This window comes from Melozone crissalis, unplaced genomic scaffold, assembly GCF_028551555.1.
Source record: "Melozone crissalis strain CALT ecotype California unplaced genomic scaffold, PUWL_Pcris_2 ptg000018l_1, whole genome shotgun sequence".
NCBI classification, from domain to species: domain Eukaryota; kingdom Metazoa; phylum Chordata; class Aves; order Passeriformes; family Passerellidae; genus Melozone; species Melozone crissalis.
This window is the reverse complement of record NW_026535796.1, coordinates 45,707,704-45,773,606: the sequence shown is the minus strand read 5'-3', so window position 1 is coordinate 45,773,606 and position 65,903 is coordinate 45,707,704. Positions and strand designations below refer to the sequence as shown.

Sequence of the window (65,903 nt, the reverse complement as noted above, 5' to 3'; positions counted from 1 at the left end):
AGAAAATGGTTTCTGTATTTCACAGGCCATGACATTGTCCAGGTTATGGAATTTCCAGGTTCAGATCCATGGACATGGGCTGGGCTTGTACCAGAATATCCTCCTTTAAGTGCCCTCACTATCTGGCAGCTGAGGTAGGATTGAGTTCTCCCTATTGTTTATATTGGAAGCCTAAATGCTAAAATGTAGGCTTTTTTATTTATTATTTTTAAGAGCATTCTTGTAATCTAGGTCTCTCTTATAAACTCTAGTTTATGCATATTATTAAATAAAAGGTGTTGGTTCAGACTTCTGAAAATGTGTCAATGGCTTAAACATAGATAATGCTGCTGTCTAGATAGAAAATTTGTATATCTCATAAACATTTAATGATTATTTGTCTGATAATTCACATCTAAAAAATGCCATTGCTTGATATTTGATATTTACTTTAATATTTGGTATTTCCTCTCTGAAAAAAAAAAGCCTTATAATCATCAGGGGAGCAAATATGACACCATTCATATAAGTGATGGTTCTATATCACAGTCAAATAAATATCCTAAGTGAACAATTAGTTGATACATTCTTGGCTGAGATTTTTTCATATAATTTGATTGAGGAAGTGTTTGCATAAATTAACTGATCAGTTAATTTATAACCAGTTCCTGAACAATTCATGAACAGGAAGACACACTACAGACTAGGGAATTTGAATAATGTATATTTTATTTCACTTGAATAATGGGAAAATGTACATTTTTGAGTTGGCTAAAATGGAAAATGAATTTATTTTTTCTGGAAAATTTAATCTAGCTACATTTAGAAATGAAACATCTTAAATGAAAAAGGTGGTCTATTATGAAAATGAGCAAAAGGTGTTTTGTTTTAATTTTAATGTTTTTATGTTATAATGGATTCTTGGTGGACTAATTTTGCAGTTTTCAGATGAATGACACATGGATTTTAACTAGGTTGAACTAACCATTGGGTGGATAAAAAATTTGATTAAACATTTTTCCAGATTTCCTGGGCTTGTGGTCTACCAATTCCATCATTTCCCAAAGCAGTGAACTGAGAAATGTTTATTCATTATGGGGTTAGTGCAACTATTCCCTGTCATCCAGTAAATTTCATAATATGTGAACATAGCCAGACTGCTACAATCTGAGAGTCAGCAGTAAAATCTACAATGCATGATGATAGTAGGTTCTCAAATATACAGGACTTTGGATAAAATGAAAAAATGCACCAAAAATTTGAGTAAACAGCAGCAAGTCAATCTGCATCTTCTCAGTTTGTGTAGGAGAGATAAGTCAGAGCTTGGAAACATTTTCTGTTATGCACATTAATGGATGTACAACTCATCCAATCACTCAGGAGCTAATACTGCACTTTTCTGTTCTATGCATAAAAAATGTCATGCCAAATGACTCTGAGTGGTATCCATAATGATGAATTTACAGCCATCAGTAAGGAGACTTCTTCGATTGTCTGCATTAAAGTAGCAGATGATTATGATCCCATCCAGTGATGCTTTTCCTTGGCCTTATTAAGAAGAACAGCACACAAGGCAATCATACCCTTGGGTGTCTTTTGACTTGCTCAAAAGTATGACTTAAGTGTTGATTTCTCCTCCAAAAAACCCCAAATTCCATTTTGCAATGATGACACATCCATCGTCTAAAAAGGAATGACATGGGAATTGCAAAGAATGCCCCGATTTCTCACCTGGCAGCAAAAATAGCCCCAGGTCTCAGAGACAGTATTTATCTGTGCTTGTCTGTCAGCTGTCAGTGCTGTGCATGGGAATGGATAATCTTCTCCCTCTTCTCTTTGTCCCACAGTTTGGCCCTGATCTCAGGAATTTGTAGTGCAGTGCTGTGGTCCCTCTCAGAGCCCTCAGTGGCGTCTTCCCCATTGTCCAGCCCCTGAACCACTGCCCTACTGCATTGAGCAAGAGGGGCTTGACAGATCTAGGAATGAACTGTGAGTCAGTGGGCACACTCAATAACTGGAACTTCCTTTTTGTCAAGTCTCTTTTCTTGGGATTAGATTTATTACCAAATCCGAAGATTTCAAAGTGATTTCATAGTGACACAGAATATGTGGCAAAAGAAAAAAGATCTTCCCAGCTTCCAGCAGTGGCTGCAGGAAGTGCTAATGTACATCTTTCTGGGTAGCTTCATACCCAGCTTTAGAAAACAGATGTACTTCTAAGGAATGTACCAATTTGTTTCGGTTCTACTGGTAAATCACTATAGAGCTCCTCCAAACCTGTCTTTGTGTTCATGAAAAGGCAGCAGAAGACTTTTACTCAGTTAGTAAAAAAAACTGAAATGCAAGATCCATGGCATTTCTTCCTCAGTCTTCTCTTTTTTCTTCCATTTTGTTCCTCCCAATAGATAACTTCTGGAATTTATTATGGCTGAATGAATCAACTGAAAACATCTCATGGGAATAGGAGAGGTCTGGACGGTCAGTTCTGGGGAACAGTTCCAAATTCTTCTGTTGCATTTGCTTACCATACTTTTGCTCTAATCAGGTAGATAGAACAATTGCCTCAGTTTGATGTCATGGTAGATTATTTAGTATCAAAAATACTTCAGCCAACTAAACACTGACAGAAACACACACAGATCTGCATGAGCATCAAATAAACTAGAACCCAGCATAACAATTCCAGTGGTATGCCTTCTAGAAAAGGCAATATAAAGTTAAAAGGAAAAAAAAACATGATTAAATGAAATAGAGGGAACTAGACAACTGAGTTTCATCTGTTCTCTTCCATTTCCCCAAAGCTGTTCATTATTCACCATGCAATAAATGTGTTCCACTTCTGAGTGAGAATACACAGAAATTAACTTAGTAATTTAAAAAATATTGTGTATATTTATCACTTCTTGAAATAACTATTTTATTCTATAAAATGCCCAACTCCCTGCCTCTCCCTTTCCAATGTTCCAAATACACTTTGGGCTAATTTTGATCTCTGCAATTGTATGTGTCTGTGTGTTGGTGGCACAGTATGTTCTTTATGTCCATGTGCTGCAAATCTGGTTGACAATAGCCTTGCACCCTATTCTTTCCTGATTGTCCTTCATCACAAATGGAAAATGATCAAATAAACGATATTTTTTTCTTGCATGGAATTGTGCAACTTCCAGAATTTCTTCAGCTCAGTCCCATAGATTTTTAAGGGTCACTTCCATTAGAACAATTCTTAAAAGTAATAATATATACAGTAAAACATTATCTATAACTTAATAAAATGTATTTTTAATACACATATATTTTTAAAAAATTATCCAGATGCCTTGAATTTTTTTTATTCTTAGGAATTATTCTCACTATCAGGTCTTTGGCACTAATAATATCTTTGGTATGATTATGCTTGCAAAGTTATATGAACTTAGATAAAGCTCTGGAAGATGTTTCAACACAAAGTTTTTTAAAATTTATGGTACTTGAAGTGAGGTTGTATGCAATGACACCTCATTTAATTTCTGTAAGGTGGTATATAATTTGAGAATTTGTGCCTGACAACCTGTAGTGATTAAATAACTATACTGAATTTTTGTCATTGCAAGGGATTAGCTCAGCTGGTTAGAGCATGGCACTGATAGTGCCAGAGTTGTGGGTTTCATTCCCATGTGGGCCATTCATGTAAGAACTGAACTTGGTAATCCTTGTGGGTCCCTTCCGGCTCAGAATATGTTGTGATTCTGAGTATATATCCTGACTGACTCTTCAGGCAAGAAAATCAAGACGCAAGAAAAATAGAAATATGACCCTAAAATTCCAGCCTGGGATGATGTGGAACAGAATGTGAAAATCTCATCAAATGCAGACCACTGAAGCACTAGATGCTTCATAAACCTAAGATGGTGAGAGGATGGGCATAAAAGAATGAAAGCTTTGTCATGGTTCTGTTCTTACCCTCATTGCTAGGGGTTTCAGTAAAATCCAAATCTGTTTATAATTTTCCATGGTGCCCGTTGCTTTATAATGGATAATGGAGTGCTCTTCTGCTGGGAACTATGTGCCAGTTTATTCTTGGAGATTCCAGTAAGAAATGCAGCTCTTGGATATTTTTATGAGACTTTCAGGGATCACCTTTGTGTTGGGGTAATTCTGGCCACAGGGGGTTTGTGCAGGGGGTCGATCTACCTTACCCTATATGGCCATGTCCTAAAGGTCCTTTCCAGATGGAGGACATTTATTACTTGAAAGGAAATGGAAGCAAATGCTTTCATGAGCAAAATCAGGATAGAGTTCTTAATTTGCCAAAGAGGGATGAAACAACATACAGACCTGATCTTCTAAGATTGATCAGCACAGGAACTCCATGGACCAGAGTGAGGGAGCCTTACTTTTGAGGGCACAAGCCCTGAGAAGGATTCTCATGCAAAACACACTGGCTGAAGGATTTTAACCTTGTCCTGTATTGCATTTTCACTTAGGAAGTACTGAATGCTGTTCACAATTCTAGTTAAGATATTTTTGGCCAGTAAGCGTTTGTGCATTTACCAACGTAAACCACTTCCAAAATCTCTGAAGAAGCAGGTGGAAGGCCACGAAGATGAGAAATACATGAGTTAGTCAATTAAGTGGAGGTCATAAGTGAACCCCTTTTCAAGAGGCATCATCAAACTTTTGTCTGAAAAGAGAAATTTGCAAAGAGGGAAGCAGGTGTCAAATTCCCTTTTGGCAGCTGGGTCTTAAAAGCAATTAGAATGAAAAGCTACCTGCTCTAAAGCTCAAGACACCAGGAGGATCTGCCTTAACAAGTGGAAGAAAACACATATTGATGGGGTTTACAGCTCTCATGCTGTAGGGAGGATGCAGAATGGTGAGGAAATGTGCTGACATGCCTAAATTGTGGCAGGATATAGGACCCTGGCACTGGCAGTGAGGAGGAACTTGAGAATGATTTTTGAGCTCTATATGCAAACAGATGTCTGTCTTCTACAGCGTGCTGTAGAAAAAATAGAGGTTTTGAACCATTAGAAAAGCAAAGGAAGTGCAATAGCCCAGATTTTGATCATAATTACACCCAGGTGGTTCTGAAGTGACTACACCCGTGTCATTGAAGTTACACCAGTGCAAAACTTGTGTGAGAACTGAATCAAGCTCTTTGTTTTCCTGCATTTGTGTAGCAAAAGAGTACTCTAACAGCTCTTAGTAAATAATAAATTAATAATGATATGATGATCTCCCTTATGACTGGATGAAATACAGAGAAATAAGTATCAGAGTAAGAATTTTCTTGCAAGACTCTTTGAATGTGTCATTTGTATTGAGTATAGGATGCTTTGCTGGACTAATTTTAGTTTCTGAACCAATTAAAATTTTTATTTCAAACATCAGAAACATCCAGTGTAGTCAGGTAGTATGTAATGAACAACAGAAAGACTACAACATATAGGTTACAGTTCAAATGAGCAAGACCTTTGGTCTTTGCATGGCAAAGTGCCTTTAAATCCCCAGCAGAAAGTAGTAATGAAAACAACTAATGAAGGCAAGTGCCTTTTCTGTCTCCCTGCTGTAAATCAAATAAGATTTTAGTAGTTGGTTTCGTTTGTGTTTCCCCATTTGTCTCAGAATACACCAGATTGCAATGTTACATCACATTTTTAATGACTGGAACCATGTCCTGAGATCCCCCTCTGACCACACCACAACTTCCTTCTTTCCTTTCTCCTCCTGGCTAGAGGACTGTATGCAATTATGATGAGGACATAATTCAATTAATTATTGACAGAACATGTAATTGCCACTCAGATCTCTCTCTGATAAATCTCTCTGCACTCTCTGACTTCTGTTTGTAGTGCACTAGGGAGGTGGAAAGGCACTAAAAATGCGTTTTAAAGATAGGACGTTTCTCAATCCTTTGTATCAGTCGGGGAGGCTTCTGCCGCCCGGGGCTCTTTAGATGTACAGCGTATTGTTCTCGTCTGTGCTAAACAAGTATCCCCGAGAAAGCTCAGTGGGATGGAGGCTTATGATTCATTTTAAGTGGAGGATATAATAGAAGCAGATAACTTTGATTTGTGCAAAGGAAAAGTGTGATCTCTTTCAGGGATTCCAGGAATTCATAGCAAATTTTTCTTCTGTTGCTGATTAAAGAGAAAGTGATAAATAAGATTTCTGTGTTCGCTTTAAAGGAGGAATGTAGCTTTAGAAAGCTGACTTATTTAGGGAAAAAAAAAATCCTGACCTCATATAGCCTTTGACCAAGATCTGCTAGTAGTAGAGAGTAAAGATGAGGCTGTTTCTGTTATTATTAAAGCCCACAGTGACCATTTCTGTCTGTATGACCGGAAAATGTCCTGGGGGCCAGGCCGGGGTGGGGATGTGCCCGGGTCTTGCCGTAACTTAGGAATTACAACTAAAGCTTGCCAAAAGCGGATAAAGGAAAGAGATAACGAGGTGAGAAAGCAAAGAATGGCTTTATTGTAAAGTCAGGAAAACTAAGCTGTTAAAAAAAAAAAAAGAAAAAAAGAAAAAAAAAAAGAAAAAAGCAATCGCGTACACAGTCTGCCCTTGTAGCCGAGAGAGGAGACCCGCTGCTCCTCTGCCTTTGTTTTATACGGCACGGCGTGCGTGGGGCTGGGAAAGGCGCAGCAGGGCAGGGCCGGGGCCGGGGCCGCGCTGAGAGCCGCGGGCAGCAGGCGGAGCGGGGGCTCTGCTGTCCCGCAGCGGGGCAGGGCGAGCTTCGCGGGGCTCGGGAGCCTCGTGCCAGGGAGGAGCGCTCACTCTCCCTCCTGGGGTGCCGGGAGGGAGCCGAGGCTGATGCGCCCGTGCAGGCGGGAGGCACTGACGGGCGCTGGCCGCGGCTCAGGCACACGCACACACCTTTGCCGTGCCTGGGCGGGCGCGGGGCGATACCGGGGGGAGCGGGGTGATACAGGGGGGAGCGGGGCGATGCCGGGGGGAGCGGTGTGATTCCAGAGGGAGCGGGGCGATACCGGGGGGAGCGGGGCGATGCCGGGGGGAGCGGGGCGATGCCCTGCCGCAGCCTGTCCTACCGGCTCTGCCGCCGAGGCATCCCTCCGCTCCGGGACTTCGCAGTGCTTGCACCCAGCGCCAGGCCAGGGAAGCAAGACCACCTCAGGGTGGGCTCTCGCCCCGCAGCCCCAGCATCAACCGGAGGCACCTGAGCCGGGCGGAACCGGTGCCTTGAGCCTGGTGCCGGGGGATCGGCTCTTGGGGGAAAGGTGAAGAAGGGCTGAAAGGGTTTAGACCCCGTCAGAGCAGGCGCAGTGGCCGGGCGGGTCGGGGAGCCCGGAGCGGGCACCTGAGCCGGATCCTTCGACACCTCAACAGAGCGGGCCCATTTTCAGGGGTGCTGCGGGGGTGAAGGGGAAGGATGAGCAGGGTCGGAGCATCTGGTTTCTCTGTGAGGGACCACTCGGTGCTGCTTTTGTTGCCGGGAGAGGCGGGAGCAGTTACGCGTGATAGTCTAAACCGTGAATGTTGAAAGACTGGAACACTGCAGGTCCAGAGGAGCAAGACAGGGGCTGTAACGCCCTTACAAACAGCTTCCCGCGGGTTCAGTTCAGCACTGCGGGTGCGACTCGGCGCCCAGCTGCGGAGAGTGGCGTCCGCAGCTTGCCCTGCTTTCGGGCCGTGCACCCCTCTCCAAAACTTAGGGGCTCTACAGCTCGGGCGCCTCGTCCCGCTGTTCTCAAGGACGTGGAGGCGTTCAGAGGCGCCACGGGTGGTCCTTAAAGACCCACTGTCTCTGGGCAGCTTTGTACGGCTCCTGCGGAGGTTGCGGGATGCTCTCCACGCCCTGTCTCACCTGTCGGGGTCCAAGGGAGCAAGGTTCGGCACCCCGCGCCCTTTCCAGCGTATCTGCCGGCCCCCCGGGGGTGGGGCTGAGCCTCGCACGGCCGGGCTGGGCGCTGCCCTCCTGCCCGAGCCCCTCAGCCGCGCCTCGCCGCAGGTGCGGTTCGCGCGGCCCCCGGCCGGGCTCCGCTCCGGCACAGCCTGCCCGAGACGAGGTGTCCTTGGCGGGGCGGCTCTCCCGCCCAGGGCAGCTTTCCCCAGCCTGTGTTTTCGGCCGGGACTCACTTGCCTGCGCGGCACCGGTCAGCCCTGCGCCTTCGCCCTCCAGGGCTCAGGGCTCAATCCGGGGTCGCTGAGGGAGCACGCTTCCCCCTGACCGGTCTCCTCCCCCAGGAGCCCCGCAGGTTTGGATTTCGCCATAGGGCCACCCAGTCCTCTCCCTTTCCTGCGGGTCGCGGGCGGTGCGCGCTCCTGCCGCTGCCGAGGCTGAGCCCGCCGCCCCCGAGCCCCCGGCAGCGCATCCACTCCCGCCTGCCCCTCCTCGGCTGCGGGGGGTGCCGCGAGGTAGGCAAAAGGGAAAGTGAACGCAGCGGTCTGAAGATGGAGAAAGGCAGTCAACCTTAGACGTGTAGTTACTCAACCTTTATTATTTAAAAAAATTCATAAAAAAAAGGAAGGTGAACGAACGTCTTACAAAACCCCCCCACATAAATAGGACATTCCGTCCAGCTCTGGCTATTGGCAGTTCTAGTATTTGACAACATCAGACGCGATTTCCTGGCATTAGAGAAACCCATTTCAAAATCGGTCATCACAAAGAAATACTAGAAATCCCAGTTAGCACTTGCTAGGCAGCACGGAGCACTTGTACACAACTTTTCAGACACACACCCGCGCACACACGCAGCCGGGAACAGATCCCGTAGGAAGAGAGCCTCCTTAAAAAATAGTAAACGCTAGGAAAAAAAAAAAAAAAAAAAAAAAAAGGAAAGAAAGAGAGTTATTTACAAAACGCACATGGAAATACAGTATTGACAGAGCGTGGCTGGCAAATCAACATGATTTGAATAGAGAAAGGACTATGGCACGTCTTGCTCGAAAGCTCGCACAGCAGCCTCCTTCGAGTGTCCCCGCGGGAAGACAGCTCCTGCCATCCGCGACGCAGCGCCTTCTCCCTCCCCACCTCTCCTCCCGCCCTCCCTCGCCTCTCCACCCCTGCTCTTCTTGCCAGGTCCTTTTTACACTTGGATGACCACCGTGCTGGGGCTCTGGAGCCGAGTTTTGTACTGGTCTAGCCAGCTCCTCAGCTCCGAGATCTTGTAGCCCTCTGGTCCTCTGCCTCCCTGGTACATCACCTTCTCCTCCTGGATGATGTAGAGCCTCTCGAAGTAGGCACCGTAGGCGGCGCTGGAAGCATTGTCCATGGTGTCCACGGCCAGGGGGCAATCGGGCGCCCCTTCTCTCATCAGCTGAGCTGCCCGCAGCCTGTCCTGGAGGCACTGGTGCTTGGGGATGTTGTAGGCTGCATCCGAGCTGACCCAGCCGTCGGACGGGTGTGCTTCTTCAATGTACACCAGCAGGAAGTCGGCAATGTCCACGAAGTGCGCGGCCAGGCGCTGGAAGGACCTCAGGCGGGCCATGAACGGGGGTCAGGTGCAGCTGCCGAAGTTGAGGATGAGGGGTCTCTTGCCGCGGGCGAAGTCCAGGATGCGGAGCCTCTTCTGCCCGTCCAGCTGGATCACCTCGGGGTTAGGGGCCAAGGAACCCACGTGCGCCGACTTGAAGAAGTCCAGCTTCTGCCCGTGCCACACGGCTTTCAGCGACTCCAGCGTGAACATGCGGTTGGAGTCGGACACGCAGACCGGGGGGTCGTCGGGGGGCGGCTCCTCGCTGGCGCTGGCCGCCTCCTCCGCCGTGGGCATCGTCAGCATCTTCTTCCTAATGCACAGAAAATCCAGGAGCCAGAGCATCACGGCGGTGAGCAGGAAGCGGGGAAATAGGAGGATGCAGGCGGCCGCCTGGGTGAGCAGCTGCAAGGTGTGAACGCCGACGGAGTGGAGCATCGCAGCGGCTTGTGATGCAGGGCGCTGGCTGCCGGGGGGCCCCCACGCACCCTGCGTGCCGGGGTCTGTGCAGCACAGCTGAGATCCCGCTTCTCTTTAAGCCCATTTTATAGTCAGGGATTTAAATGAAAAGTGACTCCACCTCCGTCCAGAACCCGCCCCTCTGGAACTTGAGCCTGGGGATTACCTACCCCTCCACTCTAATGACCTAAAAATACACAGACAAAAGGGGAGAGAGCCCCGGCGGGAGCCGCAAGGGACGTGCAACGGAGCAGGGTGCAGCCGCTATCAGGCGGGGCAGAGAGTCCGACACAGGGCACCGCCGGGGTCCCCGGCCTCAGATAGCGGCGGGCGCTCACGGGCAGCCCCGCCAAGGACAATGCAACAGGCACAGCCCGCCCCACGCCCGGCTGCTCCCGGGCTGTGCGGGCACGGGCCGGGGCCGGAGCGGGGGCCGGGGCCGTCCCGGCAGCTCCTGCAGGTGACAGGCACAGGCCGCCATCGCCGCGTCCCTTCCCGCGCCTTCCTCCCCTCCCCGCCCCGGCAGCCCGGTCGCTCCCTGAGCGCAGCCTCCGCCCCACCGCACGCCCCGGCGCCGCGGGAGCACCCGGGTCTCGAACCCGCTGCCACATCCTCCGGCGGCGGCGGGGCGGGTGGCGGGCGCTGCCCCGGCCCCCCTTTTCCCCCGGGCGCGCGCTGGACGGGCCGGGCCCCGGCGGCGGCGGCGGCCCCGGCGCGGCGGGCACCAGGTGGGCGCGGGCCGGTGGGCGCTGCCCCGGGCGGAGGAGGGGCGCGGGCGGCCGCCAGAGGGAGCTGTTGGCCGAGAAGCCGCGGCGGCGGCGGGAGCGCGGGGCCCCTCAGCCCCAGCGGGGGCGTCCGCGTCCGGCCCCGGCCCCGCCACCTGCCCGGGCCCGCCACCTGCCCCACACGGCACTCGGAGTACGGGGCTGCACCGCGGCCGCTGCGGGGCCGGTGCTGCGGGAAGCGCGACAATGGGTGGGCAGAGGGGGCGGCGGAGGCGACAGGAGGAGAGCGCCGCGCCTGCGATGTCCCGCTGCTCTCTGGCGTCCTGCTGCATCCCCGAGAGCAGCGAGTCAGGGCAGGCAGACGCTCCTTTACGGCGTCCCAGGAGGAGCCGACAGGACTTCTCTGCACCTGTCAAGTGACATACAAACACAAGCTTCCCACCGGACTGGGTCTGGCAAAATCCTTAAACTGAGGGCTCAAGTGTCACTTCACGGGCATGGCCAGGCAGACCAGTGTGCTGTCCCCAGAGTGGACGCGCGAGCTGTTGTGGGCTGGGTGGGTTGTATATTAGTAGCAAAGTGCTCACTGGGCAGGGCTGAACACTGACTGGCCACCTTCAGTCTTCACCCATCAGAAGGAATTTATGGTCTGCAAATTCCTTCCTGCTGAACTAGATGGAGACCTGTCCCAGGAGTACAGAGCTTAAATGTAATTTAGTGTTTCTGCTCAGAACTTTGCCACTCCATTGTTGCAGGGTTCCCAGCTTGCAGCATGCACTTCATTTTCCCACCAGCTTCCTCAGAAAGGAACATTACTTGTCCAAAACGCTGAACACTGCCCTCTGCTATGCAAATGTGGCTCATGCAACCCTGAGCTACTGCTGCAGCTGCCACTCACCCAGGTGCCTGTCACACTGACTTTGGGACATGCAACTCCATGTGCCTGTGGGTTCTGAGTGCTCTGTTTCTGCCTGTTGGCCAGTGACAGGTCTCTGGCTGCAGATTCCCAAAGACCTCGAGGACCTGCAGTTCCCCTAGGCACAGTTTGTGTTCCAAAAGTGACTTTGCATGTCTGTACCTCCCATCTATCCTCTGTGAAATGGAAAAATGAATGCTGAGCCTCCTTATGGGAGGGTAGGCAGCTTGCTTAATTTTTATGTGACTTATTACAAGAACCCTAAATAAAAGGCAAAATTAAAATCCCATTTTATTTTTTTCTTTCTCTGGGTCTGAATAGTCTGATCAGATGGCTCGTTTGTAGTGCCCTGGTAGGTCATATTTAGTTGGAGTCAGCAGCAAGGTAATTCAGCATTTTAACATCTGAGGGGAAACGCATGCTCTAGCCCTCATAAAGCCACGTTCATCCCCTAGCCTGATTAATAACTTCTTTGGCATTCCACGGTGCTCAGTCCAGGGAAAATTACTGAGTAGATATTTACTATATTGTCAAACTTATTTTGAACTATTCATGTGGGCCTCTCACCACCTCTCTGTGCAGTTATGCAATCTTGAAAACCACAAATTAAAGCCTCTAAAGAGACGCAATAACAAATTGTGGTAGCTCTGAAGAAACCCCCAGGAAAAAAAATTGATCTCTCAAAGTGACCTCTTCAAACTATGCTGACAGACAAAAGCCTGAGTAAACAGATGGGTTTGCAACCCTGAATATCAACAAACTTTGCTCTACTAGATCAGTGAGAGATATTCTGAGGTAAAAATGCTATCTGGTCTTATATACTCTATTTGCAGCTGGATAGGGACTTTGGAAATGACTATTTCTCCATTCCCTGCAAACAGCTTTGCTTTGTTTTTATAGCTTGAAGGAAACCTTTGAATTGGGGCTTCCTATTCAGCTGTGGATAGAGCAGAGAACTGAAGCATTTTGCTTCACTAGCCCAGTGCTGCACTTTGCTGCCACAGGAAAATTCAAGCATGTCCCGAGGCCACTGTTTCCAGGTGGAACAAAGGGTGGCTCTGCATGGCCCTACAAGCCATGCTCTGATGGGCTCAGCTGAGGTGCAGTGCTCATGTATTAACTCCGTGGGAAAGGGTAGAATTCCTTCTGCAGCTCCTTGGTTCTCAGAAGGTTTGAAGTGACGTCTTGCTGCTGTTCTCATGTCTGTGTTGAGCTGGATGGTTTTCAAAATCCTGTGTTTTAACTCAGTTGAACCCCCTCTCTACTTCCCCAAGGCTGCACCTCCCAGTTGGAACTTGGATTATTTTTAGGTGTGTGAAGGTAGTCAGTCTTTCTAGGAATCCATATCACTAATATTAATAGTGTGGGAACTTATGTTTTCCTGTATACTGAGGATTTCATAGAATATATCCTAAAATATGGGTTTTACAGTGGCACATCTGGTTATGGGTGGTTTCTACTCTTCTGCATGTGGTCTGTGGTTCAGCAGTCACTAACTTAAAAATACATAAGTTTGTGTGTGTGTGTCCTCGCACAAGTGCACATACATGGTTTACATTATTTCCTTTTTTCTGAGAACTTTATAGCTGTAGTTTTTCTTCATTTGATAAATGTAATTTATAACTCTTTTAAAGCTCTTTTCATAAACAGGAGCTACAAAATAAATTCAGCAACTTATAAAAGCAAAACCTCAAAAAGCTGAAATTAAAACCATCAGGTCTGCTTTGATGTAGAGGATGTGTTGAAACGGTATATTTACATGTTTATTTTCTATTTTATAATTTCCTGCACAAAGGCACGCAATACTTTCTGACAGGAACTGAAATGTATTTTGGAAGAGTTCCACTTCTCATGTCATCTAAGTTCCATGTCATTAATGTGGTAGAACTCTATGTGAAGGAAATGAAAAAGACTTTCCTGAAATAAGAGCTGGACAATTTCTACTCCTCTAAGTGGCTACCTGGTGACTGAAGAGAGGTGCAGTGGTGCAGTGGTAAATTACTCACCTGTTTGGTATCTGTAAGAAGTGGGTAAATATTGCTGAAATTGGTGGTGGATAATCTCCATTTGCAGTTGTTTGCTTGGAGCAACACCTCTGGAAAAGTTACCATATGCTGGAGATTGTGCACGGGTCTGGTGTCTCTGGAGCTGCTTCTTGCTTAATCTTTCACCACTTTTAGATGACACCTGTTCTTATTTTCCTCTCTTCTGTCTTTTTTTTTTTAAATAAAATATATTTGACTCAGAAAAAAACTTACAAATCCAAGCACCTAGGCAATGCCTGAAGTAGGTTTGAGTATGGAAAGAAAAAAAGTGCTGTGCTGCAGATTTTTCTATAAAATCTCTAGTAGAGCCATGGCCTTTGAATCTCCTACCTACCCTGTCACTCTTACCTTCAAATACATGACAAGCATGTCATATATGACAAAAAGGTTCCCTGCACTGAACCTTTCAAAATTTTTCCCCTCACTTTTTGCTGACTCTGGGTTGAATTGGGAAAGAGTTGTTTATTTGGGAGAACTGATTCTACAACCAAATGTCTGTAAATGCAATGTTCACCCTGAGTAAGTGGAAACCAACATTTTCTTGAGCCTGTGAGCCATCTACCAAGGCTTTGCCATGCGACCAAGTGTACAGTTCCCCTGATGTGTTAGTGGGTTTCTGCACCTGCCTCTCCATGGCTGCTCCCTAATGCCCCTGTTGTGCCAGCAACCTGTCAGGCTGGGGTAGAAGCTAGATAACTAAAAGATTCTGGATTAAAAAATTCTGGTTTTAAACCCAGATGGTTTTGGTGAGTGGGTTTACTTTAGAACCCCTAAAATAGTGTAACTTAATAGCATAAATTTCAGTGCAACTTGAATGACAAAAGGTGCAACTGTCCATCCCATTAATTCTTCCTCATTTCTGCTTGCACTGTGTCTTGTGTGATCCTGAAATTATCTGCAGTGATCTGCTTTGGGGACTAAGGAGGCAGAAGAGCTTGGCTTTAGAAAAAAAGAGTTATTTCCTGACAGGTTAGTTCCCTAAACTTGCTAATGATGAAAGGAAATGATCATCTGTGGTGCAGGGGAAGAGAAATGGCTGCAGCTTGTGGCCAAGGCAGGGCTAACAGGACCATCCCATCAGACTTAGCAATATCATCCATCCACCCCTGGGTGGAATTGCATAGTGAGAATGTGTAAGAGTAGAAACAAGTTTCACTGCAGATGTGGATAGTCTCCCTTTGTGTAGTGGAGGAGCATAGGAGATGTACTGGAGGTAACAGTGGCTGTCACAGGGTCCTGCTGGGCAATGTAGCTGGATAGGGTGCACAGATGGCTTCTGGGGGGAGCCAGCAATTTCAACTTCAACAGCAGCTGCTAACACACCTCCATCAGTAGGAAATCAGATTATGCAGAACCCCCTGTGCCAAGCACATCCCTGCTACCCATCAAGCTAACTGCTCAAAAGCTTCTGTGGCTCAAGGGCTCAGGCTGGACCCCCTGGTAGTACAGTACATCTGAATGGTTTGCTCTGCAGCAAAGACAACAGTCTAGTCCAGAAGTGGAGCCCTGTGGAGTTATGCTTAAGCAGTGACTTTATACACAGTGAATACAGATGAAGTCCTTGTCAGAAAACAGAAAATACTTCTACCATTGTCTTTGTTTCAGGTGTGCTGTAGATGAGGATAAGGAGATGCAATTTACTTGAATCTAAATCTCTAAGAAAATTGTAACAAAATTCACCATGTGCAGTGTTTTACAACAGAATATGTTTCAGTGCATGACATAAAAATTCAATATACTAACACTGTTCAGAGAGATGGGGACAGCAGGCTGATAACTCAGATTGGTTTTTCATCTTTCAAAAGGCAGCCTAGCAAGAGTGTTTTCTCAAAATGTTACTGGGATGGTTTGGAGTTGAAAGACTGGGTCTGTCAGGGTAAAGGGAACACTACTCTGGGTAAGGGGAGCACCCTTCCTTTGAGATCCTTTGCCAAGGGGGCTCTCACTGCTGTCTGGCAGTCTTTGTCACAGGCTGGTCCTCAGAGCCCCAAGGTTTGTGTGATGAAAGCAGTGAGTGATCAGCAGCAAAACTCCTGGTGCTTCCCTCGTGATTGTGATTTTGCCCAACGTAGTATGATAACAGATTAAAGGGGCTCTGGAAACTCAGGGTCCAATATTCATCATCTCACTTTCCTTAGCAAGATCAGTAGAATATAAAGAATTTCAGTATAATACAGTTTAATAATTCTCAGGTTTTAAGGTGATTGCATGTGCCCTGCCTGAAATGATACACATGTTTGAATTTTCAATCTCTAACAGACTCAGAGGGGAAGGCAGGAAAAAAATAGCATTTAAAAAAACATTTATTCAAGGAAAATCTTTAGGGATCATGTATAGGATAATCTTCTTCAGGGTGACCCTCATTTTCTACAATATAATGGTTTTACCCAGCAGTGGTTTAATGGTTTTGAATAAGCTGTAGAGCAGAGGAACAAACATTTCAGCAAGAATGGAGGAGTTTACCCAGAAAGACAGGAGTATCAGCCTACTTTGAATATAGAATGGAGATGATTATTCTGCTGACCTTTTATCCCCACCATCACTAAAATGTATATTAGGAAGATAATGGGGTCTGGTTTTGTGTAAATTATTGCTGTAAGCATGACTGACTCGTTTGAAGCAAGGAGGCAGGAAGGCACCAGTGCTGTGCACTGAGGCTCTCATCAAACATCTTTCTTGCTTCAAGCCCTTTATTTGAACATAAATGTTTGTGAAGTTTTCCAGTGATTTTTTTCCTGGCATTCACCCCACGACTCTTATTATTTTTAGCCATGTAAAATGGCATTATGCAATTGCTGAATTTGTTTCTTTCAGACCATGATGATTTATAGGACATAATTTCCAGGATACTCCCTTGAAGTTACCTTCTCTTTGTGACCTCAGGATTTCTCTTCCCAGACCTTTGGTATTTATTTTTACTATTTCTGTGGTTGAGGTTTGGCAATGTTATTTTGGATTAATGGCAAACATACATAAGGACTGGAAGGAATACATGTCTTAATCTCTAATTTAATGTGTGGATTGTTTATCAATAGTAGAAAGAAGTTTCTGGACAGGTTCAACACATCCTAATAATAGGCATCTGCAGCCAGATAGAAAGATTTTGATGTATCTGAACTACATGTAATTCTTCACTTGTTCCAAAATAGATGAAATTTGCTTATTTTGTATTGTGATGCAGTATTTCTTTCTCAGACTTTGCCCAGAAAGAACTGGAAGTCAGTTAGTTTGGACAAGTATGCATTGTTTATATGGAATATTTTAATTGACATAAAATTGTGTAAACCTTCTAGCTCCTCTGCTCTTGGATGAAGAAAAGATCTTTGGCATGGCAATTCTGAATTTCTGTTCTATTTTTTACTTTTATGCAGGAAATTGCAAATAATTTAATGCACAAATGAAATTACTCAGCGTTTTACTCAGTTGTTGAATTTTCCTCGTAAGCAGTATATTTTGCTTTCATCATATACCCACTAATTTTTTAACTTGCATCTTCTTATTTTTTGATTTCTCTTTATATTCTCATCTACCTTCATGGTTTATTTACTCATGCTTAATTCCTTCCCTACACAGCCTACTGTGAATAAAGCATTCCTTTGAAAATGATTAACTTTGCACTTTGTTTACAGTGTAGTCTTGCAATGTTGTATCTGATACTCATTAGCAGCAAAACAGAAATAAAAGGAGAAACATTAGTTGTCACTGCCAATCATTTTGAATTCACTGGGACCAGGATCTGACCTGAAATGTTTAGGTTAGCTCAACAGCTCAAGTTGATTTGAAGGGTCTTAATGTTTATGCCTAACAGTGTGTCCTCCTATGACTTTTTATTTTTAACTGCTCAACAGTTCTCACTTTCTGTGAATTTTAAAGTTATTCTTAGACTAAGCAGTATAGTCTCTTCACAGGGAGAAACTGTGACAAGCTGATCTATGTGATACAGCTCATCATTTCTGAGGGCACATCACATCTACCTGAAGCTCTAGCAGGAAAAAAAAAAACCCAACCAAATACTAAATGGTTACTTTTAAACTTAGATATGAAACTTTGGGTTCCAATTCACTGTCTTTAATGTGTGAATTATTCTGCATACCTGGAATGGTCTACCCTTCCATGTGGACCATTAATTTAACGGCCACACTACCAATCCCTTGCTACTCTGTCTTACTTGAAACCAAGACTGTATTTTTTAAAACAAGAAAATGCTGCCTTTTAAGAAAAGTATTAATAACTCCTTTTAAAAATTGGGAATCATATACTTACATATGCAAATAAAATGGATCAAAGGGATCTAAGTCCACTGGTATAAAAGGGAAAGATCTCTGAAGTGCACATTTATTGCAAACAAACCCTGGATTTGTTAGGTAGTGAGGGAATAGTTTTTAAAGAACAATTATGTTGTATTTGGAAAACCTGACATTTTCTCTCTTAACTAATTTTAATTGGCATTGTGATCCCACTGAGCCAAAAAACCCCACACAAACAAGGAAGACAGCAGCAAAATATAAATATAAACTAGGAGTAAAGTGTCTTAGCTGATGAAATTATAGACAAAAGCCTCTGAAGCCTTTTTACAAGTACCTTCTTCAAAGTGGGGTGATCTTAGAGCAATTGTGGCCCATGCCTACTCCTTGGCCTCTTCTACAGTTGTTGACATTGTACTGCCAATGAAGCAGCTGTCAGTTTTTACCAGCACAGTGCCTGCCAGCAGCTGGCTCAGAAGTGTTGCTTTTAATTAAATTTCTGATTTCAATTGGATTTTGGTTTGCAGTTCACAGCTAACAGAGATTTTCAGGATGGGGTCTTATGGGGCATCTGCGGGTGTTTCAGACACCTCTGTGGATGAGATGTGTTCAGAAAAATCAAGCATCACCTTAAATTTGTTACAGTTTTTCTCCATTACTTGTGAGAGCTCTTCCAGGATCTTGCTGCTATAATGGATAGAATTATTCATATTTTCAGCTTAACTCTATCTATGGCATATTTACACTGCTTGTTGGTGTGCCAACATTGTCTCTTTGCTGAGGCAGCTATCCTGCTTCCCATTTCTCTGTGAATTAAAGAATTGTAGAATCATTAGATTGGAAAAGATCTTTAAAATCCTTGAGAGCAGTCCTATCCCCCGGGGCCCCACTCCACTGGGACTATCAAGCCAAACTCTTGTGGGGTGTGCTGGCACTGATGGGGACAGGCAGACCCAGCTCTCTGCTAACGATCTCAGTGGGCTGGGATATGAATTGAGCCTCTCCTGCTGCCTGTAGGGCTATGGCAGTGGAATGCTAAGCCTGAGCTTGTGAGTTCTGCTGGAGACTTCATTAGCAATGATTTAATTCAGGCCATGTGGATTTTGGGACAGTATGAGGCCAACTGAGGCTCACGTTGTTCTGCACCTGTTTGTTCAGATGTGAGCACAGTCTATTCTCATGAGATGGATTTTCCATTTCCCTGATCCTTCTAAAAGCAATTTTCTGCACCTGTTTCATGACAAGTCTATTTAGCTGCATCATATAGGAAGGAATTAATCGCAGAACAAAAGATGGCTCTACCCTCTCCTCCTTTTCCTTGCATGTGCAGGCAGACCATATGGTCACTGGTTCAGCACAATCATTCTCATCAGTCAGGTTGGCATCTGGAAGTCACAGACAAACACAGATGCAGCTTGACAGCTGAACACCTGGGCAAGGAGCATGGCATGTCAGGGACATGCTGGGTGTACCCTACATGTGCTGTGTTATTTGAGCACTGCTTTGCAATGTGGCTTGGATCTACTGGAAACTCAAAGGACAAATGAAAAGTTTGGGTACATTTTGTTCTGAAGCCTCTCTTGTTGTATCAGCCAGCACACCACAGAGTCAACCCATCTTGGTGAGCCTGGTGTGACCGAAGGGGCCTGGGCGGATTGTGTGCTCGCTGGCCATCTGTGTTCACGTTTCCACAGGCTGGGTTTCCTGCTCATGGCATGGGATTTCCCAGGCACAAACATGGGAGCCCAGGCACATGCTCGGGGGCCGTGTGACAGGGCTGTGGCTGTGGAACTTCCCCATATGGAGCACAGCTGTGTCTGTCCTTGAAAGGAGTGACCTAAATTTTACACAGTATTCCAGTGACGTATGACGAGCACATCCCTCACTGCTGGATGCCCCATGTGTTTTTGAATTGTACTTGTTTACCATTGCTGCCTCTCTTTAGGGACTTATACTAACCCTGACTTTGATTGAACCATCTAGAGTTTTCTCCTCCACGTGCAGCTGGCAAGTGCCCAGTTTATTGTGATATTTTTTGCTGCCAGCTTCATGAATTTGAGCTAGGCAGTTCTGGATTTCATCCTGTTCATACTGCTTCAGTTCTTGAAGTTGTTTAGTTCTTCCAGTGACATACTCCAGTTCTGTTCTGTACACTTACAGATTTCCTAAGGTTGTTCCCAATCTTGGCACCCCGGTGTTCTATGTCATATATATACAGTCTGCTGACCATATTCTTGTATTTTAATTTGATCATTATAATAAGCAGACAGCAGATAACCTTAGCTGATGTAACTGTCACAGCTTTTGCTATCAAAATAGTGCTGGTAGTGTTCCCAGCTAAGGTTCTGCCAGAATGTAATTAGAAATGTACCTTTAAAATGTGATCTTTCTTTAACTACTGTAAACATCTTTTAAAAGAATTCCAAAGGCTTTGCTTAAAAATAAAACTGTGCTTATGAAACACTTACTCTTATACCAAATTAACACTAAGGATGTAACATAGTATTAAAGGAACTACAATATTAAGGGTTTAGATTTCCATTATGAGGAATATTTGCCCTCGTTTAACTCAGCCTCAACTTTTTCCTATATACAGAATCATTTAGGTTGGAAAAGAACTGCAAGATCAAGGAGTCCAACCTTTGACTGACTACCACCTTGTCAAATAAACCATAGTAGTAAGTGCCACCTCCAGTTTTTTCTTGAACATTTCTATGGATGATGACTCCACCACTTCTCTGGGAAGTCCATTTAATGTTTGACAACGCCTTCAGAGAAGAAATTCCTCCTGATGTCCAACCTGAACGCCCCCTGGTGCAGCTTGGGGCTGTTTCCTCTTCTTGTCGCTGGTGCTATGAGAAGAGGCTGATATCCAGCTGGCTACAACCTCCTTTCAGGTAGTTGTAGAGAGCAATAAGGTTTCCCCTGAGCCTCTCTTTCTCCTGGCTGCACAACCCAGCTCCCTCAGCTGCTCCTCATATGACTTACAATGACTCCAGCTATTGTGACAAAGCACACACCTTGTTTTGAATAAGATGCCAGAGAGGTATTGCAAAAATCAGTCCTGCCATCAGTCCCTTCCAACAGTGGTGTTGAAGTTGGCCTTTAAAGCAGTTTTGTTCTGTTAACCTAAGAACTGGGCATTATATTGCTATTTTCTTTATGCCACAAGAGCTATCTTGGTCCTATCGCTTTTCTCCAGCTTTCTGACTATGAAGAAAACTGCAGCAATATAAACTGAATGCAGTGGTACATCTGAAAGCACTCTAGGTAACGACTCCAAGAGACAAGCTGGGCCACATCTCACATATGCTCAGCGCTGATGATTGAAGTGTTGACATTGTCATGGTGACAATTAAGAAGGGGAGGATCCTAGATCTGGCTGATTTAATGGAAATATTTTGGTTCTAATATCTGTCTATTGCTAAGAACCACTCAAATTTAGTCCTAGCAGGCTCCATGAATATGAAACCTTTTTAGGGGGAACAAAGCTGGAAAATTGTGTGTACTGGGGAAACAGGAGGGGGTCCTGTGCTGAGCAGTCCTGTTTTTTGAGAGCAGCAGCTCATCTGGGTAATCAGGACAGGAGTTGCTTAGTTAGTGGGTGCCACCATCACTTTGGCCAGTTGGTCTGACAGCAGACGATGAAATTTGAGTGTGTGGCTATAGGAGGCAGTGATGCTGCCTCCAGCATTTAATGGATCACTTTTAAAGGTGTTTGGAACTTGTGCTCATTTCTAGGTTCTAATCAAACAGAGAAGGATTTTATAAAACATTTTTTCTCCATTCTGTGTGTAAAAATGATTTACTTTATTTAGTGTTTGATGCATTTTTTTTTCCATTAGGACATCAAGCCATAATCTGTGAAACACCTGCATGGAAGTTTCCCAAATGACCTGATATGCTGAATATGGTTATAGGCTATAGTTGAAGAGGTGCTTATTTTCACAGCTATGGGAATTGTAGAAACAGAAAATATTTTTTCTAGAAAGTTCTGGCATTGACTTTTTTCTCTTATAGGGAGCTTTTTAGTACAGAATTAAAGTTGCATAAGTATATTTCCTAGCACTAAACATTCTAAAAATAATACAGGATGATAAATAAGGTGACATTTAAATTCAGTACAGTGCTCACTGCCATCAAACTGTAACCACAGCCCTCTTGTATAGATATTCAATTTAACAATACATCACCTTAGATTCACAGCTCTGAATAGCTGAAAAGTCCTCATGCAATGCTTGCCCCTGACCCCCAATAACTTGCCATTTGTTTGAATGGCATTCAATGAGTAAGCACTTGAAGCAGGGTACTTCTGCACACGTAAGTAATGTTTGTATGAGATTTAATTTAGCACAGTAATGTCTCAGGCTTCACTTTCTGGGAAAGGTGATGTGAGGATATTGTTTTACTAAGTAAGGACCACAAAATTCATTATTTACTGCATGTTAATTTGATGTATAATTTTTAAATTCTAGATGGATTTTTGTCATTCAGCTGCTGAACAATGTAATTTTGGAGTTCAGCCCAGGTCTTTGTATCCTGAGGTACATGAGGATGGCAGTACTAAAGAGGTTGTTAGCAGCTTTCTGACAGCTCAGATATCTTGTGTGTTGGGGATGAAGTCACTCCTTTCCACATTGAGACAGCTGCTCAAATGCAGAATTCCTCTCCCCATACACATTTGAAATGTGGGGTGTAAATTTTCCCTTCCTTTTCTGCTGTAATTGAGCTGTATAAAATCACCCCAGAATTTGGTGTATTTTTAACTGGATAGTTATAAATGCCCAAAATACAACTCTTCTGTCCAAATTATATCTGGTAGGTTTTTCTTTTGTTCACTGAAGTTTTGGTTTGCCTTTATTTTTTAAATTTTTAAAAAATTTCTTCAGAAGGAAAAATGAAGTGCATTAAGTTTTTTCAGCTGGCCAGTTTGATCTTTCCCAGCTTGAACATAAAAATGTCAAAGGAACCTGTGAGTAATCTGAAACACAAGGTGTGACTAAGGCAAATTTTCAAGGCCATACTGAGGCATGACATACTTTGAAAAAAAACTGTTGGAAGTCCTGGTCCAAGCTGGCATGCCTTAGTTATGGTGTTTTGAATGGTACATCAGAAACTTCAGGGATGAATATAAAGCATTGTGCCTCTCCTAATCTCTGTTGTTATGCTTCATTAAAAGGTTATCAGCATCAGTTTTAACTTAGCAGAATCTCAGTCTCCATCTCTGAGTACTGCATTTCTTCCTGTTACACCGTCCCGTCCTCCCAGGATGTAATGTCATTTCTCCAAAGTGGCTCCTCTCCAAGCTGTCCCACAATAAGCATGGGTAGATGTACATCTACTTGTGGACCACTGGAGACCAGTCTTCCCCCAAATGTAGCTGCTGACCTACTCAAAGACAATGCTAATAACAGCCACAGATCCATAGTTGCTGAGTGTCTTATGTGCTTGTCCAAGAGGAATTCATGGACCTATCAATGCACTTCACTCAATAACCACAAGTTCATAACAATTTTTGACTATTACTAATATAGTACAATACAAATTAATGTGTTAACAGTGCTGTTGTTGTTTGGAAGCAGCAGTATTGCTTATGAGAGAACAGTTTCTATTTTCCTACCACAATTATTGCACATTACTATTCATTTCAATTGAAATAGAAATGAAAAGTCACTCGGGCTTTGGAATATGGACGTTTAATGTGTCTCTTATACATCTATTTTTTTGTTTTAGCTTATTTGCTGTGTATATTTTCTTCTCTCACTCTGTATCCACTGATATAATTCAAAAATGATTGGGTTTTTTTGAAATATAACTTCAAAAGAGAAATGTGATTTTCCCAGCATGCTGAAATCATGGGTGGCATACAGCATTGTCACTAGCCATATAATTTAAAATTAACACCATTGACAAATGCTGCTTTAAAGCTTCTATTAAAAAATCATAACATGTGAGTGTGGTAGGGCTTTTTTGCCGATCTAGATTTACATTTGTGTAATTTACAGTTAATAACTGGAGAGATCCTGTTATAGCTTGGTTATTCTCCTTCAGTATATCCCTTGTTTTGTATCCAATTATTCACTCAAAGAGCTTAATTAAATGAATCAGAGTATAAGCTCATATTTGCTGCAACAATCACAATTCCCCATAGATAATTTTCTTTGGCTGGTCTTGCTGGGATTTCCAGGAAGGTTCCCAGAAACTGTTTCACAGAATAGAGGGATTTCTCTTTTTAAAACCCTTTTTTGGTGTTACACAAATCTGAGCCCAGAAGAGTTTAATTTTTGAGAAATAACCATGAATCCTACATGCATGTGTGACTCTATAGCAACAAAATCTGCAGAATAAATTGCATTTAAGTTGAATCTTATTTGATTTTTTGTGGTTGGCTTTGGAAACATTTGGTAGTTATTTTCCATTGAAATTCATATCCTCTTGGGGCAGAAATGTGTTTAAGTTCTTCTCCTGTTATTTCTGCTCTCTAATCTTAATTTTAAAACTTGTTTTCAATTTTTTTTCCTGTTTGCTGTGTTGTGTGTACTTATCTTTCACATGGCAATAAATTATTCTGCATTTAGTACTGGTGGTCTTGGTCTTAGTGTGCATGTATTTGTGTTGAAGGGCTACAATATATAGCCCAGTAAATAGCATTGTTCTTTATTTTGAGAAATAGAAGGAAGGGTTCTAATTTATATCCATATTGCTGAAATAAAAATGTGGCCTCTCCATTCAAGAATATGGCTGTAGTTTTTCAAATTTACTTGTAAGGCTTAGATGACCCATTTATAGCTGGCTAAACTGGGATATTTTCAAGAAATAAATTTTTAGAGGAGGATGTTCAACACTATGGAAATTTTGACAGGACAAACTGGCCCCAAAGAAGCAGTAACACTCTCAACTGCTGCCTGTGAGTGCAGTGCAGCTCCCTTGGTTTCTGTTGCCTTTGTTGGGTCAAGATGCTTGATTGCTTGATTCTTGTCAGACATTAAATAATACTGCATCATGCCTCAGTGTCCTGACATTCTGATGGCAGGCACTAAAGATAAGGCACCATGTTATGAGTCAAAAGGGAGAAGCTGTTTTGGGTTTTTGGGATTTTATTTTTGCTTATTAACAATTAATTGAAGACATTTCCATGAGAGCAGGTGAAAGCTTCCTCTGAGCACGTAGCAGACTGACAAGGTACAGGTCAGCTTGAATGCAGAAGCTGTGTCACTGTGTCAGTGTTCCACTGCTTTGCAGGAAATAGTAGCTCAGGCAAAGTCACCTGCTCACAGTGCTGCACAATGTTTCTGCTAATGCTGGGCTGCTTCTTGCCAGCCTAAAGGGGTGAGTGACTCTGACTTCTCACACATTCACAGACATGCATCCATTTCTGTATCAAAGGCTTGTTCTGAGGGTCCCCACAGCAGTGGAAGCAGTCCACTCATCTCTAAGGAGGTTTGTATCATATCCCAAGAACTCTAACCAGAATTTATTGAAGCTAAGCGTCATATCTTGGAGCTCCAGCTGAAATATGGTTTCAAATGGTAAATACAAAGTAAGACAGTAAGATTCTGTTTCCAAAACTTGAGCCTGAACTGGGAGGAAACTTAGATGGAAATGATCATCCAGCCCAATGTCTTGCCAAAGCAAGATTATATCCTGCAGGCTGTTTTCTAGCATTTGCCAATCTGGCTATAAAAGCACCAAACAAATAGGCTTCATTACTGGGAAGAGTCTGGGAGACTGTTCCATTGTTTAAGAAATGTCATGCCAGTTCATTGTTTTCTGAAATTAAGTATTTGTTTTTTTTCTTATCTTAGTTACATCTTATCCTTGGTTATGTTCTAAGATACCAAATCAAAATCTGACATTATTAAAGGCAATATAGTTCTTGGCTCTTACAGTCTACCTTTGTATCCTCAAACCCAGGATGTTGATCACCCCAAGGCAAAGGGCTGCACAGCTGCATGACCATAATTATTCTATATTACAAGGGCCAGGGCAAGCAATGGCTGTAAAATGTCTTTTTCTGCCTTTTTGTATTTGGCCTCCTCTTTCCTAATTAACAGCTTTGTCCATCCCATCACAGCTATTGCTGTTCTTCTGTGTGTCGGCCAGCAGCTGTATCTACTTTAGTAAGTAGTGTGGCCTTGTAAGAGTGTGGGGTGGAAACAAAACTATATAGAATAAAATAGTTGGTGCTGATGGCTTAACATCCATAGTCATGCATGCTTTAAGGTTTTGCAGTAGTTCTGGGCTGGTCCCTCAAACTGCATGTATGTACTGTTTGGAGATTATTATATGGACTTCTGGAATGCATTTTCTGATTTAGCTTTGTCTGAAAGTCTGTATGAGTTTAGTTATGTGAATCTGAGCATGATACATAAGGATGAACTAAAGTACTGGTGGCAGATACAATCCAGATATTTTTGACTGTGTGTTGTTCAGAGCTGAATGCAACATTATATACCAACAAAAGATATTTGAGTCAGACATCAGGAAAACGCTTGTAATGATAAGGGCAATGAAGCACTATGGAAGTTGAATAAAATCCATGCTGAAATGTTTCTAGGAACAGGATAAATAAAAAATAATTTGCTAAGGAGAAAGATACAGTTGTTCCTACATAGAAAAACAGAAATGAATTTTGGTCAGTTTATGGCATCCCTTCAGGCCAAATTTACCCTGGAGAAAAGGAGGCTTGTGGGGGGGTCTTTATTGTTCTCTACAACTACCCAAAAGAACGTTGTAGCGAGATGGGAGCCAGGCTCTTCTCCCAAGTAACAGGCAGTAGGACAAAACCAAAGAGACTCAATTAGTGCTAGGGAAAGTTTAGATTGGGTATTGGAAATTTTTTTCATGAAAATGGTTGCCAAGCCTTGGAAAAGACTGTCCAGGAAAGTGAAATCACCTACCCTAGGAGTGTTTAAAAGGCATGAAGGTTTGGCACTTGGGGACATGGTTTATTGGTAGACCCAGTGAGTTTTAAGGCCTTTCCAACATAAACAATTCTATGACTCTATAATGGGCATCCCTTTTTCTTATGCATATCAGTTTAATTTTTTTCCATTTTTAATTTTTTTTGTCCATCTTTCCTGCTATAATTTTTTTTCCTTGTCTGTAACTTATAACTTGTGTTAGTTTAGCTACATCATGGAGTCTCACTGCAGGCAATTTACTCTCCCAGATACAAAAGGTTTTTAACAAAGTTGACTCAAAAATCTTGTCTAGCAAATAATATACATCATAGGTGATAATCTAGTGATAATATTTTCTTTAGGTCAGTTTAAATTCAGGTTCAGATGAGAAATAATCACAATGTTTTACTAAACTGATGGCATATAATTGTTTCCCAACGTTAATTTACAATTAGGTCAAGCAGAAAACTTCACATTAATAAAATTGTCACCCTTCCCTTCCTCTCTATTGTACAGTTTTGGGAATTATGGTCAATATAGTGTGTGTCAGTATGCTCACTGTTGAGAAAGAAGTGTTTTGAAAGAAAACTGCACCCTACAAAATACACATGTCAGAGCCAAACCCCAAACAAATCCTACTCCTAAGCCTCAGATCACTCAAAAAGAGACTCAATGAATTTTGGCCTCTCTACCACTGAATTTAAATAGGAATTAAGACCTGAAGTCACTAAGGTTCCTTTTAAATACCTCCCTTCTGTACAGCATTTTTTTGCTTTATGCATTTTCTGCTGTGGCTTGTGAAGATTCCAGTGTTCCAAGAGGATGGATCTTGTAAGTGGATGGTAAAGGTGTCCAGATTTGACATAGAGATGCAGTCTAGACTTGCCTCTTGGCTGCTGTTTAATGTAATCTCTGGGAAAAGGAAAACATAGACTTAAACCTACCCTACTTAAATGCTTTGAAATCCAGGTCACTTATTTCCCAATAATTTATCTTAAACCAGATTCATGCTCTAAAGATTACAAAGATTTAGAGATCCAAGGCCACTTCATGTGTGTTCTTTTGTGCTGATGATATTTTATTTAGAAAAAGATATACTTTCCTTTCTCAGGTATTTCCATTTTGCTAGGATAAATAATATTCAGAAATATTTTTGATGTTGAAAATTATGTGTATATCCCTACCCATTTCTGATACTGAATTTTGTAATGTTAAAAAAGAACAATAAAGGGGGAATGTTTTGTTACAAACATCAGTTTTGGAATGAAAACATTTTCATCTATGAGGCTCCATTTGTTCTGCAGTTAGCAAATACTTCAATTGACACTGTTGTCAAACCAAGGACATAAAACTGAGAGTGTGATATGTTATCTGCTGCCAATTACGTAAGTTCATGATGCATAAGTTATTGCAAAAAATGGGGTCATGACCCCTAAACCAACTCCTTTTGAAGTTGTAGCTCTTCATAAAACCTCCCTCATATTTGTATATTTTAGTTGGTTAACTCTTAACTGATTTTATGCAAGTGCTTATGAGAAGGATTATATAACATTAAAGAAAAAGCAGACTTATGTCTACAGAAATGCCAATTTGTTGATATGCTTATAGAGAGGTGAATCTGACTAAAATGTGGATTTTCATTCCTAATCAAAGAACTTAATCCAAGTTCCTTATGAAGGAGATCCTTGAAAATAAATATTTTTGACCATCAAATGTAAATATTAAAGTTACTGTGATATATTATGTAGCAGCAAGTAAGAAGATTGGGACTCAACCTCTCCAGTCCTTGTCTTACCTTTTAATGATCTTTTATAACAATGTTACACTAAATCACTGAATTCTCCCTATTGCTTTCAGTTATCTTTCTGCATGACTAAATACGAGTAAAACTCATATCTATCATGTGAAAATAGTGTGTAAGTAATAGACTTAAGTCTTCATTTGAAAATGCCAGCAAAGCTGGGAAGAATGTTAGGTGAACAAATCACTCAGAACTGGAACAGTGAGGTCCTTCTTCATGTCTGGGGCAGTTTCCAGCACCTTTAAGACCAAGGTATTGTGATGCACCTTCACTCTAATGCAAGGAGCTTTTTAGAGGATCGTTTAGCTAAAGTTTTTTTTTTTTTTTTTAGTTTTTTTTACTTCAGAAAGGAAGAAAGTATCACTTTTAAATATTAGTTCTTTTCTAAGTGTGGTGGAATTATGACCTTTCAGAGGACTGGACGAAGCCTCTCCTAGAACAACTAGAAGTCCTTCTTCTTCCTCATTCAGGTCAAGGACTGAAAAACAGGTGCTTCATAATCTACTAGATGACTTTATCAAGTGGTTTTCTTTGTTTTCCTTGCATTTTTGGGACCCCTCAGCTACCTCTGTTGCTCTGCAACTTGCTAACTTCACACAAGCAGTTACCTGTTCACTGACCTGGGGAATGACCAATGCAATAGTTCAATGGGCAGCCTGAGTTCAAGCCCTTGTTCCATTAATGGTAATTTATTTATACAAAGTGAAACAGGTCTAACAGGAGAGACAGAATACAAGAAGAGCTTGATGTTTTGGTGGCCAGGAAGTTTGCCTGGAATACAGGATTCTGACATCTTGCAGAACAGAAACTTGAAATCTGGACTCCTGTGTCACCAGTCAGTGTCTTGATCATAGTATGATTATCTAGGAGGGGTGGAAGTTTTCTTGCTCTTTGATGTATTTCATCCTAGGCATGAGAACCTTCCCCAGGTAAGAACTTCATAAGAACTGGTAAAAACCTGCAAAATGTTGGGTCTCAATGGAATATAATTTTTCAGTGAAAGAACGCATCGTTGTAAACTCCAGCGGGGACATGACTGGAGTTCTTGCGACCATGTAGGTCCAGAGTGGTTTGTCCATTGTGATGATCCATTAAGGCCCTAAGTTTGAAGGGGAGGTCAACAAGCAGTGCTGGAGGGCATGAGTCTCAGGAAGCCTGCAGAATGCCAAAGCATATGTCTGCATAAGTGTCAGACTTGTAAATCAGCTGTTGGCACAAAAGTTTAACAATGGGGAAATGGTCACATATAAACATTCGTTTGGGGATTAGGCTTATGAGTCTGGCTGCTTTTAAACACTTTAGCTGACATTGATATAAAACCAGGAGCCTGACATGTGATCTGTTGCCAGTTGCCTTCAAATTACCATGTCTGATGAGAGAAAAAAAGAGATGAAGTTAATGGAGAAATGGGACAGGTCATCTGGACTCTGATAATTAATGTTCCCTAGAAAATAAAAGTTTTGAAACTTTCCTGGAAATGAAGTTTTATGATCTGCTACAACAGCCCACAGGGGGAATGCTGCAACCTACACATATTGACAATTGTGGTATTACCAGACAATTAATTTTTATGAGTAATTTCCAGAGCAAACCTCAACCATGCAGTCACGCACACAGTGCAACAATGTGCCATGGAATCGAGACTCAGCTAAAGGCCAAAGATTATACAGATTTATTAATATTTGCAAAAAAGTTCTCAACAGCATAGAGCAAATTGAGCAACAGAATGGGGAAGAAAGAATGGACTTGACAATAAATGAGTTTTGTAAGGATATGATCCAGAGCATGGTAAACTCAACAGAAAAGATTTCCTTTTTTTTTTTTAGGGTCTTGGAGAGATCTCAAGAGAAATGAGACACTCCATCTTATACCTTTCCCCCTACTTTCTCCATCTAAATGGAAAATACATTCTTGTTCACAACTGGCGTACCCTGTACTGACCAAGAATTACAAGCAAAATGTTGATTACATTTGAGATGTAGAGCCAAGAATCCCTACCTAAGCAGTCCCAGAAGTGGCTCTCCAAGGGCTAAGCCACTGGCAAATTCTCTCTAATAGTACCTTCATATTTGTATTAGACTCAGAATAGTCTTACCCTGTACTTAACCTTGCAAACTCATTTTGCTTTCTCACTTAAAAGACAAAGAATAAGGAAGTAACTGGATTTATAATTTCATTTATCTTAATCCTTCTCCATATACACCTTACTTGCAAAGGTAATGACCTGTTTAGTTGTCCTCTTATTATTTCCTCTAGTCTAAGTAGTAATAGCTGCTACTTTTAAACAGCTGTTAAATACTTCAGTAGTTCTTAAACCATGCCAAGGAATACTTGCAATAAAAGAACAATGAAGAGAGATGACTGGAGATTAAATTGTAGAACTGGATTTGTTTGTATATCATTCAGAACAAAATAATAGTTCTTTCAAAGTCCCTGTTAAAGGCTGTTAGACAAAATGATATACTTTGCACTAAGTGAGGCTACATAGATCATGGATGATGGCCCCAAGTGATAGATCTCCCAGATAAGCTTGGTTATCTATTTTCAAAATTTTTCCTTTTGTGGGAACAAAAGATTGCTGCCTAAAGTAAGTAATATTTGAAAAACTCATCCTGCTGTGATAGCAACTCTTATTTCATCCTACACACTGAAGAACATAATTTATCTTAACACTAGGCATTGAGCAAAGCTAGCTGTGGGGAAGTAGTACTAACAGGGTTTCCTTTTACTGCTGAACTCAATTGAAATCTGCAGTCAAGCCAAGCCTGGTTTAAGTACTCTGCTGGTTATTTTCTTTAACATGGTGTGAAAGACCAAGGCTGCTTTATTGCAATGGAAGGATAAGTTACCAGCAAGACATGCTGAGTTGAGGAGCTGGTGACAACACACAGAAAGAGAAATTGGCATTACTTCCCATCACTTTGGAGATACAAGAATAAGCTTGCTTACAGAGAAAACCAAAGCATTTTCAGTGGAGAATGCTCAACAGAAAATGCTACTGTTGGGTGGACTGCACCCTTCTCAGTGTCCAGCAGCTCAGGAGTAAACACTTCCAGGTCCCTAAGGACAAGCCCCTCACCTTGCCCAGGCTGTACATGATTGGAGTGCCTGCTTCTCATCTTCTCATCAATCTGGATTCCATCTGTATCAGAAAGCCCAACTTCCATGGTCTGTGGTTTTACCCACTCCCTTCACAAGCATTGTAGGTGCTGGCTTTCCCTCTGTGGAATCTCTCTGTGTTGCTTTGTCCAGGATCCTCTAAGGTAGCATCAGTGGAGACAGTTGTCCTTCACCTGGCCTCAACACACACACAAACCCCTTAACAACAGGCATTGGCATCTCCTTCTGCAAGGTGATTCTGACCTGGGGGACACAGCACCCATCAGTGCCTAAAGTATTGCAACAGAACAGAAAATACGCAGTACAATTGGATTAAAAGAACAGAAATTTAAAAAACCTGTAGTTTTCTGCTGTTACAGCACTGGACATAGAACAGAATTTCCAGTTTAAACTCAGTCAAATGATTAAGCACAAATAGTGCATTTGGAATTATCAGCTTAACTTTTGTCCCAGACTTTTCTGAGGACACCAGGAATTCCTCTGTGTTTGATAAGCCACAACAGAGGCTCTTTCCTCAAGGACAGGTAAACACATAGCCTTTAACAGTCAGGTTGTAAAGGATAACTGAGCTTATCCAAGGACTTGATTTCTCAGGTTCATCTGCACAATCAGCTTGAGCACATATGTGAAGATGCCCTGGCAGTCATGCAGGTTGCCCTCTTTGCTTTGTCTTGCTCTCAGGATTTTTTTTTTTTTGCAAGTTCCCTGATCACAAAGAGCTGTGGCAGAATGATGCTTGAAAACCTGTCTCTGTTCACTCTATCAGTGTCACAGCAGATCTACTTTTTTACCAGGATGCCCCAGTGCTATAGCTTGAGGAATGAGGGGGAAACAGATTGTATTTGTAAAAATTATAATAAAAATCTGGTATGTTTCCACAAATAATGTCACAATAGAAAATCCTGATTCAAAAATCAGGATTCAAAGGTCAATATGAGTTTGTTGGGCAGAAAAAATTATTTAATCCATGCTGTGGAGCAACAAGCCCACTAATATCCTGATCTTGATTTTATCTGGAAAGTGATGATAATGGCAAAGATGATATATTCTATGTCTATGACAAAATTAGCAGATTTTTCTGTGGACCCCATCCAAGTACTATTGAAGGCTCCAGAAAACCCCCCCGCAAAACCACACAAAAACAAAGGGTGCTTTTCTGTGCTTGCATACCAAAGGAGATGTGTATCGGTTTTGCTTTTAAACACTAACCTTAGGATGCATCCAGACCCATCCAGCACATGATTACACAGCTGATGTGTACATTTCTCCTTTTTCCACTCTCATCAAAAGGTTCATCAAAGCTGTGGAGATGTTTGATATTCCTGGTGAGACGAGGTCAGTGCCCCTCTCTTGGAGCTGATTCATATGAAGTGGAGGCTGAAAGGGGACAGAGGGCATGGGAGAGAATAGGTACTATTTTTAGCACAGAGACATTTATCAGTAGCCCTGGCATCACTGGAAATCAGCAAAGAGAAGTCTCTGTTGGGGACATGATTCAAGAAATAATATGCAGAAGACATGTGGTGACCTGCAAATAACAGGCTCCCCTGCTGGCATGCCATTGACACCTGTTTGCATTTGGGTTCTATCATACTTGTGTGCCAGTAGTTCAGACTTATTGTTTTTTCCCTTGGTCTTTAAGGGGTGAGCACAGATGGTGACTTCCCTTGTGTGTTTTGCCCTTTACACTTACTTGTTTCTAGTGACCACCTGACTGCCTTCATTGTGGTTCTGTTCTTTTCAGAGCACTATTGATTATATACAGCACTTTGTGGGAATCTGGTATAAAGGGACAGCCATGTAAGCCACCATGGGCTCTAGGTATCTATTTTTATCAACCCAAGCAATTGCTGCTTTGAGAAAGAGACCCCTACTTCCCAGGCTGTGTGTTGCTGACCCCGGTTAGTCCAGACTCCTGTGACCTCAGTGCAGCTGAAGCGATGTGACAGCCGAGTCAGCCCCTTTAATTCCAGTCTTTGTGAGGCTCATGTGATAATCATGCACTTGCTCTGTCAGAGGAGCCGGCAAAGAGCGATTCTGTCTGTACTTGCTCCCTGCAGCAGAACTGTTTCTTGCCTTCTCCCTTCCACCAGATTCCTTTCATTTTGTTGGTGCTATTCAGGAACAAAGAGGACTTTGTTGAATTGTCTTTGCGGTTTATTTTCCTGAGCCTTGGAAGATAGCAGACTTTTGCCACTGTTTTATCCAATCCTTTATCACATGCACAATACCCTGAATGCTTAACTGAGGTTAGTGTGTGTTAGCCTATCTCCCTTTTTTTTTTCATGTTGGAAGCCAAGGCTGACTTCTGGATGCCAAGACAGGAATAATGGCTGGAGTAAAAACTCAGGGAGGGGTCTATCCAAGCAGCTGCTATAAAGGATTCAGTCAGAGGAGCTGTAGTTATCAGTAGATTTCATCTTGCTTTTCATGTTCTCTGGTCTTACTAGGCCCCCCGTGTCTATGTGGAAATCTATTTCTTTACAGGTGTAGAACACATCTTCATCAAATGGTCTTTGGGCACATGTTCAAAAGGAGATAAAAATGCATTGGCTGGCCAGTACAGCTGTTAATATTTCGCAGTTTTTATCTGAGCCTGTGAAAGTGTTTTGACATGTTAAACTGCTGTGGTCTGCACAGATGCAGAAAGGCAGTTCAAAAGAGTGAGACGAAGGATTCTAGTTTAGAGATTTTACCATAAAAGTCCTCTCTAAATCTCAGGACAAGTCAGTAGTGTGGTGAGGACTAAAAAGAGCAGCTGACTCTAATCTTCTGCCCTAACCACTGTCCCGGCTGCTTTTCTCATGACCTGCCAATCTACCTATTCCCAACACATAACTCTTCATGTGTTTACTTTATTTAATGCATCAAAACATGTTTTTTAAAACCATGGGAAATGTAGCCATTACTCAAGGCTGTCCTTGAGTGATAACTTTGTCTGTTTTGTCTATTGCCAGAAGGACACAATGTGGTTCCTTGAGTCTCTGGACAAGGTAATAACTGAGAGTTGCTACATCAAACCTCTTCCCACGAGGGAAGAGATCTATAATCTTTGTTTTTAGTGGAACAGACTAACATCTCTGGAAGGCTAGTAGGCACCAAAATACAATGCTTCTGGACTCTGTATAAAAAAGGTCAGGCAGTGTTTAATCCTGGGAGTGACCCCATGGACCTTGAGAGAATTTCATCAAGGATGTAGTTAGTCTGTATTTTGCAACAATCTGAGGGAAATAAGCTTGACATTTCAGAGATAAAGCTCACAAGCAGCACCATTCCAGTCACCCGATGTTCTTTGTAAATGGGATTTCTGTGCTGTTTATTTCTAAAAAAGTCTCATGTTCAAACCCTGAAACTTTCAGCCCTTACTTGAGCAAAAATTGCAAAGAAACCAGTATGAATAGTGCCTAGAGCAAAGTGAAATAAAAGCTGGAGGATCTGGTGCTCTGTTATTTGGCTCATGCTGCAAAACTTCAGCAAATTTGTCTCTAGCGAGCAAAGTGAGCAGTTTTGACAGCTTTTATTATATTGAATTACAGTGACAAATAGGGGCATTGGTTTACAGAACATTTGTAAGCATGATAAACACAGTCCTAATGAGAAAGATGTTTTTTTATTTGACAGAACAACACTGTTTTTCCTCATTCATACAAATGTATTAAAAAAAAAAAGACCTGGTTATTTGAGGCAAAATTCCTGAAATATTATTCTCTAAATCTCTAAGCTTTCACTTATTACTTTTTATTCACAGAAGTATTTCATGATTATATTGTCCACAAAAATTGTAGCAGTGATAAAAGAAAATAAAATTGTTAGTTCAAACATAGAGTACCACAGTGTTTTCTTACAAATTTAAGTATGAATTTAAAATCAAACATGCTTTTCTACATCAAAAATCTTATTGTCCAGAGGATAATGGTGCTTGCAGGGAGAGAATTGCTCTTATATCCCTCTTGAAATTATAGTCTTTGGGTTGTTTAACTCCAATTTTACCCACCATGGTGCTTTTTGAACTTTGAAACCTACAGTGAGCAACTTTTACTACAGAAGAAAATAATTTAACATCCACGTGCACACAACAGTTGTAGCAAGCTTACTGGAGAGAAATCTGTTTGGAAAGCAGCTAGTGTTATGGGTGCTGCTAAAAATAGCAGTAATAACAAGATAATTTTGCTTATCCACCAGTAACACTTGCAAATGAAGGCATTTTGCCGCAGCTGTTAGGGATTCAATCACTTATAACAAAGGTGTTTAGTCCAAGATGCTGGAATTTTACATGAGCCTGGATTTCACTGAAAGCCGTTCAGTGCTGCTGTCTGTAATGTTTCTAAACTTGCAGAGTTCTAAACACAGAGTGGCTGCTGCCTGTGTTTAAAGATTCATCCTGTTATGCTGGTCCCCGTAAATATTCCAGCACCTCTTTTATTTTTGACGTGGCTGCAGAATGGAACCAGGAGGTTGCTGCTGTTCAGACAAGCGCTCACACACCCGAGCCCTCCCCGCAGGCGCACCTGCGTGTGCGTGCCCTTCACACATGCACAGCATATGCGCGCATCTTGCCGCTTTTCTAATTTTCTGAGGAACTTCCAGGAGACTTAGCTGAGCTGTGTCTGTGCTGGCTGAGTTATTTCCTTACTTCTTCCTTCCTTTTCACTCTCCCGTTCCCCTCTGTCCTGCCCGCACGCCCGCCCCGAGCTCCGCAGCCCGCTGAGCGCAGCCCGTGAGCCGCCCGGGCAGGCAGGGACGCTGTTCCCGGCAGCGCTCCCCCTTCTCCGCCCGTTCTTCATCCCAGGAACTCGCCCTGGGTGTGCTGGGGCGCTGGGCAGCAGTACCAGCCGAGAGCAAGCCGCCAGGAAAGCGGCAGGAACACAATGCATATGGAAATGAAGCAAGGTGTGACAAACCTGCCGCTAGGGCAGCCTCAGCTCACCCAGCCCCAGCTCACTGGCAGTGGTGCAGCTGAAGGAATTTTTCATGTGTTGTCACATCCTCAAAGCTTGTTTTTCAGAGCATAGAAATGCATTTTGTTGTCTTGGAAGCCACCTCCTGCAGATTTGCAACTTTTAAATCAGTCTCACTTGGATTCAGCAGAATTAGGGATAGGGAAATCCTATTAAGTCTTATTATCATTTGAACTACCAGAGCAGTATTGTTCTATATATTAATGTGCCAAGCACTCTGTTCCTATTTAAATAACTTGGTGTAAACACCATGCAATTATTTTCTGTGCCTCTTAGTACATATTAATGTGCTTGAATAAAGATTTTTAATATTTCCCTTTGAGTTCAAATACCTTCCTGCCTCTTTTTAAAGATTTAGCCATTCCTCCTCATCAAGAAGGTTATGTCAATTTTGATGAGGCAGTAGAGGGAGGGTAAAACTATACTGACAGCTTATGCCATATGTTCTTGACAGCAGCTGAACATGAGCCAGAGTGTGCCCAGGTGGCCAAGAAGGTCAGAGGCATCCTGGCATGTACCAGGAATAGTGTGACCAGCAGAACCAGGTTAGTGATCATCTGCACTGGCACTGGTGAGACCACACCTTGTGTCCTGTGTCCAGTTCTAGGCCCCTCACTTCAAGAAGGACATTGAGGGGCTGGAGTGTGTCCAGAGAAAGGCAAGGGACCTGATGAAGGGTCTGGAACACAAGTTCTGTGAGGAGCATTTGAGGGAGCTGAGGGTGTTTAGCCTGGAGAAAATGAGGCTTGGGGAGACCTTATTGCTCTCAGCTAACTGCCTGAAAGGAGATGTGGTGAGATGGGGGTCAGTCTCTTCTTCTCAAGTAAGCAACAGGATGAGAGGAAATGGCCTCATGTTATGCCAGGGGAGGTTTAGATTGGATATTAGGAAGCTCTGTTCAACAAAAACATTGTTAGGCATTGGGAAGGGGTGCCCAGGGGTGTGGTTGAGTCACCACACTTGGAGATATTTAGAAGATGTAGATGTAGCACTCAGGGACATGGTTTAACCCTGGACTTGGCAGTGCTGTATGAATAGTGGGACTCGATGGTCTAAAAGTTCTTTTCCAACGTAAGCAGTTCTATGATTCTATGGTTTGTTGCTGTAGCTGGTGTGCAACAGCATCAAGCTGGAGAGACAGCCACAGCCTGTTGTGAGTTGGACCTCTCTGCAGAGTGGTGGGTCATCAGGTCTCTTTATAGTGACAGTTAAAAAAAGAGAGGGAGAACATGAGACACACTTCAAAGGAGGAGAGAGTAGGCAGAAAAGAAATGAGGAAGCAATAGCCATGGCTAAGGAATCTTGAGACATTTGAGTATTTGGTAGCCTTAGGGCTACCTCTCTGCTCTGGACAGAGACTGGAGCTCCTGGTGGCTGGAACAGAAGAAAGAAACCTCTGTACATGCTGTGCTACAGGACAGGGAAAGGGACACTGCCTCCGAAGGGCATGTGGGGAGGAAAGACAGAGAAGCAAAAGACAGACACTGCCAGAATGATTTCTTGGTGACCTGGCTTATGGGTGGCTTACTGGTGGCCTGGAATGGGTTATGCAAGAGGCTGCAATGACCTGTCCAGCCTGTCGCCCCAGATTTGTCATGTTGAGGTCAAGTAGCTGATCACATGCTCTGCTGGGAGCTTGCAGGCAGCCAGACCCATACTTGTATTGATACAGTGCCTGAATCTCTGTAAGAGATTGTCAGTAGAGTTTGCCTAGGTGCTGGAAACTGTTCTCTTGCCAATATCTGAGGTAGGATGACAACCTCAGCTCCCATGGCAGAGAGCAGTGTTTCAAATAGGTGCTCTTTTGCAGGTGTCTGGTGAAGTTGCCAGTTATCTCTGAGCCTTCTGTTTAGGGCTCAGAAAGGGCAAGAGAGGAAATCTCTCTGCTGAGGTATTTCTGGAGGATACTAAGAAGTTTTATTAGTTTTTTTTGGTATCTGGAGAGTGCATATAGCTAAGAACCTGTACCAGCCTTCTGTATTTTCAGTGGACACATTGCACAGGCAGACCAATGAGCTAATCTCACAGACCTCTACCGCAATTGCACCCATGACTCCTAATATTGGTGAGAACTTAGAATGGCAAAACTCTCTGAGGCAACTGCAGAAGTTTTCTCTTTCTCTACAGGTTTCTAGAAGGGGAACTGCAGGAAGTTGGTCTGATGAATATAGAAGTGCTAGTTCCATCAAAGGTAATCCTAGATGCACAGCACAAACCCTTCCAGGGAGGATGGACACCTCCTGTGAGCATGAAGAGAGGATATTGCCGTGTCTCATGTCTGCCACCAGTCTGGGGTAGGTGCCTTTATCTTTGGCATCAGGCTTGTCTATGCCTTGGAGGTCCACCTGACCAAGTCTGTCCACCTGACACCATGGACCGTTTTTAAGAAGGCAGACCTTGTGATAGGTGGGAAATAGTAGCAAGGGCTGTGTGGATGAGCACAAGCAAATTTTTCGGTAGAGGTGAAGCAAGGGGAAGCAGTGGTGATGCTGCTGCTGCCTGCATGTAGGACAATGGATACCAGACAGCTTGGAGCACAATCCATCTTTAATGTGCTTGCTGTGCTGTGGGGCACACAGCACAAGGGATGAATGTGGTGCATGGTTGAAACTGGAGCTGAGCAGGAGGTGGTTCAGAGGCTGGGGCTCACTCTGGTTTCTGCTTGGTGGAAGTAACCCTGGCCAGTGAGGCTTGAGCTCTGTGCATTACTGACTCTGAGAGAGGAATATCTGTCCTGTTACATTAACAGGGAATGGATTTGGACTTCCTAAGTCTCTGTTAGACTCTACTGCAGCTCCAGCACTTGAATCTGTTTCTCTTATTGTACATTATTCTCCTCTGGGGAATCCCTCTTTCTCTGCATGAGAAACACAAAGAATAAGCCATAACAGACTTTATTAAGTTATCCAAGAGACGTTGTGCAGGAGAGTATCCCTGGAAGTTGTCCCCTTGCTCCGAGGAAAGATCACACTTACTCGATTGTCCCTGAGAGAAATTCCTCTAACTCCTCCCTGCCACCTCCAGTGATGCAGCATCAACTACACACTGAGGCTTCAAAGCTTCACTCCCCCTGCACCTTGCACTTCATTTATTATTGCTCTCCTGACCTCAGTGTATCTTTGCTGCAAGTTAAGATTAAAATTTCTTGTCCAACTCTTGCTGCATATGGCAATGCTTTCTTTTGGTAACAGCCTTTCCTTCATATTGGACAACTCTTTGGAGGCCTCTTTCCCTCTAGCAAGGCCTCTCTTTTCCATAGCACTTAATCTTCCTGCTCTGCTCCCCTGGCCTCTCTCTGGCTCCCCTGCACTGCTCTTCTGGTGTGAGCCTTGTGTCCCTCTTGACCTTGTTAGCAATTTAGGTCTAATATTTGATGCTGAACACAAACCTAGGATTGAGGCAACTTGCTCCAAAGACCAGGATCCTGGCAGAGCTCTAGCATGTGGTGCTCCTAAAGAATAATAACTCCATGAGGATTTGGTGACCCCTCTGTAAGACCTGAGGAAGAGAGTGCTGGCCAAGGCCTGGGGAGTTCTGTGGCGTGTTGGCCCTCCCTGCTCCATCTGCTTTCTATTGCGCTTGAAAAGGAAATTAACTGAGCTTAATGATTTCAAAGTGACATTCTCCACACTGCACTCTAATTCCATAATTGCCATCTCCACGCAGTTCCCAGTACTAAAATGTTTAAAATAACAGCCTTTGAAAAGAGCCAACACTTTGAAAGTCCATGCACCACCTCTGCTGGAGTAGTAAAATGATGGCAGAATAATTTCCACATGCAGTGGATGGGTGTTTGGTTATTTGGGGGTTGAGCATAGCTACTTCCTTTGCCAGGAATTTCTCTAAGTCAGGAATCAAAATTACTTTTTTCCTTGAACTCTTTTTAAATGCTATATTGACTGATGTATCAGCCATGGTTTGGTCTGCAGCTGATCTCTCAAACTTCCTGGTGCAAATTTTTGAACTGACACAAGAACCTTTTTATTTTTTAACATGGAATGCTCTGTATCTCCATATGGAGAGAGGGGTGAGATAAATTTTTACTCTCCGCCCTTTTTTCTGATTAATTTCTCATGTGCAGTTCTGTAAAAGCTTCTGTGGCAATGATAGCACAGGCTTGGTTCAGTCTGACACACATTAACAGCATCCTCAGTGTGATGTAACATCTGGGACAAGAAAGATAATGCTCAGCCAGCTGACAGAAGGCTGCCACCAAAGATGTGTTGGCCAGTGGTGGTTTGTACATCATGGCTCAGGAACTGCAGGCTGAGAGACTTCAGCACGAAAAATTGCAAGACTAATTGTGATTTTTCCTAACCCATTAGCTGGTTTGTGTTGCATTCTTTCTCCAATGTTATCTCCATTTGCTCCATGCACACCTCGTATTTTCTCTTCCCTTGTGTTGTTGGTGAGATTTTTTATTTCTTGATATCTTTCTCTGAATCAGTTTTGCATTTTTAGCTTAATGTATCTACCAGCATGGTTGACTTTGCTGTGTAGTATTGAGTCCACTTCTGGAATTCATCAAGTTATTCTAAAGACTCTTGTATGTATTCCATTAAGTGAGTGTGTATCTTGCCATACCTTTAAAAAACTCTTCTGTTGATTTTGACAGAGCGAATTCAACTTTTTTCTTAAAGTAACAAACAACCAGGATAAAAATAGCAAGCAATCTTTTCAGCAGTGAGCAGTCAGAATTTATGTTCTCATTGGGCACGGCTCTGAAGACGTGATGATTCCATTCAGCTGAGCATCAACAAGATCAAAAGACTTTGTTGAAGTGTAACTGTCACTTTGATCAGAGCTGTACTGGAAACTTAATGAAACAAGTGGCTTCTTTTGACAGTTGCTTCTTTTGACTATTTCTAGTTGTGCTTTTGATACTATGGGAAAATAACCTGACCCTGTTGAGTCCAGACACTGTGGTTGGATTTTGGGTGAGAGATTAGATCAGGCTTTCCTTTTTTTCTCCAGTAAATACAGTTGTCTTGAATTTCGCCTTGAGTTTTGGATTCATCCAGCTGATTTCTGAAATTAGACCTTTTTTTTCCCTTTTTGCCCTGATCACAAGTAATTTCATAAATCTCAGATTTCTCAGCATTCTCAATAATCCTGAAATGGATGCTCTTTCCTATTCTGGGCAGCAGAAATGATCTGATGGCCAACGGCCTAGCCTGAGACTTGAAAAATTTTGATAGAATTATGTGGAAAAATCTGTCCATATTTTGTGCAAGGGTTCAATGACTTGAAGTTTGGTTTTGTTGCACTTCCATTGTGCTTGACTTTATGAAATCACTGTGGAGACTAGACAAGACTTTAGAATGGAGTTGGGTTGGGAGGTTGGAGTCAGGAATGAACAATGCAGGTCTCTACACAGAGAGATTTTTGACTGACCTTTCCTTTTCATTCTCTCACTCAGGTGGTAACTGAATTTGTCTTTGAAGTTATTTACCCCCAACTAAATATAAATAGCTGGGGACATATCAACCTGTTTTTTCAGCTTAGTTCTGAAGTTATGTATAAAATTCTTGGTTCGGTGTATTCTGCATTCTTTTTTGGACTATGATAATAGTTTCTCTGGAAAAGCCAATTTTTCTTCTTTTGCAATTGGATTTTAACTCCTTTGAATACCTCTAAAAGTCTCAAATTTAAAACTGGGACATTATTTTCCTCAAGTCTTTTCTTTTACCTTGTAATATAATCCTTAGAGCACTACCATATTACACACAACCAGATGGTGATTTCAACTTTTAAAAAATTATGAACAACCAATGAGTGCCTGCAGATGAGGTACTCCAAAGGCTCTTCTCTCTTTTCTAACAATCCTCTACAAGCAGCAGCTGCAGACATGTGACTAGATTTGGGACAAATGAACATCCTGAATTTAAATGCTCAGCTCTGAACTTTATGACATTTAATATGTTTATTGTACGATAGATTTGAAACCACAGCTTCCCATCACTGTAATTTTGCTACTCCAGACACAGGGACCATCTTCAGAGCTGGTGGTGCAAATGTTGCACTCTGGTCCTCACTCTTAGAAGACACGGCAGTAGCACTCCTCTTCAATTTCTGCTTTTCACATCAAAAAATGGCAATTTTGCTGGTATTGACTCTGTGGTGATACAGATAAGACATCTGCCTTGTCCAGAGCTTGAACTGTCCCCTGCAGAATGAGCCTTGTGTGGGAATATCCATGTTTATTTTCCCCCAAAGTGACACTTTTCAACAAAGGTTGGTACCAGGCTTTTCAGAAAAAAATAAGCAGACGACTAAAGATTACCTTGTAGCCTGAGGGCTACGGCCTTTTGAAAGAATCTCATTAAAGAAAAAAACAAAAAAACCCAAAAAACAAGAAAGGCCCAAACAAGAAGAGCAGTTTTGAGCTGTCTTCAGTAAAAGGAGCACTTGGTAGCAGAATGGGGTGACACCTTGTATCCCTCACAATGAATATATCTAAATTCTAATTTCCTGAACTCTGGAGAGGAGTCAAATGTCTGAAGAGAGTTTCTTTGCTCACGGGTCCAAAACTTCTGCATTCAGAGAGCCGGGCAGACAGCTTGTCTCCACTTTCTCTGGGAGTGCGTTGCCAGATCTTGCCTGGCTGCTTCTGACAGCCAGTATTTCCCACTGCAGGGCCAGCTGCTGCCTCCTCCTGTTGTCTCTCAGCTGCCTGTGAAGCCCAGCAGACAGTTTGGGCTCTGCCATTCACAAGTCCTATTCACTAGCCCGTGTCCAGTGTGTGCCACAATCCCAGCATTTGCTGAACAGAAGAGAATATGGATGTTCCTGCATTCCTGCTGAGCAGACGCGCTCCCCACAGCCCTGGGGAGGCAGTGTGACTGCCTGGCCTCCACTATCACAGCCATGGGGATAAGCCATGAAATTTCCTCCTGATTCCTGGGTTACTTTATGCCCTGAAGCTTGAAAGTGTAAAGCTTTCCAAAGCACTTGGCTTTATCAAATGCTTGTAATTCTGTGTATTTTTTATTACCCATGTGAAGGTTTCCACCAACGTAACTTCATGGATTTCTAGCAGAATAGCCTTGATTTCTAGCCATGTGAGAAGAGGATCATTTTCCAGGACTTTTCAGCCTGGGACAATTATATTTTCAATTGGAAGAAACAGCATTTTGTCTACAGACGTTTTCAAACCTAAATTATTCTGCTATCTGTGCTCCACCAATTAATTTAATTATATTTTGATTTCTTGACCTGTTTAGGGATGGAAATGAAAGTCGAAATAGCAAGATTCCCTCCAGATTGGAAATTCTGCCTTTTGATTAGGTTTTATACAGCATGGGATTATTTTATTGCCTAATTTAACATATACACACACACACACACATATATATATATATGCATCTCTCTGTAATGAGCACCTTAGGACCCTAAATAAAAGTTTATTACAATTGAGTGTTACTTGTAACAGCATTTGGCAATTTACCAACAAGCAGAGAAATGTCCAATTTTAGTCCTGTAGGAATTGTATAGTAACTTCATGGATAAGCTTCATATTGATCAGCCCTCAAAAATATCTTGTAAGGAATGCAATAAATACTTGAGAATAGAACACTCATGTATTTACAAGCTAAACACAGCTTTCAGTGAAGAAAGTAAGAGAAGTAAAACCATGATACCGAGGTCAGTCTTATGTTCCTGAATTTTTTCTGTGTGGGAATTTGGCACAAACAGATCTACTATGGCAAAATTAGAGTGTTTTGAGCATGCTGAACATCCCTTTTAAGCTCCCCATGGCAGCTGTTTAACACTCCCCTCTTGTTGCTGCATTCCTCCTCTTCATCTCAGATGTTTGTTGCTCTGCTGACCTTCATCTTTCTAAATCAACTTCTCTGCCTTGCAGACCTTCCTTTTTTTCTTATTTTAAACAGAGGTTGACCTGTGTATCTTTAAGCATTAAGTTCAAAACCTTTGTTTCACGTTTTATTTTCCCTGCTTCCTTCTCTTTCCCTCTCTATTCCCAAGCTTCCCAAGACTGTGGCACTTGCTTTTAGGAAAAGTCCTTGAAGGGAGACAGAGCAAGCAAGGGGGCACATTCATGGTTAGGAAAACACAGGGGAAAGTAATTTCACTTTGTCTTTCTCCCTCCAGCTAATACCAGAACGGTTTTTTTGAGACTGGTTGCATGACAGTTCAGGTGCTCCCCTTCCTTGGGGGTCATTGGGGACAATGGGTGTTGAGCACCTCTGAAAATCCTTCTTCTTAGGAAGCCCTGCCTAGAAAGGCTGGGCTAGATCAGGCTTGGCCCACATGGCTACAGGTCAGCTCTGATTTGGGCCTGGTCTCACCTGACATATGCCAGCCCAATGGCTCAGCTAGTCTTTGGCTATTTTTGTCTTTTCTTTAGGGAGACAGCTTGACTGCTTAACGCAGCACTTAATTCTCAGGTCATGATCTGCATGTCTTCAGGTCATAGGGGAATTTTGGCTTGCCAAGTGTTAAACCTTCTGTGTTTATAAGCATTAAACCTTAATGTGGTTACTGCTCACTGCTTTCTGGGTTTTGTTACAATCTTGTGAAGACTATGACATTTAGCTTAAGGGCACTGCAGACAGTAACTCAAGCTTTGTTTAAGATATGGGAGATAAAAAATTTTCATGCTACTAACATATTATGGTAATGTGGGACACTTTACGCTGTGTAAATACAAAACTAGCATGTTACAAGGATGAGGTATTTGATATTTTCTTGCCAAGGAAATTATTTACTTATTTTTATAATATTGATTTGTACATCATTAAAAAACCACCTTATTTTGTTAGCTTTTGTGTGAATTAGGGGATGGAATCTTAAATTTATTTTAAAAATAAAAACCACATCATGCAGTCATTTCTACACAATGTGGGAGTGCTTACTTCTTTAATCACTTCCAAAGAACATTTCTGCTTGGCTTTTCTAGCCGCTGCAGACCTAGCAGCCTGCAGGTGAATGACATGTGGGGAGGACTCACTCTCTTCAGTCTTCCCACCTTCTTTTTTCTCTGGTAGCTTTGGATCAGCACAAAATTCTTTTCCCACTGAGCATCTGCTGACCTCAGCGACCTGCTGAAGTCCATCAGCCTCTGCTGACCTCAGTGATTTCCCTAAGAGCTGTAGTGTATAGGGAGGCTTTCCTGTCCTTAAGACCCCCGTGCTAAGGGCCTGTCCCAAACCTCACTGAGTTGATGGCAAGCCTTTAACCAACCTAAATAGGCTTTAAATGGAGTCTTATTGTGGAATTTGCTAGTGGAATACAATGGGGATTTTGTGTCCTGGCATGTTTTAAGAAGGAGTGCTTTTTCTGCTGGACAAATAGGGTAAAGCTTTATTTGTTTGGGATGGGATCAGTTCCTGATGTGGGTCCAGGGACACACTTGTGTGTAAGAGGCCATGAACAACTCCTTTGAAAGCACTGAGGATTGTTTAAAAGACCACTTGGCAGTTTTTAATCTAGCTACAAAAATGTGTGCAAATCTTTTTTCAAGGTAAGTAGAAAAAAACCAAATACTGAGCTGCTAAATTTAATCTCTATCCAGAACACTGTAATAAACAAAGAAGGAAGAAAATACCTATATACCAAAGAACCATGCAAACATATGTTTGCAAACATAAGTCTTTTAAATTCTTCTTTGCCTGGACTCCAACCAATGCCTAGTTGTACACTATACATTTGCAGGTAATATTTCTGTTTGATTTTATTCAGACCTCCAAACCTATCTCTTCTCCAGGTGGAAATATGTGCATGTATTACTTTACATAGAGGGTCTTACACAAGTGCTTGGATGAGGTCTGGCCATAAAAAGCAGCGATTATTTTGCCTTGTATGTACTGGTCAAGGGACCTATGCAACATGGTACTTTGCTCCTTTCCATGTTATGGAGGAATTGCTGGCATATTACAATGTGTTATTATTGGAAGCCAAATTCTGACCTCATTTGTAAATGTACAGATTTTATAGAATATGAGAGGCTCGGATGTGTGTAAATGAGATCAGGAGTTTACTTCATTTTTTAGAAATTTAAAGTGAAATACAACCATAGAAAAACAGAGGCGAAAAGATCCTCAAAAGAACCTCAATCATCTGTGTGTAACAAAGTAGGACCAATTATGCCTGGGTTCTTCCTGTCAGCTGTTCATTTAACTTGTGCTAGAAGACAGCACAGGACAGGAAAATCAAGATAATCTTTTCATATGCCCAGGTGATATATTCCAATGATTCACAGTCAAGTTTTTCTTAAGTCAAATCTGAATCTTCCCTACTGCAATCTTAGCCCTTTATGTCCTATCTACCATGCAGTATTGCTCTCCTGATTTTTATATTAGGAATATTTTCCCATGTTGTCTCTCTGGAGGTGTTCACAGACATGTTTTCCAACAGAACAATTGTAATTTAATTAAGGTGCTATGAGGCAACAAGAATAGCAACTATTACATCTACTAACAACAGTCATATCTCTGCTTATCAGCATAATAACAAACCAATTTAATTAAATGCATTGGCTCAGTCAAGTGAGTTTGCAGTCTGAATTTGCCATTCCTGTAAATGGAGCCAAATTTGTTTATTTTCAGGGATTCTAGAAATTAATGTAATCCTTTTCCAAGAATAGCTGTTGTCAGCAGACTGATAGTAATGTTGAATCATTTGTGTTGGTTGTAACAAGGACTTCTATTCCTGAAGAGGTGCCCATTGAAAGGCAGGAGTACGTGCAGTTACAGGCTGTGATGGACGTGTGTGGTGCTGATGATGTGAAGAGGACAGAAGGCCCTTTAAAAGAGCACCAGCCAGACCACAGAGAGAAGGGGATTCAAGGTAGGACACCATGGACTTGGCAAAGGAGATGCATATTTTGTCCTTGTAAAGGAAGCTTTCTAAAAATGCCTCACTATTGGCTCTGCTCCACTGACATTAGTGAAGCTGGAAGACATAGTAATAGCCTAAAAGATCAAAAGCATGAGTGGGAGTTCTCTGCTGTGCCATACTGGTGGAGCTGGAGAAGGTCTAATAACAGTGGGAAATCCTTAGTGAAGATCCCTACTATAGACAGGACACCATGGAACTTCTAGGAGTTAAATCTGCAGGAAATAAAAAGATGGTGAGGGAGTGTGGGAGATGCAGTGCAGACCATTCCTAATAGGAGTAAAACTGAACGTAGCTCAAAATATAATATTGGGAATATAATAATATAATTGAAAAAGATGTTTTTTGAATGAACAATAACCTGTAAATTCTTTAGTGTATGTTCTCTGAGCTGTAGAATGTTCTGATTGTTAAGGCAATTAGCTTTTAAAAATAGTTATTTTTTTAGATTTTAATTACATGCTGCATTTTGCCTTTGTTATTAGATGGGGTCAGTAAGGTTACTGAAGTAATTATTGCGCTCTGCTTGGCACTGGTTAAAGCATAACTGGAGTAACTGCATTCAATTCTGTATGAAAAAATGTGGACAAATTGAAGAATTTAGAGTGGAAGAAAGATGGTAAGAAGTCTGGCATTCAGATCTAAGAGGAAAGGTTAAGATAACTTGGCACCTTTAGCCAAAAGGCAAAAGTAGAGTGTGGGGAACATAATAACGGGAGACATAAAGGAATGTTAAAGAGGACAAGGATCAATTATTCTCATTAGTCAACAAAGATGGGACAAATAATAATTGGCTGAAGCAGAAGGGAAGTTTTAGGTTAAATATCAGGCAAAACTGTAGAAGAACTGTTCGGCAGTTGGACAAGCTGCCAAGAGCCGTTGGACAATCACTGTTGTTGGAGTTATTCGAGGCCAGACACCCATCTGCAGGAACAGTTATAGAATAATTAGATCAATCCTGCCACAGACAGAAGGGTAGGGTCCTTCTGGCCTCAGTGACCAAGATTTTGTTATGGATCTACTTTTTCAGGATTCATGCCCACCTGCTATTTTGTAAACTATGGTGTCTGCTTTAGCGTCTTCTAAAATCAAGAAGGAGAGCAACAATTTAAAGCTGCTCTTTATTGGTTCAGAAAACATGTGAGACATAAAATTATCCCCTGATCTGCAGCCATGCATTTCTTTTTATGTTTTTTTAGAATGAGACTTCCTCTCCTCTGGGCGTCTCTGCTTTGTCCCTTTGAACATATGAGCTCTGGGAGCATAAAGTAGTAACCAAAACAGAGTAGAATGGCTTTGGACTTACTCATTGCTATTCACTACTTTATGGCAGCTTTTAGAAGTTGAATTGTAAATAATGCCTGTGTTTTATTGACAATATGCTCCTCATCTTCCCTACTACTTACATGGAAGAAAACAATCAAGCCAAGGGAAGACTCTGCCTTTGTGGTATCAGCAGATCTCTTCCCATGGATCTGTTGAGATGTTGAAAACAAAGTAAACCAGGAGTAACTCTACAAAAATTTGCTGTGCTATAAAATGTTTGCCAGCTGGATTGGACCCAAAGATTGGCCTGGACAGGTTCTTCTTCCAACTACATAGCGAATGTCAAGGCATGGCTCCAAATACTGGTCACTGTGTTTGCAAGCAGAGCAGATAATTTTTAGAGGTAATCACGCTGTTTTCAGCACATCCAAGACTGGAATCTGGCTGCATGATGGACAAAACCAGGGGTGGCTTACATTTGCTCTGAGAGGCACTGCAGAGATGATACAAAGGGCAGTGAGCTAATTTGTATTGCAAAGAGTGGTCTTAAAATGGTAATTACATATGCAATTATAAACCATGAGCCCAGCTTGTTTATTTTCCCCCTCTAGTGCTAATGAAAAACAAAGTAGTCATAGTGTTTGTGAGATCCTGGTGCAATGCAAGCAATCATTTGCCTGGCTAACTGGGAGGCAGAGGCACAGTATGACATTGGTTGTGTTAAAAAAAAAAAAAAAGAAAAAAAAAAGGAAAGGAAAAGAAAAAATACTGAATAAAAGGTAGCCAGTGACAAAGATTTTAAATCCCCAGAATAATGGCAATGCTGGACAAAATCCTTGTGTTTGCTAAGCCTCATAACACTGAGCAACCTCCAGTGTCTGGAATGCCTTGGCTGGCTGTGCTCTGGCACTTCTAGCTGGTAATGTTATCTCAGAGATACAGGGATATGTCTGCAGAGGAGATAACCTCTCTGCTGAGTCAGGAGACCAGGAAAGGGTCAAAGAGCAGCAGATGCCATTGCAATGTGATGCACCACCCAATATGTAACATGAACAACCCCATGACTGGAACCATGGGATGCCTTCCTAAACTCCATTGTTCTTTTTTTCCCCCCACACCATTATTTCCTGTGACACAAAGCAAAAGTGCTGAGGTGCTTTGAGAGGGGCTGTCTGAGAAATCTAAGCAGGCAAAGCCCCCCTGGGGAACCAGCCACGGGTCTGTGTGATGGCTGGTTACTTGCAGCCAAGAGGCAGGGAGGGTTGATGGTCCTGCAATTTGCTCCCCATCATGGCCCTTGCATTCCCAGGGGCTCTGTGAGGAACCATGGCAGTCTCATCTCCTGGCTTCACTCTCCCTCAGTCTGAGGATGCTCCGATGATTTTCTGCAAAGTGTGTAAAGAGGCAGGGAAGATGCTAAATGCAGGCCTGGTTTTCTGTCCTAGTAGTGTTGAAGGAGACCATTTCATACCATTAACTCTGTATTTATTTTCTAAAAGCAGCCTGCATATTCAATGAAAAACTAATATTTAAGCAGACAATAGCCTTTGAATTCAGTTATCCTTGGAAAATATTATAGATATATACACATACATGTCTAACAGATCATGCATCTATCTAAAAGGGGAGGAATGAACCTTTTCCTCTGTAACATCTATTAATGAGTCTACGTGCAAAACTCCATCAAATGGTTTTTGGAACTATAAACCCTTGCTTTCTTGGCTTAGTTCTTCAGGCTTTGCTAACCCACTTTTTTTTTGATGCTGTGTCATCCTGGACTGATTCATATGTGAGTGTGAGGGGGAAGAGTACCTTCACCACCCCTTCAGTGCTGAGCCGAAGTGGTCTGGAGGGCCAAGGGCCAGGCATTCCCACCTACAAAAGTGGCTGATATCTTAGTGTGGGAGGCAATGCAGTCCTGACACCACTGGGGCTTAATAACTCAGAGCTGCTTGGTGTGGCCATCCCCTTTGTGCCCTGTGGGTCTCCTTGCCCTGTGGAACCCCTCTGTAACCTCGGGCACCCTTGGGACCCAACCCCCTCGCTTTTAATTCACGGGGGAACTTGTGACATAACAGCATTAAGCCTCTGCCTGCTCTGGCTTTTTCTGTTTTAAATAAGATTTCTGCTGCAAAGTTGAAAGACTAGAGGAAGAAAATCTGACATGACTTAGGGGTAGCACAAACGAGTCATAGGAAACTCACTCTAGAGATATCTCCAGAGACTAGTCAAGACAAAAGTTACAGCACAAGCATTTGGAAGGGGGCCACTGCAAACAATTTGTCCTCATTCCAGTTGAGCAACTGTAAGCAGGGACATTTTCAACACAGGCCATTTAGGGACAGAAGGAAAGATTGGATGGCACTAAAAGAAACTACACAAATACGTGGTGATAGGATGACTCGGCCACCCGCCACACATACTCTGCTGCTTCGTTTTTCTTTCTCCTGTCATCCCGACATCTGAAAAGGTTCCACCCCAGCACAGCAGCACAGCACAGCGGAGACTGGAATAAATTAACTCCAGGTGACAAAACCACCTTCCTCATCTGGCCTATGTTTGCAAGGAAGGAGGACAGAGGTCATATGTGTGTCAGGAGCTGAGGACAACGGGGTGAAAAAGGAGCTGAGGACAACAGGGTGAAAAAGAAGCTGAGGACAACGGGGTAAAAAAAGATTTTCCTTGTCTAAGTGAGCAATTTAACAAACATAGGGAGAAAAGATGCTTTGCTCTGTATTTTTCTCCCTGAGTTTCTGGGTTTAAGGGACTGCAGTCATCCTGTTTTTTTGAGGAAATACTTGAATACCGTTATTTCAATTTCTTTAATCCTTCTCCTCCCCCTTCACTTACAAGCCGTTCCTGCTCTACTATTTTCCTCAGCATGCCAAGGCACCATACCTTTCTGTGGAAAGTTTCTGCCACCCTCTCTGATTTTGTATTCATGCCGCATAAATAAGAACAAGACCTCCCTCCAGCACCTTGGCATGATGTGGAGAGTTGGGTGGGAGGATGGTGCGTGATAGAAATATTATGTAAGCAAGGTTTGAATGTCTGTAGCCCTAGCTCTAGACAGCCGTTATCCACAGATATTTTAAAACTGCTTCTTTTTTCTTTTTTTTTTCCCTTCTGAGCATCACATCACAATACGGTTTCATTCAGTGAAGAGCTGGCATTCAGGGGCTGGATGGCTTAACTGGCCCAGATGGGGTGCCTTTCATCTGTAGGTCATTGCTTTGAATTCTGCCCACATTTTTGGCTACTAGGAGTTCTTCTCTTCTGACGGCAGTGCAGCAGCATATGCAAAATTGCTAGGAAGTCTCTGATCCTAGACACCATGTCTAGATCATAAAAGCTACCATAACAATGAGTCTAAATGGCACCCCTCTTGGCAGCTGAGGCAGAGGCCAAGCAATAAAAGGACTATGGAGAATGGGCTACTGTCTAGCATCTATAAGCTAAGAGTGAGGAACACTAGTGAGGGAGTGTGAGAAACTATGCACAGCCCATGAAGGCTCTTTTGGTTGAAGAAAGAGGATTTCGGTCTCCTAGGCTGAAAGGCCAACACCTTTCAATAGCCGACGAATCATTTACAAATGTGAGAACAAAACCATTGTTAGTCCTCGTGCCTTTAACAATGCTGCTTCCTGTTGGCATCTTTTGCTTACCAATAACACAGTCCCATGATTTGTATCTCCACAGTGCTACACGAGCACTAACTAATTAATCCTTTTTCACCCCTTTAAGGCAAGTGATTTTTTATTTTTTATGGTCTGTAGTGGAGACATCTTCCTTAAAACAGATTGCAGATATGTTTATAAATGTTACATTATGCTGACTACACAGTGGATGCTAACATTAGGATTTATGTTTTTGATACAGCTATTCCAGTTCAGGTAGGCTGCGCCCAGTTATATGTTCTGCTGAATGGATGTCTTAATTAAAATAAATGAGTATAAATCTTGGGGAAAAAAACCAAAAACAAATCAGAGTAGGCCAGGGTTACAGTATAATGATACGAAACAAATAAACAGCCCCTCCTTTCTGCCCCCCAAACAAATCAACTCCCCTTCACTGGAATAATCTCTGGCTGTCTGACCTTATTTATTCAGATGCTGACATGAATCATCATCCGAGCAAGTACTCCCTCCTACACCTGCAGTACTTGGGGTTATAGCTCTCCTTGGTTTTCTGCAGCAATAAGATCTCAGTGTTACTTGGAGCTGTCTCCATCTGGCAGGCCATGAAGTCCACAAAAGCACAGAGGTCTTTCTGTAAAAGATGGAGACAGCCCAGATTGCTTTCCATTTACACAACATCTCAAGAGGACTCCAGACTTCTCTCTTTTGCAGTTACAGTCAAGTGTGCAGTCTTTTTCTCTCCTATCTACTTTTTGTGTGATGACCTCTTCTTGGGGTAAAGAACTGCGTGGGTGAGTTTGGGGGGAGGGGTTGTTCTTCTCTGGAAAGCCAAATTGCAGGATGCAGCACATCTTGAGCTTGGCAGCCTTTCACGCTTCCCCAAGAGGCAGCTGAAGGGCCCAAGCAGGGGTAAGACGTTATCAGCTCACTTCTACCCTGCCAGAGCATATCTTTACACACACACAGTGACACACTGCCTGCACCACAGTTGATCTTCGTGGGCCAAAGGAGGTCCTTGGCTGGCAGCTCAGGGAATATCTCGTGTCATCTGAACGCTGTTACAAGGCTGAGTACTTAATGAACGAGTAGCTCTGCAGCATTAGCCATAAAGTGTGTACAAAATTGAAGGCAGAAGTTAAACATTATGCTATCTGCCAGTCATTCATTGTTTGGAGAGAATATCCCAAGAGCATGGCTGAGCATTGGTGTCATAAAGATCTATACGTTGCTGTTGAAATGAGGTCATTTGTCACCATCTGGGATTATACCACTAGCAGTATATGAATGCATTCAACTCCATGTTTCAGCCATATGGAAAAAGTGTAACATAGTGAGAAATTCAATCCTTTAATGGAATCCAGAGCACCCTCCAGAATGTTTTCCTTAGTTTTATTTCTTTGCAACACAGGCTTAATAACCACTGATGTAGCATTTAAATTGGAAGAGATGCGACATCTAGATAAGCTGGGAGATCTGCTGATACCAGCTGCCTTCTGATAGGAAAATCCCTTGCTGTTTCAGTGGAAAAACCCACCAGGCTTACTAGACCCAGAGGAAGGGTATGGCACAGCTGTGGCATGCATTAACCTCTTTTGACTTTTGTCTCTGTAGACACCCTTAAGGGCTCCCTTATCACAACAGAAATATTCTCAAGTAATTATCACTCTGGAAATTGTCACTCCTTTCATGCACTGAACATGCAAAATTCTAAAAGTATAAAAAAATTGTGATTTGTGATAAAATCCTGATGGTGCACAAGAAAGCAGAAGTCCTTGTCTCCTTCCCTATCACCTACCCCTCTTTATAGACTATATTTATCATAGAGAATTTGTGTTGATATGACCTCACTTGGCTTGTAAGAGACTACGTTGGTCCATTTGCGGCAGTAACATATCAAAATTGTCATAAATATAAACTCAAAAGCAAAAATGTTTGTTTCTATACTCTTTCCTGGTGGTGCCAGACTAGCTTCCCCATTGCTGAATAGAGCACATGAAACTGGATGTTATGTTGTTAAGGATATGGAGTGATGCTGGTGAAGCTGGGAGGAGTTCCTGTAAGAAATTAGCTCCATTGATTGAGGAGCAATGCTGTCTGGACCAAACTCTGCTTCTAACTGGGTGTTGCCAGGAGTGCCTGAAGGAATTTGGTGTAATTCTGAGTTTCACATCTCCAAAAAGGCTGTTACAGAGATGTACTTGCCACGGCATTGTAGCCTAATCCCAGAAAAATGAAAATAAACCCTGAAAGAGATGGTGGGGTTTTCTGAGGCCAGGAACAAATAATACATGTTGCTGTCTGGGAAAGGTACAAATAGCTGCAGCTCAGTGCAAAAGACTACATTATGGCTATATCTGGCTTAAGTGCTACATAGCTCTGTGGGCTGTTAACAGATGTTGCCAGAGCAACATGTTATGACAAGCTGTGTTGTATTTCTGAACCCAGTAATGTTACTGGCACCACCTCCTCCATCTGCCAGTGAATGGGAGTTACCTTTGCTTCAGTTCACAGCCCATCCCAAACAAATACCCTTGAAGCTCCATATGTGGATCTAATGAGGCTCTGAGCTAAGTTCAGTGTGTGTGAAAATAGCCCTCTGATAGCCAAATCTTCCTTATTGCTGTAAAGGTCCATAGAGCTTGTCAGGATATTTTAAGGGCTACATTTTCAGAGGTAGACCAGGGGAGCATTTGACAGTAGGGAGGAAGTACAGATTGGCAGAAAATGGGGAAAGGGGGATGGAAAGAGGCAGATGAACTCTGCAATAAAGTAGTCATGTGGCAGTCCCATGCCTATATCTATATTCTCAATCAGACTAAGAAGGGATCTCTACTCAGGTAAGTAGGTAATTTGCAGTACAATTGAATTTGGTTGCATAGACCCCTTTGTGTCTTGTTTGTTGTAGAAAAGCTTGAACTCATTGCAACGAGTTTCAGGAAATTTTTTTAGAAAACTCTTTTTTTTTTTTAAATTTTTTAAATCAATCAATTTACAGCTGTGTTAGTCAGGTTATTTTCTCTCCTTATGAAAACCCTGAAAATAATCTCTTTGGGAGAGGGTATGAATCGTGCAGTACATGATACCTCAGCTATTCAGCCTAGTAGAGGACGAGCTTTTCACACAGTGAAACAGATAAATCAATGGCAGTGATGGAGGGAGGTAGTAAAATCTTTGGGAAAAAACCACTTAGCATTCTGTAAATCAAAATTCTATATTGTTGCTTAGTTTCTTTTCTTTCTTCCTGATACAGAAAACAATGCAGAAGCTCACTAAAGAAGATTCCCTCCTTATTGGCCCTTCCTGATGAGTAGCCAGAAGTGAGGAAAGATGAACAAAGGCTCCTTCCAAAGGACAGAAGTGGTAATGGGTGCAGCTCGTGACAGCCCTCACTGACCCATCTTTTTGGTTTGTGTGAGTCAAAGCAAAGAGTAATTGTGATGTAGTTCTTCATGTTTTGGTTTCTTGACAGAACAATAACACTGAAAGGATAAACGAAGTGATAAAATAAGCAAATCCTCTAACACTTTTATTATCTAATTGATTCTTTTCTCCCAGGCACAGTCTGCTCAGTAGCAAGATGGTGACTTGTAGTTTGTCAAATGCAGCAGTTTGCTGGACCTGGAGACAGAAATGCTTTGAACAAGAGGAAACTGTCTTTTCAACAACTTTGCAAAAACTGGGCATTTAGTCTTTCTGAGAATTTGATATGCTAAAAATAACTGTGTCACATGGTCTGTGATCAGGAGCCATGCTGGTCACAGCTGGCCAAAGCCAACAACAAATGGCATGGGCCATCATTGCCAAGAGAAAAGGCTGATGCAGACCACAAGTGGCTTATTCCAAAAAGCAAATAACCTAGAGGATCTGATCTACAAAAGTGCTGAAGTAAATGGGATTGGGGTTGCTCAACACTCGCATGGGTCAGGCTGCTCTGTCCTCATTAGCCACGCTGCTGCTGAATCCTATAAACCCTGGCACTCCTTTTCCTGCAGATAAGCTATCGTGAGGGAGTATCCCAACTCACCCTGCCAAGGCCCACAGTCCTTCACCAAATGAAAGCCCCTAGAATACAACACTGGTATTCATTTTTGGTAGCCTAACATCTGCAGATGCCTGCTTTTACTTACTAATCCTGCCTGTGACTAGCTCAGGCAGGCTGGCTGATGCATTCTCAGAAAGATGGAGCTCACATATGCAAGATCAGGAAACCAGCCAAACCCTCAAAAGACCTATGAAGTAAAATAAGCAGGTTTCTGGGATTTGGACATGACATGTCTGCCATCTAGTAACTAGTCGGGGCTTGTTTCATGTAGAAAATGAAGAGTAAATAATCCAGTACCACATAAAAGAGGAATAAATTTACTGGGGCTTTTGACAAATGAGAAAAAGATTTTCAATGGTATTTTAAATGAGATTCTTGGAAAACAATGTAATTAATAATTAAAATAAAAATATGTGAATTCGTAAACTTGTTTTGTTTGGCTGTAAAAACAGTTGTATATGCTAAACTAATAGACAGGAATACAAGTGATGAAGTGTTACTGCAATAATGGAGTTGAAAACTCTGGGTCCCACTCTCAAATACAAAGAGGTTGTTAGCATGAGGTCCTGCTGGCATGAGATGTGATCTGGTAAAAGTTTGACCAGTGAAGTGGAAGCCAGGACATCAGAAGTTCTGTGCTGTTTTGTTCTTTGATTGATTGGGTAAGGCACAAATTGGCACAAAGGACCACTTTCAGTCTCAGTTTACCCATTTGTAAATGAAGACATATATCACAGAGATGTTATCAGACAGACTTAATTATTGTGATCTAATTAAAACTTCTCAAGTGTAAGGCATTATAGAAAGATGCAAATTTTTTTGTTCCTAAAGTACACATAAAATTTTCAGATTTCCTAATCTTCTGCATTTGTATTTCATGGGTAACTTTAGCTGTGAATAATGTTTTCCTCTACACACACACATGTTCTGTTGAAAAATAACATTCTCTTTGCTTTCTAACAAAGTTTTCTGTAGTGTGGCTTGGCATCCAAAAATAAGGCTACAGTTCTGCTGAGCATTGATTTAGTTTAAATCTTCAATTTAGTTAATTTCTCTGAGCCATGTAAGATGCTGACTTGCAGATAGTTCTACAATAGCTAAAATGCTGCTTAAAGATATAATGCTGGTGAACAGTTTATTCATTATATAAAAGACCCCTTAACTTTACAAGCCAGAATTGTTTGTTATAATGAATGCTGATTTTCTGCACAGGAACGATTAATCTTAATTTTAGCTTTTTGTACATAAAAGAGGATGCTCACAGCTGCAGAAGTACAAGTGTTTGCTGTGCTTAAGGGGAAGAATGAGTTAAGGGTCTCCTGATGAACATGCTACTGCTTTGGAAATACTGTGGCTCTCTTGCCAAAATGTGATGCTGGGTTTGGGTAAAAAGATATAAAGGGCTGCTTGGTGATACTCCCAGTGTCCTTCTGACTTCAGAATGTAGAAACACTCATTCAGTAGGGAAGGGCATGGCTCTGTCAGCCTCAGAGTCCTGCTCAAAGGTTGTTTTTTGGTTCTTGGTGTTAGAATAATGCTCTCTGAATTACTGGCAAATGGGATCTTGTATGGCCACCTGTAACCTTACTGTGTGTCCTGCTGCTACTCACAGCAGGATGTTATGAGTAGCTGTGATCTCCACTGGACAATCCAGATACTTGTGGTATCACCCTGGAATTGGGGGCAGGATCTTGGTGAGCAATAAAGGGGACATGGCAGGGGAGCGCTCAGAGCACATCACTGTGTTGTAGGTGAGAATGTTGCACGGTTAAGAAGGAGTGGAGCTGAATATTTGGGCCAAGAAATTTGCATTTTCACTGTCGAATAACATATGTGAGTAAACTGCATTAAAACTGGAGAAAAAATTAATATCTTGCACTGAATATGGAAATTAGGAGCCAATGTCAGAAGCAGCTAATGCCTCTCTGCTTGGAGGCAGCTATGTTTGTCAGGGAGCTAGGACAAGTGTCAAAAAGAGAGCATATCTCCAGGATATTCACTGCAATCTGTGTGCCAGCTCTTTGGCCAGGCAAACTGCCTCAGAGCAGCCCTGTTCTTTGGCCTGGGTCTGACTGACACAAGTTGGTGTCACAGTAAAATCCAAGTATCTGATCTTCCCTGTGGCTTCCTTTGGGGTGGCCCCATCAAGTCACTTTTTCTCTGGTCTCAAACCCTTTTTTTCCCCAAGCAAAGGTAGCACAGACTGTGACAGAAGGGCTGTTGCAGTCCCTGCTGGGCTCAGCCCTCCACAAGCACAGCAGGCTGGGGTGGTCCTTGGCTAGCTGGACAGTGATGGGGGCAGGTGGCACCTTCCCTTTCAGTGCTTGGAGAGGTCCTTTTCAGGTCTAGCTCTCCTGTCACTAATTTTAGTCTTATGTAATTCAATTACTTTAGTGAGGTTGCCTCCCGATTTATGTCATAGAGAGTGAATCAGCCCTTGAGCCTTCTGCTGAACAAAGTATGATGTTACACTATTTCTGGACATCATCATGTGCTGATTGTGCAACAGATAAGAATAATGCTTGGTAAGTCATTAGTACTTCAGTTCAATTTGTGCTAAAATAATCAGCTACATCCCATTTAGTTTCTAAAGCCTCCTCATTATTGCTGCAAACATCAGACCCATGACCTGCTTTTCACTCTGTGAGAGAATGGTAGAGTGAATTTAATGTGATCTCTGCATTACAAAAAATCTGCTGCTGCTCCCTTGAAATCAGGTGGTGCCTTATCATTGACTTCAGTGAAGGTAGGATCAGGTCCAAATTTCAAACACTTAACTTTACAGCAGAAGAGAGTCAGGCTTAAATTGCTGCACTTCTTTGGCAAATAATGAATGGGACCTCATTATCTCTATTGGGACGTGACTTTACAGACGATCACATGCTGAAAGTGTTCCACTGATAGACTGGCTCTGTCCTGAACTGTGAAATCTGCACAGAGAGTCAGAGACTGCTAACTTACAAGACACTCCATTCATTCTCATATCATGAATGGTTTTGTCAATGAATGGGACTACTGACCTTGATGATCTAGTATTGGCATTTCCTGCTAGGTACGAGCACAGTGATGCTATGACTACTGAGCAATATCCCTGCATTCTTTCAAGATGAAGAGTCATCCAAAGTAGCATTTACCAGAATTTTTCTCCTTGTAAGGTATTTCTAAAGAGACCTTTTCAATTTCTAAAGAGTTTGATATCTCTTATGAAAACACTATACAGATTAAGAATTGAAGGAGTTTCCCCATAAGTTTCATGTAGAAAATCTTGGTCTGAATTTCTGAACATATATTTGCTAACATATTGTAAATCAAGAAGCGACAAAATGAATTTGATTAACTTTATCCTTATTGCATATTGCAGGTGAAATGCAAATAGCACAGGAATAGAAAGGTTTTGACTGTAATAGATCTATTTGCTCCTGCCACACATTCCCTGAACTCTACTTTTTAGAGGCATTTTGGGACTAAAACCAGTAGTTCATGTGTGCTTCTCGAGTGTCTATAATGGGTGCTGTGTAGAAAGCGTGTTGAGAGTGCGTAAGAGACTTAATGATTTATGAATTTATTCTTACAAAACATTTCTGAGTCAGATAAATACTGTTATTGCTGTTCTGCACATGGGTAAATTGAGGGGCGGAAAGCTTAAGTAGCACGCACAAGATCACCCAGCAAGTCTAGAGAAAATAGGCTGGAACCAGAACGTTTCATTTCTATTTTCATGTTCTGTAAGTGTTAGATCATCTTTCTCCCATGATTAGCTGCTAGTCTGGCACAAACTCAGGACCATTATGATAGAGCTATTTTTCATACAATGGGATGAGACTGCCATGGCTTTAATTACAAGCATGTGTTCGCTCCTTTATGGCATTGTGATTGTTATGTAAGGTGATGTGTAAAATTAATGAATTTTAAATTAGGAGTTTACATTACAAACCCTTTGGGGCAGGGAAAATTTGCTTTCTCCCTGTTCATACAGCATTTATTAACTTGGAGTCCTAGTTAATGACTGGGCCTTGGAACTGATACACCAATGCAAGAATAAAAGTAATTATGAGATTATTTTTATTCAAGAAGAAAGTGTTTACATAAATAAGGAGGAAATCCCACCTTCAGAAAATTGCAGAAATGCTTGTACTTCTGACTTAACACACTTTTCATAGAATTCACAACTGGGATGGGACACATAGTTTTAAACTTGAGTTTAGGAGGAGAAACATCCTAAACATGTCACACAACATATGTTTCTAAATTTTGTAAATTTAACCCAACTCTTTTGGAGAACAATATGATGATTTCAGAAATGAATAAATGATGATACATTTATAGCTTCTTTTCAAAGAAAAGAAAGGTAGCCAATCCTTATGACTAATAACTATTATTTAAAGTACAATTTGAGACGCTTGTAAAATTTCAGCCAGGGTCTTGGCATGACTTGGTGCCCAAGAAAAGGATATCTATATTGGGAATCAGCTGCTCTTACACAATCTTTTTGATGATTTGGAAGCACTTAAAAATAAGGAGTTGATGATATAATACATTCTTTGGATTTGGAGATGTTCATCCTATTCCTGCTTTGAATTAAGAGAATATATTGGTGGTTTAGTTAAATGTCTCTTAAGTCGAAATTATACATCATTCTTTATCCTGCATTTGAAGCCAGATCCAGCTCTTACTGTAAAAAGAAACACACAGGTGCAAAGAGCTTTCAGCTGCTCTAAGAGTGAGATTTCAAATGCTGCAGTGGATTTGAAGCTGTGTTCTGCAGACCACCAAAGACCTGGGGAGTGTCTGTGCAAGAGCTGGCTCATCAGATGGCATTGACTGCATTTTCTCATTTCTTTGTTTGTGATTTGTTTTTTTTTTTCCCCCAACAGTTGAATGGTGCTAAAAGTAGCTAAAAACACATTAAATATTTCCTAGCTAGCACTTTCAAATGCTAACAGTTGTGCTTGCCTCAGGGCTGTTATTCAGCCATCAAAACCAGAAGGTTTCTGTGTGATCAGAAAGCAGGGGTGAGTCTTAATGACAAAACTTAGGAAGATGCTGCCTATGGTCTGAAACTCTTAAGGAATCTCTGGTCTATGTCCTGCTTAAAACCTGTTGGTAAATGCAAACATCTGACTTCACTAAGCAACTGAGGTGTATTCACATCATTGTGAGAATGCAGACAGGGTGCTCGTGAATTGTAATGATTTTTTCTGATGTGATACTGTCAGTACAAGTTATTTGGAGGACTTGCTGCTGGTAATATGCTCTACAGCAGCTAATGATCACCAAATAATAAAATAAAGGTATGATATATTATTTAATCACCTAATAGAACATTGCAATCTATATATTTAATCTGAAAAGCTTATAAAGGATACAAGATTAAAAGTGGCAGTCATTGAAGTATACTGTGCATTTGATTAACAATTATAAAAACATGATCAATCAAAAGCCTAGGCTATATTTTTCTCCTTTTTGACTCCATCCTATGCTATTCAAGTTATTTCTCTGCCACCTAAGGCAGAGAAATAAGCCTCAGGAAATTTAGCCACCCATAGGTGTGGCATTTCTAGATCTGGTGTTCAGCTCTTGAAGGCGCTATTTTCCCACCAAATCTAGAAGGCAGAAAACTGTTTCACTCATATTTTTTTGCAACCAGAGAGCTGGACATAGCATGGAAAAGCATGGGTTATCAAAATAGTTTTTGCTATGCAATATGCTTATAAATCAGAGATTTCACAATGCTACTTATACAGAGTTCATGATGGCAATTGTCTGTTTGTTACAACTGGGACTACTAAAAGGATTTGCCACTGAAATTCTTGAGGCCAGAATAATCTTTGACCATTTTAGACTGATGCAATGCAAAATTTAAAAAGTAAATAAAATTTAGATAAACCCTGTGCAAAGAAATAGGCAAAACTAGGGGAACCCACTCTAGGTGACTCCTCTAAAAGAAGAAATTGATTTCAACAGCCACAGTGCATCAATTGTGAATTGCTGAAACTATTAATTAAAGCCATTACTTGGGAATCAATAGAAAAGAAACTGTATCCATTTGCTCAATCCAGCAATTTAAATTTCTCAGGATGCCATGAATAAACTGTGAAATGTATCTTTAAAATAAAGTTTTTAATTAGAACTGGCAGTTCTGAACCTGCTGTTGGCAGGAGCCAACCTACTGAAAAAGAGCCCGATGAAATAGACTGTAAAGTGTATTTACTTGATGCTTTAGCATTTAACAATAAAAAAAGAAAGAAAAAAAAGAACTATCAACCTATAATACTTTAAGCTCTGTTTCAGCATCAACATCAGAAGATTTTTTTTCTCTATAGTTAAAGTACCTTGGAATTTTCAACTGTCATTCTTTTACAATAGGTAAAAATGTGCCAAATAGGTGCCAAATACAGATGGTTTCCTGAAGGGTGAAACCTGTTTTACAGGAACACACACAAAAAAAGAAGAAGTAAAAATGAGTATAAGGAAAAAAAAACCAAAACACTTGCTATAGCAGATTCAGCAGTTTAAGTGCCACCCTAAAATCCATGGCTGGGCTGCTGGTGCCAGTAATCCTTCAGTGGTTGTGACCTGATTCAAGCACTCAGCCAAGCACATGCTGAATTCCACTTTGCTTAAATTGCATTGTCTCTTATCAGGTCTTAAGCATGTGCTTAAAATTCAATGTCTGAATTTTAAATAGGGTTTAGGCATGACACCTGCTTGGCAGAAATTACTCAGTTATTTTCAAATATGCCTCACTGCTTGTTCCCCAGAATAAGTGGTGCTAACATTTTTTTAAAATCCTATCTTAGGCTGAGTAAAATAGGTTAAATTTTTGCTTTGGTGAACATCCATGGTGAGGAAGCAAAAGTTTATGTTAAGGGCCAAAAGATTGGATGAATAAAAGGGCACGGTATGCTATGCCACCTGTCTCTGCTTACTCTTTTGAGAAACGTGAGTCCAACTGTGCTTCCCTTTCACCTGTGGTTTAGGGGCCTTGGTGGCTGCTGCATTCCTCTTCTTTCATGTTGCTCTGACTGTGATGCCTTTTAGAAAAATCCATTTTTGCTGTAGTTGAACCCCAACAACCCTTGTCGCTGACCTCACCAGCCATGTGCTCAATGTGAGCATGACTCACAGTAGCGATGAGGAATCCTTATTCTCTCTAATTTGCCTTTCCCAAAGAAGAAAGGGGGAGTGGGGGTGGGGGAAGTGGGTGGTGGTGGTGAGGGGATGGGGGAGATTCTGGTATTTCCAAACTCACTTGCTGGAAGTGTTGTGTCAGTTACGATAATTTGGTCTAGCACATAAATCCTTAGGCTGACTTGTGATTCCCAGCACACTCCTTGTAGTCTAATTGAGGAATTGCTTTTCTGTCAGTCACATACTGTGGTGGAAATGCAAGAATGTGGGAAACAATAGGAGCAGGCTCGTACTGAGTCAAAACAGATAAAGCCAAATTGCTTGTTGGACTGAAAGATGGGAGCAAGTAAGTTGGTTAGAAAGCCATTGCTGGTGCCTGTACAGAGGGTACTTGCCCAGTGTGGGAGCATGGGGGGACAGATAGGCAAGCCAGCAAGAATGCCATGAACCTTTTCTTTATGAAAGAGGAAAGATAAGGGCATCAAAATAACACAGTATGCTAGAGCCTGCAGATTGATCTGCAGGTAGGAGATAGCTGGGGTAAAATAAGCCCATGAACAGGTTGGGTGTGCAGAGAGTGATGCCTGGACTGTGTGGGAGTGAGGGATCTGTGCTGGGATCTGAGATCTGATGGGATCTGCTCCCAGACTGCCAAGGCCCTGGATCAGTTCAAGATGGCTGTCCAAGGGAGCACGTGGCCGGCTTCTTTTCCTCTGGAGACTTCTGTTTGTTATTCCTTTTCTGGTTATTTCCTCTAATCTGAGGAACAAGATGTCCTTAATGAAAACAGATGTTTTGCTCCCTTGCATATGAAAAAAATATAATTTCCCCAAAATAGAATAAACAGAAAGAATGCTGAAACCAGTGATGGATTTCCATAAACCTCTTCACCAATGCCCTGACCTGGCTGCTCCCTTTGCCCCTGACACATTGTGGAAGCTGTTGATGCAAAGGTCCGTGGTGAGACCTGGGTGTAGGAGGGAGTGAGCTGTGTGCCTCTGTAAAGTGTAAACACCACACTGAGCTGGCTCACAGCTTTCCTCATCCATAGTCTCCCACTGTGAGATCCTGGTCAATGGCAGCTTTTGTCATTGGCTTCACTGTAACTCGGAATTTGTCCCAGTATTTAATTTAAAGCACAGCACACAAAACACCAAAATCAAAACATCCCTGCTACATTTATAGAGCTGCATAAGCCACCGATTAACAAATGGATGAGATACTGAACTTTGCTTTACCATCTGTCTTTAATTACATAAAATAACTTGAAGCAATTAACAAGAAAGAAACACTGTGACACAAATAAATAAATCCTATCGATAGAAACAGATGAGGGAATACTTGAATATATGGATGAAAGTCACCAAAGCTGCATGATCTGAACTCAATAATATTAGAAATACTATCTGAAAGATTTACACTGACATTGACAATTATTTTTGAAAAAGAATAGTTACCTGTGAAGATGCAGAGAAACAAAAGGGAAGTTCTGTGTGTGTGACTACAAAAGGCAATGTGTGGTCTATCCAACAGTCTAAGTTTTTCTTTCACAGATAAGAGAAATTAATATCAACAGAAAAATATACAAAGCATGAGGTTTCATAACTGTGGACCTACAATGAGTCACGTAAGTCTGTGTGCTTGTAAGTGTTTAGGCACCAGCCGGGATTAGGCTTTTTAACACTTTCCAGGATTTAAGTTCTTAGCCCATTTTTTCAGCATTCAAATACACTTGTTTGCCTTCTCTGTCTAAGCATTTAATACAAATGAGTACTGTACAACAGGTATTGAGTGACTGCTGAGGGGATTGAGAACTGACTAACTGATAGGTGTCAAAAAGCAGCTGTCAGCTCTGAAGGAAAGCTCTGGAGTCACTTTGCAGAAATGGGTGTTACTCTTGGCAGGCCCCAATACTGCCCTTAATGCTTGAGAGACAAGTACATCCCTATTTAAACAACGCTTAGCAAATTGGGGAGGAAATTAAAATTGGTGGAATGATAAATAAATTGTGAAGATGGAGCAGCCCAGATTCGGTAAGCAGGACCTCTGCAGAAAAGAATCTTAAATCATGCACAAATAGTGTCTGTATTGATGCAACAGAAATCATATCCCAAGGGTGGTGCTTGAAGAGTCCGTGGTATCACTGCAGGGAAGCAATTGGACACAGGGCTCAATCTGATGGGGTGGAAGAGGAATAAAATCCTCTTTGAACAAGTTAGCAGGGATGTATGAGTTGACTTATGTGGCTGGGGTGCGTTGCAGCACAGTGGGTGCTAGAAATCTGAAAAAGGGTGGGAGAAAAAGTACAAGAACTGCTTGCAGATTGGAAAGTACGTTTTGTTTCCCTTACCAAAATGAGATGACTGGATTACAGTGTATAATTACCTTCACAACAAGAAA

At 42.1% G+C, this 65,903-nt stretch overlaps 1 protein-coding gene across 1 annotated transcript; it reads right to left on the bottom strand.

Annotated features, from left to right (window-relative positions):
• Positions 1–8,923: 8,923 nt before the first annotated feature.
• DIO3 (iodothyronine deiodinase 3) lies at positions 8,924–9,900 on the bottom strand. The gene has a single exon (XM_054276027.1). It carries the CDS (start codon positions 9,834–9,836, stop codon positions 9,012–9,014), a length of 825 nt encoding a protein of 274 aa, XP_054132002.1. The 5' UTR covers positions 9,837–9,900; the 3' UTR covers positions 8,924–9,011.
• Between the last annotated feature and the right edge of the window lie 56,003 nt (positions 9,901–65,903).